Consider the following 72,089-nt stretch of genomic DNA (forward strand, 5'->3'; position numbering starts at 1 on the left):
CAGGTAAGTGCTAAAACACTGTTAGGGTTTACATAGATTAAAAACTCATTTACATAATTAGTTGAAGAATGAGTTGATGCATTTGGAAGATTATTCAGAACATACAGCTAGCTGAATTATATTAGATATTTATTTCTTTACTTTTATACAGGTACAAAAGGCCTGACTTATAGAATTTAATATAAATATATTCTTTATCTCATGGTTTCCATGAGGGATGTTTGATTTTGACTGTTTCCAAAGCATAAATATCTTGGAAAAAGGGAAAAGGAAAAGGTAACATTTTATGAGATCAAGAAGCCGGAGAACAGTTTCAGAACCTGAGAGGAAGGATCCAGAGACCAGATTTGGTTCATGGGTTCCAACACACATGGCTGCAGTTTATACATATAGAAGCAAGCATAGTAATCTCCTACACATTTCTGAAGCCAAAAGGTGTTAACAAATGGATCACCAGGCTTTAGGGAATATATGACTTCTAGGAATATTAAAATCCTGAAGAGTGTTATACTGAGATGCTAAAAATTAAAATAACTGATTAAAAGATAATTAACAAAAATACTTAAAAAGATAGTTATTAGTAATACTATCATTCTACTGAGCTCATTGCTCTAGTAAACAAGCACCAACCACATAGTTATAAATTAACTGACCACGTCATTCTGCTGTTCTGTAATGCATCATCCCCCCCACCTTAGTGACCTGTGTGCTATGTCAAATTTTGTTCCCCTTGTAAGAGACAAATGATGCTGTGCCAACCACTGTTCCCTTTATGAGAGACAAATGTTCCTGAAATTGGCAGACCAAGGGCTATGAATTGGCCAACCACCCACTGTGAAATGCCTCTGTCCTCAAGCAAAGGGGAACAAAGGCCCACCTTATGTCTGTTTCTCATCACTATGTACTTACTGATCAATGAGCTAATCATAAATGAACTATAAAAATCAGTCAAAACTCTAACTCAGTTGCACAGCTTTGCAAATTCCATTTGCACTGTGTCACTGGGCCAGCTAAAATAAAAGTGCTTCTTTTAAAAAAGATGTCTTTCCCCATTCATCATCTTGGGGTCTTGCCCCATTTTTTCATCATGGGGCCATGTTTTTTTTTAAAGTAGAGTACAACAAAGAGCTGAGTGCCAATTAGTGACAAGGGAACTATACGGCAAGGGGAACTTAGAGTGTGAAGTCCTTGGGTGTCCCTGCCTCACCAGAAGGAAATGTTTAATTGGATTAAGTATTTGGTTCCATTTCAGCAATAATTGTCACCCCCATGCTTGGCAATATGATCACTTTCAGAATTCAGCATTTTTATGAGCCTGAATGAGTAGCAAGCTTGTCTTGGAGAACTGATGCTTGCTTTTATTTCATTCTTACTCTGTTGCAATTACTATCATTTAAATGTAATGTCTTCACTGTAACTGTGCTCCTTTTGTGTTCACATACTAGGTTTCTTGGTGGAAAATTAATAGAAATGAGTGAAAATCATGAAAATGAAGTCTGCTGCCTCTAACACAGACTTCCAACTCTCTGTTCTGTTGTGTCCTGCCCTGGGCTGTTCTCAGAATATTTTCTGACATCAGTGGATTTTTATTCCTGGAGGATTGAACGTGAATCCTGAAAACATTTGCAGCCCATTATGGAAAGAGTCCACTGATCCTTGAAAGAAAGCAGGGGTAGCCATGAAATGGCAGGGATAAATAAGAAATTTAGAGAAGACCTAACACCATCACTTCTCAAAATTTAATGAAATCGAATGGGAAATTGTACTTCTCAGTTCATTCCTGGAAGCAAGCATTACCCTGATAGCAAAACCAGAGAACAATCCAAATAAGAAAGAGAATTACAGACCATTCTGCCTAGTGAACATTGAAGCAAAAATCCTCAATAAGATACTGGCAAACAGACTGCAGAATATCATCAAGAAGATTTTACATCATGATCAAGTGGAATTATTCCCTGGTACTCAGGGGTGGCTCAACATACATAAATCCATAAATATAATACACCATATTGTCAAATCCAAAAGCAAAACTCATTTGATCACTTCAATAGATGCAGAAAAAGATTTTGACAAAGTCCATCACCTATTCATAATAAAAAAAACCTACAAAAATTGGGAGAGATGATCTTTATCTCAATCTGATAAAAGCCTTTTATTACAAACCAACAGTCAACCTCATACTAAGTGGACAAACACTGAAAGCTTTCACTCTAAAATCAGGAACAAAACAAGGATGCCTACTGTCTCCACTCTTATTCAATATAGTCCTGGAAACTAGCTGGAGCAATTAGACAAGAGAAAGAAACAAAAGGAATAAAGATAGGAAAGGAAAACCTTAAAATATCATTATTTGCAGAAGACATGATACTCTACTTAGAAGACCCTAAAAATTCCACCAAAAGACTTGTAGTTTAAGAAGCAAATTCAGTGATATAGCTGGTTACAAAGGCAACACTCAACAATCAATAGACTTCATAAACAAGAATAAAAATCTCATGGAAAGAGAAATCAAGGAAACAATAACTATTACAATAGCATCCAACAAAATGAAATACTTAAGAATCAACCTAACGAAGGATATAAATGATCTCTACACTGTAAACTACAGTACTCTCAAAAAGGAGATTGAAGAAGAGATTCTAAAATGAAGAGCTATCCCATAGTCTTGGGTAGGGAAATACAATATAGTGAAAATGACCATACTTCCAAAGCTATTGTACAGATTCAGTGCAATCTGAATCAAAACTCCATAGCATCTGGCCTGTTGTGATGCCACACCTGGCCATCGGTGTGCAGAGGAGGAGCTGGGCAGATCTGGGGTGCCCTCATCGGCCTCTCTGCGTGTCTGGAGGACTCTGGATATCTAAGCCCAGACTGTTGGAGTCCCCCCAGGCTTCCAGGTGCAGTGAAGGGGAGAGATGGGTTTGAGGCTTCCACATCAGCCTCCCCATTCCAGTTGCACTTGGAGAACGGCTGAGCTCCCAACGGGTGGGCCAGTCCACACTATCAGCCGAGCCCAGCCAGTTTTGCGGCCACGCCTAGCCATCGGTGTGCAGAGGAGGAGCTGTGGTGATCTGGGGTGCCTGCATCGGCCTCTCCATGTGTCTGGAGGACTGTGGATATCTCTGTAAGCAGGGAGGGACCACAGGTTCCTGAGGCACCACGGCCTGCGGTGAGTACCCTAACGCGGCTGCGATTGAAGAACTGTGGAGCTTCCAAGGGGCAGGTGGGTGCACAGTGTCCCTGAGGCCCAGCTTGTCTGGAACTGTGGAGTTCTGAGCAGGCAGAGGAGGGCCAATGGTTCTGTAGGCCCAATGGCTTGGGGTAGTGTGGTGCCAGAGTCTCAGTAGCTGCAAACATAGAAGGGGATTTTCAACAGATCCTGAGGAAGCTTTCAAATAACACTTGAAACACAGAAATATAGGAAAATGACAAAACGAAAGACCAAATTACAACCTCAAACCTCCAGCCCATCTCAAGAAACCCTAGGAGCGATGTATATAGAAGAAAATATATCCCATCCACCTCATATATTGGACGCAATAGCTACTGAAATTGACAAGCAACTCCAGGAAGCTTTAAAGAAATTTAAACTCGAAATAATCTCCCAGATAAAAGAAGAAATGGTAAAAGAAATGAAAGAGATTCTAAATATATCTAAAGAAAACACAGATAAAAAATTGGAGGAACTAAACAAAAAGATAGAATCCCTAGATGAGCGATATAAAAAACAAACAGAATACATAATGCAGATGCACAGAGATACACAGGAAATAAAAAACTCCACTGAAAGTTGTAAAAACCGCCTTAATGAAAGTGAAGATAGAATTTCAGACCTTGAAGACAGGATTGCAGCTAGTGAACAGGAAAGGAAAGATCTTTTAAAAATAACAAGGAGTCAGGAAATAACAATTCAACAACTGCAAGACGATGCAAAGAAAAATAACATAAGAATGATAAGGATTAAGGAAAAAGAAGGAGACAACATAAAGAATGTCAAGAGGATATTTAGAGAAGTAATAGCTGAAAATTTCCCAAGCATGAGATCAGAAACTGACATCAGGATCAGTGAAGCATATAGGACTCAAATAGTCATAACCAAAATAAAACTACACCCAGACATATAAAAATCACCATCCCAGAAATTCAACACAAGAATAGATTATTAAAAACTGTCAGAGAGAAAAGACAGATCACTTATAAAGGAAAACCTATCAGAATCACAGCAGACTTCTCAGCACAAACGATAAAGTCAAGAAGAGCATGGAGTGAAATATTCCAGATCCTAAAGCAAGATGATTTCCAACCAAGACTGATATATCCTGCAAAACTATCATTCAAAATAGATGGTGAAATGCGATACATCCATGACAAAGAACAGCTGAAGAACTTCATGAACACCAAACCAACCCTGCAAAAAATATTGAAAGACAGTTTAGATACACAAAGGAAAAAACCACTAAGCAAAGCAAATAATTAAACAGAACAGAAAGATAAAGATGCAACAGCAGAGAGATAACATTCCTACAATTAACCAGCATTTAACAGTAATAATCATTAATATAAATGCGCTCAATGCACCATTCAAAAGAAACAGACTAGCAGAATGGATCAAGAAACAAAATCCAACCATATGCTGTTTACAGGAAACCCATCTAACCCAGAAGGATACTCACAGACTGAAAGTCAAAGGATGGAAAACAATTCTTCATGCAGCAGGAATCCAAAAAAAGGCAGGTGTAGACATTCTGTTTGCAGACAACGTGAACTTTAAACCAACCATGACCATAAAGGACAAAGAAGGTCACTACATACTCGTAAGAGGAAAACTCCAAGAGGAAGAGATAACTATCTTAAATATATACGCACCAAACTCAAGAGCACACAGTTATATAATACAATTATTAACAGAAATGAAAACTCAAATTATCAGTAACACAATTGTAACAGAAGACCTTAATACGCCATTGACACCAAGGGACAGATCAACCAGACAGAAAATGAGCAAAGAAATAACAGAACTGAATCACACCTGTGAACAAATGGGTTTGATAGACATATACAGAATGTTCCACCCAACAACATCAGAATACACATTCTTCTCAGCAGTACATGGATCATTTTCTAAAATAGACCATATATTAGCTCACAGAACACATTTAAGCAAATGCAAAAGAGTTGAAATCATCCCTTGCATGTTATCAGATCATAGCACTCTGAAATTAGAAATTAATGATAAAAGATACTGCAAAAATTCCGCAAACACATGGAAACTGAATAACACACTCTTGAGCAATCAGTGAGTCACAGAATAAATTAAAGAAGAAATTAAACAATACCTAAAAAAAATGAAAATGCAGATACAACTTACCGGAGTCTGTGGGATGCAATGAAAGCCGTCCTGAGAGGAAAATTTATTGCACTGAGTTCCCACATCAGGAAATCAGAACTAATACAAATGAATAATTTGATGCTACACCTCAAACAGCTAGAAAAAGAAGAGCAAGTCAAGCCCAAAGCCAAAAGAAGAGAGGAAATTATAAAAATCAGAGCAGAAATCAATGCAATAGAGACTAAGAAAACCATCCAAAGAATCAACGAACCAAACAGTTGGTTCTTTGAAAGAATAAATAAAATCGATAAGCCCCTAGCCAACATTATTTTAAAAAGGGAAGAAAAAGCTCAAATTCATGCAATAAGAAATGAAAAAGGAGAAATCACTACAGACCCAATAGAATTACAGAAGATCATCAACACCTATTTCAAAAACCTCTACTCTCAAAAGTTTGATAACACAGAAGAAATAGACAGATTCTTAGAAGCATATGAAGTGCCAAAGCTAGATCAAGAGGATGTAAAACTGTTGAATAACCCAATCTCTGTTAATGAAATTGAAAATGTAATTAAGTCCTTACCCACCAAGAAGAGCCCAGGCCCAGATGGATTCACTACAGAATTCTACAAGAAATACAAAGAAGACCTAATGCCGACACTCCTCAAACTAGTCAATGAAATTAAAAGGAAAGCAATCCTTCCTAAGTCATTCCTGGAAGCAAACATTACTCTAGTACCAAAAGCTGAGAAAGACCCAACTATAAAAGAGAACTATAGGCCGATCTCCCTAATGAACACAGATGCAAAAATCCTCAATAAAATATTGGCAAATATGATCCAGCAAATCATCAAGAAGATTATACACCATGACCACGTGGGATTCATCCCAGGCATGCAAGGATGGTTCAACATATGCAAATCAATAAATGTAATGCACCATATCAATAAAGCCAAAAATAAGAATCACATGATCATTTCTATAGATGCAGAAAAAGCCTTCGATAAGGTCCAACACTTATTCATGATAAGAACTTTACAGAAAATTGGAATAAATGGTCTTTACCTCAATATAATAAAGGCCATTTATGACAAACCAACAGCCAGCATCATACAAAATGGCCAAAAATTGAAAGCCTTTAATTTAAAATCGGGCACAAGACAAGGATGTCCTTTATCACCACTCCTATTTAATATAGTACTGGAAGTACTAGCCAGATCAATTAGGCAAGAAAGAAAAATAAAAGAGGTAAAGATAGGAAAAAAAGAAGTTAAATTATCATTGTTTGCAGATGACATGATACTCTACATAGAAGACCCACTAAACTCCATTGAAAGACTCTTAGATACAATAAATAAATTCAGTAATGTGGCCGGATACAAAATCAATACTCAGAAATCAATAGCATTCCTATACACAAACAACAAAATCACAGAGAGGGAAATAAGAAAAACTGGACTATTCACATTAGCAACCAAAAAAATGAAATATTTAGGAATTACTCTTATGAAAGAAGTGAAAGACTTATACAGTGAAAATTATAATACACTGAAAAAGAAAATTGGAGATGATCTCAGAAAATGGAAAGACATCCCTTGCTCATGGATAGGAAGAACAAACATTGTGAAAATGGCCATTGTCCCAAAACTGTTATACAGATTCAATGCAATCCCATTAGAAATACCATCAACATACCTTATAGATCTAGAGAAATGACTCCTAAATTTCATCTGGAACCAGAAGAGACCTAGAATCGCAAAGGCAATTCTAAGCAGCAAAGACAAAGCAGGAGGCATCACAATCCCAGTCTTGAAGTTATACTACAAAGCAACAGTAGTAAAATCAACATGGTATTGGAATCAAAACAGGACCAAAGATCAATGGAATAGATTAGAAGATACAACCACAACTACAAACACACTCAACCACCTTATCTTTGATAAAGGAACCAAGCAGGTTCATTGGAAGAACGACAGTCTCTTTAATAAATTGTGCTGGAAAAACTGGCTCTCCATTTGCCGAAAACTAAAGCTAGACCCATGTCTATCACCATGTACTAAATTAAAATCTAAATGGGTCAAAGATCTGAATATTACAACAGAATCACTAAATTTATTGGAAGACAAATTAGGTAGAAACCTTGGAGACATAGGAGTAGGTAAAGAATTCATGAACAGGACTCAAACCACACGGGAAATACTTCCCAGAATCAATAACTGGGACCATTTCTTATTAAAAAGTTTCTGCATGTCAAAAGAAATCTCCAGCATAGTGAAAAGAAAACCCACAAACTGGGAAAAGATTTTAGTGAACTCTCTCTCAGACAAGGGCCTCTTGTCTAAAACATATAAAGAATTAAAAAAATTCAGACCACCAAAATTCAAAGATCCAATCCAAAAATTGGCATATGAGATGAATATGCAATTCTCAGATGAAGAAATGCAAATGCCAAATAAATACATGAAAAAATGCTCATCATCATTGGTCATTAGAGAACTGCAAATTAAAACCACACTGATATACCATCTCACTCCTGAAAGAATGGCCAGGATCAAGAAAACCAACAACAAATGCTGGAGAGGCTGTGGGGAAAAAGTAACTCTCCTGCACTGCTGGTGGGAGTGTAGACTGGTACAGCCTTTGTGGCGATCTGTCTGGAGATTTCTCAAAAAGTTGGGATTGGAAATCCCATTTATTCCAGCTATTCCACTTCTAGGCATATTCCCAGAGGAACTGAAAGCATCATACCACAGTGATATATGTGCACCTATGTTTATAGCAGCACAATTTGTAATCGTCAGATCTTGGAAACAACCCAAGTGTCCATCAACTGAGGAATGGATAAAAAAGTTGTGGTATTTCTATACAATGGAGTATTATTCAGCTATAAAGAAGCATCACATTGAGATATTTATCAATAGAAGGGCACAGCTTGACATCATACTCATCAGTGAAATAAAGCAATCTAGCATGTGTGAATACCGAATAGTTTCCCTAATGTAAGTAATGATTCAAATATATAAAAATATGTGGTAATCATGATTCCCCATTAGGTGGCCTTGAAGCCTTATAAAGTTTTCACTCATTAATTAGAAAGGCTTTATTCTGGGCTTCTTGATATGAAAATATTTGAAGCTAGAGTATATGAAGTTTTATCCAAATATTTCAAGGAAAAAGACAGACACTATGGTAACTACTATTAAGTCTGGTTATATGGTGGTGAAGTACTAGGTTGCTGAAACAGTCATGCTTAGACCTCTATTGTTACATTGTTATGTCCTGTTTTATCTCAATCTCCCCCTTATTCTTTTAAAAAATTATTTAGTTATTTCTTATGTTTGTCTTAATTAAGGGAAAAATTTTAAAAAATTAGGATATATAAATAATAACTCTTTTTGATTTCCTATTAACTTGTTTTGAAGTCCTGTAATACTCCCACGATCGTGTTCTGACTGATTAGACTCTGTTCCATTCTGTATGATAGTATCAAGTTTGAGGATATAGGCAACTACTTTGAAGGCAATAAGATTCACTAAGATGCCCATTCTGGTTTGACTATTATCTTCTTTGGAAGTCCTGTAATGCTTACAATGCCTAAGTTTTATTGGTCTTGTTCTCTACTGTTTTGTCCAACTTTATAATATCTAATGAGATAGACAATTCTTTTTAAGGAAACAAGAGGCAACATTGATAACCATTGTTGATAACCTTGTACTCTGTTCTACACCATGTGCTATGTCTATCCTTGGTTTTGACTGACAGCTTTGTTTTGCCATATTTGAATGTATTCTCTCCCCCCCCCCAAAAAAAACGTAATAAGCACTAAGGAGTAATAAAATCCAAAATGTGTAAATTTTGTTGTAAAAAAGAGAGGGAAAAAAAAAGAAAAAGAGCTCTAACGGATATAACAGCAAGTGTGTTTAGGGGTGTTATATAGCTGACTATATCAATGCTTTTGGATCATTGAACACAGCTGTTTGCAGTCTCCCTGTTTGAATGTCCACCTTGTATTCTTTGATACTGTGATTTGAGCAACTATTTTCAAGATGATAATATGTAATCTATTAACAGATGATTTCTTACTGTTATGTTTTTTTTTGTAGTTCTGTATTACGTGTACCCATACACTACTTTGTTTTGTTTTGTGTTTTTCTCTTTTTCCTCTTAAATAAAATAAAAAAAGAAGCAAATTCAGTAATATAGCTGGTTTCAAAGGCAACACTCAACAATCAATAGACTTCATAAACAAGAATAAAAAACTCATGGAAAGAGAAATCAAGGAAACAATAACTTTTACAATAGCATCCAACCAAATGAAATACTTAGGAATCAATCTAACAAAGGATGTAAATGATCTCTGCACTGCAAGCTACAGTACTCTCAAAAAGGAGATTGAAGAAGAGATTCTAAAATGAAGAGCTATCCCATAGTCTTGCGTAGGGAAATTCAATATAGTGAAAATGATCATACTTCCAAAGCTATTGTACAGATTTAGTGCAATCCCAATCAAAACCCCGTAGCATATCTCAAAGAATTACACAAAATAAATCCTAAAACTCATCTGGAACCAGAAGAGACCTAGAGTAGCAAAGGTGATCCCGGGCAACAAAGGAAAGATAGGGTTCATCAAAATCCCTGACTTGAAATTATACTATAAAGGTATTGTGATTTAAAAAAAAAGATGTGGTACTGACAAAAAACAAAACAAACAAAACCAGATGCAAAGATCAAAGGAACAAATTAGAAGATGGAGAAACAACCCCAGACCACTAAACCATCTTATCTTTGACAAAGGTGCCAAACAGAGTCATTGCAAGAAAAGCAGCCTCTTTAATAAATGGTGCTGGAAAAACTGGCTCTACATGTTCTGAATATTATCTTTCAACGTGTATTAAGCTAAGATCAGAATAGATCAAAGATCTTATATTAAAACAGAAACATTAAATCTGCTGCAAGATAGAGTAAGTAAACTCTTGAAGACATTCATGTAAGCAAAGTCTTTATGAAGAAAACTTCAATTGAACAGCAAAAATCAAAGAGAATTAAGTGAGAGTCTCACCCTACTGAAAAACTTTTTAACAGCAAGAGAAATCACTAACTGAGTGAAAAGACAACCCACAACGTGGGAGAAAATGTTTGCCAACTGTTCCTCAGACAAAGTATTACTATTGAGAGCACGAAAAACTAAAAAAATTTCAGTCTTCCCAGATTTAAAGACCCAATCCAAAAATGCGCATCTGAGGTGAAATACACAGTTCTCAGATGAAGAGATAGAAACAGCAAATAAATATGTGATAAAATGTTCTGCATCACTCGTCATTTAAGAATTGCAAATTAAATAACACTGATATGTCACCTTGCCCCAGAAAAAAATGCCTACTGTCAAGAAATCAAGCAATAAAGAATGCTGGAGAGGTTGTGCGGAAAAAAGAACCCTTCTCCATTGTTGGTGGTAAAGCAACCTCTGTAGAAATCAGTGTGGAGATTCCACACAAACTAGCTCTACAGGTCCCACTCAACTCAGCTATTCTCCTTCTGGGTATCTACCCAAAAGAATAAAAATCATCATACTACAGTGGTATATGTGCACCCATCTTTATAGCAGCACAGATTGTGGTAGCCAGATCTTGGATGGAGTGCAGGACCTCTAGCTTGCCAGGCAGGCGCTTAAGCTAAATCCCTGGACCACTTTTTTTACTTTTTAACTTTCAAATAAAATGGGTTTGGGAGAAAAAACAAGGACTGAGGTAAAGACTTTCAGTGCAAATACCATCAGACGTGCTGAGGTCAACATTCCAGAAAACAGCCAGCTCCAGAAGCCTCCATAATCTTTCATTGGGGATCCACAGTTACAGGGTGGGTTTTTTTCTCTAATTATTCTTGGTGGGGAAGGCAGGCAGGAGAGCAGGAGCCAATCAGTGATGGAGAGGCTGGATGAAGAATTGTCCAATCAGGCGGGCCAAGGTAGGCGGTCTTTTCCGGTGTCATGGTGTCAATTGTAAGGCCAGGGCACAAAACGGAGCATTAAATGTTTGCTAGACCACTATTTTTTGCTTCTATTCGCTGTGGACTGCTTAGAAAGAACCTGGGAGACCTCCAAACTACACAATGGTGATGTTATGGGATGGGAGCAGTGAAATGGGATCCGATTGAGACCAGTTAGAAGTGGTGAGAAGGGGCTGGGGGTTTAGCTCAGCAGCATAAGCGCCTGCCTTGAAAGCAGGCAGTCATGAGTTCGATCCCTGGTACCGATAAAAAGGAAAAAGACCAAAATACATAAATAAATAAATAAATAAATAAAATAAAATAAACAAAGAAAAAGAAAAGGAAAAAAAAGTGGTCAGAAGCACCTGTGCTGTCTAGCGCTTGTGAGCTTAGCCTGAGGTCCACTAGTGCTAGCATGAGTCATCCTGTGTCCCTTTTACCTCTCGCTGGGGCCAGGACAGTTCTGGGTCCCTAGAATGCTGCCATCAGTGTAATACCACCAGGGCACAATGCCATTTTTGAAATAGCCTGCTGCCCTTGCTCCTCCAACAGACTGGGCCCAGGACAGGGCATGAGGAGACCCTGATTCCGATGTGTTTTCAAGCTGTGTGCAGCTGTAATAAGCCAGGTCTCTGCTCTCATTCCTGTCAGCAACAGATATGAAAGCCATAACTTTATAAATGTCTGTGCTGCAGGACCTGATAGCCACAACTTCTCTCCTTAAACTTATGCATTTATATATTTTGTGGTCGCCTAAATTTATACTATGTCCTCATATTTCCATGCTCATGAAAGGTGGAGGCAAAGGTTCTGAGAATTCAAAGATGTGTAGTGATGTGCCTCAGTGGAGGAAGGCTTCCCAAACACCGGATGAAATGCTGTGTATTATACAGAACAATGCAAAGAATTTCTGAACATACTTTATGTGACACATGTGCTCATAGATGATGTTTGGGAGAACAGCCATAGAGGTTTAAATTTTGAGAAAAATAAAGCAGATATAAAATTGTCATCAAGGGCAGGGTAAAGTGTGCTTGCTAAGACAAATTCCAGAAAGGGATGCCTGTTATATTCTCACTGAAAAATGCCTAAATTTAGTCATTTGCATGAACATATACAAGTGATATCCTTCTGAATGAAAAGGAATGTGGGTGCCATCTCTAAATTAAGAGGTGATTTAATAGCTTGGTTGATCATATACATTGTTGAAATATGGAAATGCTCTGCAGTGGACTTTACTAAGTGGTGTAAAGGAGATCCCATAAATTGAAATTGTGCAGGGATATCAATAGTTTAGTCATGAAAGGTTTTCTGCTTAGGGTGGATCAGAGGAGCAGGAGAAGGATGTGGAAGTGACTGGCAGGATGCATTGTGCCAATAGCAGGACATAAAACAGAGAGTATTGAAAGTCAGGTAGTTCTTAGGATAAGCATGAAGTTAAAGTTGGCTTATGATTTCTTCCTTGAGGTGAAAAACATCAGCTCTGGTAAGAATCAGTATTCCACATCCTTGTCAACCCATGAATTCTTTGTTCTTCACTTGAGATCTAATTTTGATTATCTCTAATTATGACCCAGTGTCATGAAGACAAAATTTGAAAGTTTTTTGTAACAGGGATCGAACTCATGATCTCAAGCTTGCTAGATAGGTGTTCATGCTGCTGAACTAAATACCCCACTCTGAAAGTGTTTTCTGTATACTATGTATGATATTAACATTGTTCCTCAGAAAATGTTGAATATTGTGGAATTTTTCTATATTGTATGGATATAATTTTTAAAGAAAACCAAAGGCGTGGTGTGCAGTCACATTTCAAGTTTCACATTGTCTGTGGGGTGTCTCAGTCAGGGTTTCTCTATTTCAGACAGCTCTGTAACTTAGGCTAGCCCCAAACTCAAGGAAGTTCTCCTGCATCAGCCTCCCAAGATATATTTCTTATATCTGAATGGAGAGTGATCACTTGGTGACACTGAGCTATAATTTGAAACTTGTGCCTGGTTTCATTGTTTATACATTTTTTACATACAGCAGTTTTCCATGAACATTTGAGTTATTATTTATGTATCATATTTGATGTTATTTATGTTTTGTTCTATGAAACCAAATTTAAATATCAAAATGCTCCTTAAGTATATTAAGAACAAAGGACTAAGTGGCCTAAATGAGATTTGAAGAAATATCACTGTTAGTACATCAAAGTGATTCATGAGATATTTGTCCGCCTCTGTGCTTTATGGATGCTGGTCCTGCAGGCTCTCACTATGAGCTCTGCTGTAGAGACAGTGCACAGGGACTCTTGCAGTGACTCAGCATAAGAATCAGTGCTCCTATTTGGCTTTTACATTAGCTGTGAGTTGCAATATAGCATCAAATTTGCTGTCTCAATATATGTGTATATACAAAAATTAGTCCCCAAGATGTGGAATTAAGATTTGAAGAAATCAGTGTCCATTCAGCTGTTTTGTTTGGTTTTATTTGTGTAGTTTAGTTTTGTTTTATTGAGACAAGTTTTCTCTATGTATATCAGCTACATTTGAACCCTTTATGGAGCACAAAATTGCCCTAACATCAAAGCAGCACTCCTGTCTAAGCCTCTTGTGTGCTGGGATTATAGATATGCGTGTTTATACCCTAGAAAATATTGAGGCTTGTAATGTAGCTGTGTTGCAGGTTGGCTTAATAGATGCCATCTTGAGCTTTGCATTTAACTAGTGCCCTGTATTTCATTCAGAAAAATGGAAAATCACTCAGGGTATACGTCCCAGGAGAAAAGCAAAATGAGCTGTACCCAAAGAAAAAAATTAACCTGCTCAACAAAAGAAGCAGAATACAGTTGTCATCCAAAAATTATTATAAGATTCTAGTTAAGTGATTTCCAACACGATCTTTTTGTGATTCTATCTTTTAAAACATCTCTAACTTTCCTGTTCTGAGCCTCTTGTTTAGATCCTGAAATGGGGGTGTGGGTTCTGTATGCAAGTGGTGCTGAGACCAGCTAATGAAATTCCACATTTCTCAATTGGGTTGCTTGGCTTCCTATATTATTGTTCACAAAATCACCTCAAGCTGCAGAAACCTTTACTGACACAAGCAAACCTCAGGATTAAATGACAGTGCCCCTGAAAGGAAAGAATAGTAATGAAAAGGAGAAGAGAAAAAAGACAAACACCGTGTGCTATAATGCACATCTCTTTTCCCAGCAATGAAGAAGCTGAAATAGGAGAATGGCCATGTATTCAAAGACAGCCTAACCTACATAATGAGTGCAAGGCTGCCCAGAACTCCAAAGTGAGACTACGTCTTTAAATCAAAAAACTAAAATGAGAAAATAAAACAACCAAGTATACAGAAAGACTATTAAAAACAAATAGTAGTAGAGCTGAGTGAAATTTGATTTATGTAAAATGGGAATTATTGAATGATGTTGCAGAGGAAAGAAGGCCATGTAGTGGCATCCAGGAGGCAGGGACTAACACAGACTTAGGAATGGCACCTATTGTGCTACAGGACAACAGTGACCTCCTTCCTCCAACACATTTGCAGTTCACTAGACTGAGGACTTCTAAAAGCTCATGGAAATGTTAAACTCAGGGCAAACAAGCAGCTTGAAATTCTGGCTTTGGAACAATGTCATTAGCACACATTTCTTATTTAAATTGAGAAAAGAGAAATATAATCCTGCCCCATATGATATCAAATACAGCAAGTTTAATGTCTCACAACATTGAAAATCATGTAGTGAGAAGGTTTAAAATGTGTTAGATTACTGATGTTATTGAGGAGATAAATTGGCATAATAGAGAAGCAGAATATAAGAAATGTAAAAGTGGTCCTTTACTTAAAGAATGTGGAGAGGAGCCCACAGCCACCAAGACTATGAGGCTATGCAGGGCCTCATGGCCACGATGATTCAACTTAAACTTCAGCTTTTTCTTTTTTTCTGACTGACTAGGGGGATATCGGGTATATGTGACTTTTGACTGCATGTGGTGCTTGGAAGGTACATTTATGTCATGCCAGGAGCTGATAGGAATTTTTTTAGGACCGTGGGAAAGAAATAGGAAGTTGTAATCAGGGAGAAAAGAGGAAGTGACCATATGAGTAAGCATCCCTGATTTCACCTTCTTCCACCTTGAACTACCACCATGAGGTCCTGTAATTGTTTCTAGGGCAAAACACTTTCAAGTACATCCTTTGATTTGAATGAAGAAATCAAAACAAAGAATTTTTGCTATCTGCCTTCCTCCACGGCTGTTGGTAAACCATTCATAAGAAATTTTGAGTCATCTCCTTAACGCATTTTAGATTCCATAACCAAAATTACAGATCAGTTCACTTTCAGAAAAAGAAGCAGCACTTAAATGCAGGGATAAAGGCCTTCAATGCAAGTATTACTGGCAAGGTGAGATCAACATTGTGTGATACAAACTTCAACTGATTTCTCTGACTTCAAGAAAGAGAAATGTTTATATCGATATTGCTGTAGCAGAATGAATCTCCTGGTCTACTATGTTTGATATGAGGTTTTTTTTTTCTGTAAAGTCAAAGAATGAATTTTAGGAACAACAGAGATTAAGAGAAGAATGTACTTATTAAGAGAAATAAAGCTGCCTGAGATAGAGAGAGATGGAGTCCTGAGCAGGTTGCCAAACATTGTCCTTTCTAGGGAACTTTATACAGTAAAATCATGTGGTGAAATGAGTTTAGGGTTGGTAAACTAGGAACTCACAATGCAAATGGGCATAAGATGAGAAAGAGCTATGGTACCCAATAGGATTATTAAGTTCAGGTAAAGCTGATTAAATTGGGAACAAAGGGGGAAGGGAGTCACATAGAAAGCAGGCATTCTTAGGCAGTTGTGACTCTTCCCTTAGGAGTTTGGGAGGGTGACTTCTGAGTTCCTCAGTATGATAGGAACTATTTAGAATGTCAGTCTTTAGGATAAGGATACATTTCTTTGAATGGTGACTCCTGACTTCCTCAGAGTGCTAGGGAACTATTTAGAATATCTATCCTTAGGCTATGGATGAATTTGCTTATCACTGTCTTGAGCCTTGGCCAATAGCATGAGGTGTCAGTCTTCTCCATAGTTGCAAGGTATCTGGTCTCTTGCATGGGCTCCTTGGAGGACCTAGCCCTGGTTCATGCCAAGAGTATTTAAGTAACTCAGGTGCCTGTAACAGTACTGTTTGGAAAATTGATTAGAGATGTCTTGTGCTCTGGGTGAATGATCTGGGGATGACAATGTGCAATGTATATACCAATGTTGCCCCCTGATTGACATGTTTTGAAATTCAATTTTAGTTGATGTGCTCTTTTTTCCTTGAAATAAAATGGATTTGAAAATTAAAAGCCTGAGGTAAAGCTCTTCAGTACAAACACTGTTCTGTCAAGCTGGGTTCACCACTGTAGAAGAATGACAGCTCCAGAAGTCTCTGCACTACAGTCTATCATTTGGGATCCTCACTTGCAGGAAGGGGTTCCTTTCCCTGGTTATTCTTGACTCAGAAGGAAGGCAGTATAGCAGGAGTCAAGCAGTGATGAAGGGGCAGGCTATATGAACTGTCCAATCAGGCGGGCCATTGCTGGCTGTGACTTCTGTCTCTTCTGGTGTCTCAGCATGATTTATCTGTTCTGAGTAAAATAGTGGTAGCAAAACACGTGCTGGATCTCATTCAGTACATTCAATATCCTGTGGCCTGATTAGCAAAGAACCTGAGAGATCCTGGAACCATGGAATAGTGAGGTTGTGGATGGGAGCCCAGAAATAGGGTGGATTGGGTGAAACCAGTTACAAGTATTTAGGAGTAGTTCCGGTATCTGGAGCCCCAGGTATTTAGTTAGCTTCAGCTCCTGAGGTCCTCCAGCATTGCCCATGGGTCATTCTCTGTCCCTTTTGCCTCTTGCTGTTGGCAAGGATGATTTGGGTGTCCTCAGAACCCTGGCTTCACTATGACAGCAGCAGACTCAAGTATCATCTTTGAAATTCATTCCTAGCCTGGTAACTCCAGCATCTTAGGCATTGGAAGGAACTTGGGAAGACCCTGAATATGATGATTTGTAGCTTGTAGAGCAGTAATGAGCTAGGTCTCTGCTCTTTTTCCTCAGAGTAGCAGATCTGGAATGTCTGGAGTTTATTAATGTATGTAATGCAGGGCCTCATAGCCACAATGGCTCAACTTAACCTTGGCTTTTTTGTATTTATAGTGATCTCCTTAAATTACAGTATGTTCTCATATTTCCATCCTCAGGACAGGTAGTGGCAAAGGTCCTGAGAATTCAGGGATTTGTAGTAGTGTGCCTCAGTGGAGAGAGGCTTCCCAAACACCTGGTGAACTCCTGTGTATTATACAGATCAGTGCAAAACAATTTCTGAACATACTTAATAATTTAGGTGGCACTCCCGCTCACAGTCTAGGTTTGTAGAGTTTTGAAGTCTGAGAAAAATGAAGCAAATATGAAAGTGTTATCTAGGACAGGGTAAATATTTGTGAAGGACAAATTCCAGAAAGTTCTACCTGTTAAATTCTCATCGAAAAATGCCAAAATTTAGGCATTTGCATGGACATATACATGTGATATCCTTCTGAATGGAAAGAGGTGTCATCTCTGAATTAAGAGCTGATTTAGTAGCTTGGTTGTTCATAGAGTGTTTAAATATGGAAATTCTCTACAATGGACCTATCTAAGTGGTGTAAAGGAGAAGCCCTAAATAGAAATTTTGTTAGCCATGAAGGATTTTCTGCTTAGGATGGATTAGAGGAGTATGGAAAGGATGTGGAAGTGACTGAGAGGATGCAGGAAGAAAATAGCAGGACATACAACAGAGAGGGTCTTCACTGAAAGTCAGGTAGTTCTTAGAGTAAGTGTGAAGTAAAGTTGGGTTCTGATTGCTTCATTGAGGTGATCAACACCAGCTCTGGCAACAATCAGTATTCCACATCCCTGTCAACCCATTATTTTTGTGTTCTGTACTTGAGATCTAATTTTGATTATCTCTAATTATGCCCCAGTGTCATGAAAGTGAAATTTGAATTTTTTTTGTGCCAAGGATCAAACTCATGACCTATGCTTTCCTGGCAGGCATTCATGCTACAGAATTAAATACCCAACTATGAAAGTGTTTTCTGTGTAGTATGGAAGATATCCATATTGTTTCTCAGAAAGTGTTGAGTATTGTTGAATTTTTCTGTATTGTACGCCTATAATGTTTTAAAACAAACCAAAGATGTTTTATGCAGTCTCTTTTTAAGTTTCACTTTGTTTGTTCGGTATCTCAGTCAGAGATTGTCTATTTTAGATGGCTCTGTAACTTAGGATAGCCCCAAATTCAAGGAAGAACTCCTTCACCAGCCTCCCAGGATATATTTCTTATATTTGAATTGAAAGTGATCACTTGGTGACAGTGAGGTATAATTTACAGCTTGGGCCTGGTTTATTTTTATATACGTATTTTTAAAAATACAGCTGTTTTCCACTATAACACTTGTTATTATTATTTATGTACCATATTTGATGTTATTTATGTTTTGTTCTATGAAACCAAATTAATTTTTCAAAATGCTGCTTAAGTATATTAAGAACAAAGTACTCATTGGCCTAAATGAGATTTGAAGAGACATCATCTGTAGTCTATCAAAGTGATTGATGAGATTTTTTATTTAATTTTGAAATTGGTAAAATACAACAGAGCAAGGCAGCATAAGGCCAACTAAGATCACACAGTGAAATTGGTACACAACTTCACAACAGGTTACTGGGATAACAGTAATAGGTATCACAGTATATTTTTTATCTTTGTAATAGTTTTTCTTTAATCACATATATTAAAATGAGATGAAATACAGAACATTATAGAACTTATCAAAACAGAATATTGAATAGAGCAGTACCATTAATCAGAATAGACTGAAACAATAATAAAAACATTTTCCTTAAAAGTAATAGTAGAAGGAAGTCCCCTTATTTGCTATGGTCAACTTCCCAGGAGATGCTCAGAATTCTGGTTCCCATTTGTTAATGGTGGGGGGTGACAGGAGAAGAGGGGTAGGGAAGTGGGATGTTTGATTCTAGGTGGTGCATCAGTATGTCACTATTGCTTACTAGGGAGACAGGCTCTTGTTTGGTTTCACAGCATCCTAAGTTTCAACATAGCATGGATCTCAGGATCTGCTGCTGGTTCTCCCCCTGGAAGGGCTGCAGTCTGACAGACTGCCACCACTTACCAGGGAGAAGTGGTGCTTGACTGGCTTCCCAGTGTCCTAAATTCCAGGTTGGCATGGATCTCAGGAGCTGCTGCTGGTTTTCCCCCTGGAAGGGCTGAAATTTGCCAAACCACCACTGCTGACCGGGGAGGGGAGGTGCTTGCTTGACTTTCCAGTCAATTGATGGGATATTTATCTGCCTCTGTGCTTTGTGGTTGCTGGTCCTGCAGGCTTCTCACTGTGAGCTCTGCTTTAGAGACAGTGCAAGGGAAATCTTGCCAAGATTCAGCACAAGAATCAGTGCTCCTATTTGGCTGTTACATTAGCAGTGAGTTGCAATCTAGCATCAAATTTGCTGTCTTCAAAAATGTGTATATACACAAAATTAATGACCAAGACATGGATTAAAATTGGAAGAAATCAGTCTTCATTCAGCTGTTTTGTTTGGTAGTATTTGTTTAGTTTAGTTTTGTTTTATTGAGACAAGCTTTCTGTATGTATATCAGGTGGATTTGAACACCCTATGGAGCCTAGAATTGCCCTGACCACACTGATGCCATCCTGTCTCAGCCTTTTGAGTGCTGGGATTATAGATATGCACCACCACACTTTGCTTTTGATTCAGATTTCTAGGAGAAAATTTAAGATATCCCAAACCTGGGGTCTCAACCTTCCATTGAGAAATATATGTATGATCCTTTAGGAGGTGGTGACCTTTGAGGATGTGGTCGTGAACTTCAGCAATGAGGAGTGGACTTTGCTGAGTCCATCCCAAAAGAAGCTCTACAGAGATGTGATGGGCGAAACCTTTAGGAACATGACTCTGATAGGTAAGGATAAAATCTTTTTGCCCCTCATGCTGTCAGAACATTGTTTCTTGCTTATTAGTGCTGTTTCATGAAAAAGAATATGAAAATATTTTTTAAAATATCTCAGACCTGGACACATTATATCATAACTCTAAACAAAACCTATTAATTTGTATGTATTACTCTAAAGAGTCCTGGTATTTCTATGTCTACAATTCAGGAGGACTCTGGGATATCCAGGAAGCTGAAAAAGAAGGCAAAATTTACTGGAGCTACTTAAGATAATTCGCACTCACAAGGAGAGGAATGTTCCTCAGTAATTAGTGAGTAGCAGAAAAATGACAACCAAAGAAAGAGACACCATTCAATTTAATGTCAGTAATATTTTCTGAAGATGTATAAGCTAGTGTATATATGAGCGAATTAAATCATGAAAATGTATGACATTGCATATAGATGAATACAAAAAGGATACACTTTGAGTTGCCTTCAGTTTTTCTACCAATGTCTACATGTGAATATAACACATTAATTATCTAACAATTGCTAAGATTGCAATAGAATTTGAAATAAAACTGAGTGCTCATGTTTCCAAGACATTCTCTAGAGAATCAGCCATTCTGATTAATATTCTTAGTAGGCTGGTGGAATGTTATTGCACTCATTTTGAATATCAGTATGCAGTTGTCTCTAGAAATTGATCCCATCACACTTGTCCTGGATATTTTTAAAATCTCAAATCTGCATAAAATACTGATACATGCTTACTCATATACAAAGCAGATTAAGTTATAACAGATCAGGCCTTGAAGCTTATCTATCTATCACTGGATTTGTGGAGAAGGAAAATATTAATAGACTCTCTGTGGTTGTGCATCCTTGTAAACCCAGCACACTAGGAATCAGATTTTGCAGAATGGCAATTTCAAGTTCAAACTTCACAGCTTAATGATCAGCGAAAATCTCTTAAAATAGATTTTTAAAAAGCTACAGATTTTATGCTAATACCTGTTGTTCATTCCCAGCCCAGAAAAGAAAATATGTGTTATATAATGTCAAAAAATAAATAATATAATGTCATTTGCCATAAGAAATAGATGGGTCTTTCACCCATCAATTCAGTGAAATAGCTCAGCTATTAAACATAAAAGGTCACAGGGTTTCTTTTAGATGAGACACCAAAATATAAATTGTGGAATGTAATGAAAGAAAGTTGATAGAGAAAAGTAAGACTGACAATATGGAAAAGGGAACTACAGGTTAAGGACAGAAGGGAGATTGGAATGGGGAAACATATCAGAATAATCTGTATGTGATACACATATGTGCCCATGCCCAAAGTGAAGCTAAAGATTCTGCATTTCAAAGTACCAAATTTTAAGATTTCTAAATGTATGCCAGTCTTTTGGGAATGGTTGTTTTCAACATATCTTACAAGGCCATTCTGTTGCTTCATGGTCAGAATTTCTTAGCAGGCATTAAAAACAGAACTTGACATTAATGCAGTCATTAAACAGAGACCCATTTCACTGTGAATTTTTCTTTTTTAAATTTATATAAGGAAAGATTAAACAAAACAAAATAAGTAGAGATAATGCTAATTTCAAAGTGAAAGTAAACAGTAAGAAATCGCAAGATGATGATTACATATGCTGCTCATGGAAATAGATATGAAATACAAAAGTGAAACATATGAAGTGGGGATTCAAACAGCGAGACTGCAAAAACTTAGTAATATGGTTATAAATCTTATATGTGATTTTTTTCTTTACAGAAATGACAAGCTAGGGAAATCCTATGGACATACATCTGGAGATGTATGGAATCAGTGTAAAAAAGTCTTCCTTGGTACTGAAGAAGGTAATGTGAATGCGAAAGAAACAGAAACACATGACAATGTTCAGATCCATGAAAAATATTGCAGTGGAGGGAAACCCTATGTATGCAAGCAATGCGGGAAAGGTTTAACCACACTTGGAATTTGTAAGAAACATGAAAGAATTCACAGAGGAGAAAGACCCTACATATGTAATCAATGTGGGAAAGCTTTTACAACACGTACATATTGTCAAGTACATGAAAGACTTCACTCTGGAGAAAAACGTTATGAATGTGAGCACTGTGAGAAAGCTTTCAGCACACACACTTATTGTGTAATCCATGAAAAACTTCACACTGGGCAGAAATCGCATATATGTAAGAAATGTAGGAAAGCTTTTAGCAGTAAAATTCATTTTCAAATACATGAAAATGTTCACAATGGAGAGAAACCCTATGTGTGTAAGCAATGTGGAAAAGGTTTCACCCAACTTGGACGTTGTAAGGAACATGAAAGAATTCACACGGGAGAGAAACCATATGTATGTAAGCAATGTGGGAAACCTTTTACCACACATGGATATTGTAAGAAACATGAAAGAATTCACACTGGAGAGAAACCATATGTTTGTAAGCAATGTGGGAAAGCTTTTAACACATGGGGAGACTGTAAGAGACATGAAAGAATTCACACTGGAGAGAAACCATATGTATGTAAGCAGTGTGGGAAAGCTTTTAACAGACGGGGAGTTTGTAAGAGACATGAAAGAATTCACACTGGAGAGAAACCATATGTATGTAAGCAATGTGGGAAAGCTTTTAACACATGGGGAGACTGTAAGAAACATGAAAGAATTCACACTGGAGAGAAACCATATGTATGTAAGCAATGTGGGAAAGCTTTTAACACACGTGCAAACTGTAAGGGTCATGAAAGAATTCACACTGGAGAGAAACCATATGTTTGTAAGGAATGTGGGAAAGCTTTTAACAGACGGGGAGTTTGTAAGAGACATGAAAGAATTCACACTGGAGAGAAACCATATGTATGTAAGCAATGTGGGAAAGCTTTTAACACACGTGCAAACTGTAAGGGTCATGAAAGAATTCACACTGGAGAGAAACCATATGTTTGTAAGGAATGTGGGAAAGCTTTTAACAGACGGGGAGTTTGTAAGAGACATGAAAGAATTCACACTGGAGAGAAACCATATGTTTGTAAGCAATGTGGCAAAGCTTTTAACACATGTGCAAACTGTAAGGGTCATGAAAGAATTCACACTGGAGAGAAACCATATGTATGTCAGCAATGTGGAAAAGGATTCACTAGTTCTGGACATTGTAAGCAACATGAACGCATTCACACTGGAGAGAAACCATATGTATGTAAGCAATGTGGGAAAGCTTTTACCAAACATGGATATTGTAAGAAACATGAAAGAATTCACACTGGAGAGAAACCATATGTATGTAAGCAATGTGGGAAAGCTTTTAGCACATGGGGAAATTGTAAGAAACATGAAAGAATTCACACTGGAGAGAAACCCTATGTATGTAAGCAATGTGGGAAAGCTTTTAGCACATGGGGATGTTGTAAGAAACATGAAAGAATTCACAATGGAGACAAACTCTTACGCATGTAAATAATGTGGGAAAGCTTTTAAAATGCAGTGTAACATAAGAGACTAGACTAATATCACTCTGAACAGTGAATAATAGTATCCTGAGAAGGAGAAAGGTGAGGAATTGCCTAAAAATAGAAGGCAGAGGACATTGTTAAAAGTGTATCAGGATTTAAAATCTACAGTAGTCTTGTTGCTCTATTTAGTTTGGTTATATTTTGTTCTTGTCTGTCTACTCATATTAGATTTGAGGGCACACAGAGATAACCCAAAAATAGCAGGTTATACCATGGTAACTATCCTTAATTTCCTATTAACTAAAACTGAAACCCTATATTACTTACATTGTCTTCTATGACTGATCTTCTTTGAAGCTGGTTTGTTTGAATGTTATTTGTCCTTGACTGATTTTATTCACTGTGGGTATGCTTGCTAGTATCAAGTTCAAGAGAAGAGGCAACTTCTCAGAAGATGACAAGATGTAAAATATATCCATTGGTGGGCTAGGGATTTAACTCAGTGGCTTAAGCACCTGCCTGGCATGTGTGAGGTCATGAGCTGGATATCCAGTGCCCAATAAATAAATAAATAAATAAATAAATAAATAAATAAAAGATATCCATTCCAGGTTTGATTATTTTTTAATTAAAGAGAACAAAGATAGGAAATAAAAAACAAAGCAGTAAAAGGGTACAAGTAATACAGAATTTCAAGAAAAAATTCAGTAAGAAATCACTGGTTCATAGGTTACATCTTGTCACCTTAGAAACAGTTGTCCAAATTATAAAATTAAAGCATATAAAGTGGACATTCATACAGTGAGATTGCAGAAAGTTCTGTTCAATGATCCAACAAAAGCTCAGTAATATGGTTTTCCATCCTACACACTCAAGCATGCAGTTATATCCCTTAGACCACCTTCCTTTTCTCTCTTTTTTACAATAACAATTACACTTTTTGAGTTTTTTTTACTCCCACAGTTCTTATTACATTTTTTTGAAGAGAATAAATCCTAACATGACTAAATAAAACAGAGTTGGTTAGAACAGAAGGGTGGGCATAGGACATGATGCAAAAATAGAGTATCAGATGATCACAAATGGTTACCATTGTGCCTCTTGCTATTTTTAAAAAGAGTTTCCTATATCACCAGGTATAATAGAATTGATCAAAACAGTACAGAACAAGACCAATAAAACCTAGACTGGAGACCTTACAAGATTTCAAAAGAAGATAATAGTCAAACTATAATGGGTATCATAGTAAATCTTATTTCCTTCAAAGCGGTTGCCTATACCCTCAAACTTGATACTATCAAACAAAAAGAATATAGTAAAATCACAGAGAACAAGATGGGGAGAGCAATACTGGGGTTCAAATCAGGTTAATAGGAAAACAAATAGTTACTATAATATATCCCAATATTTTTTAATTTAGTTTTCCCTTAATTGAAAAAAACGAAAAATAGTTTAATTTTTAAAAAAAGGATGGAGATTGAGATAAAAGAGGACATTGTAATACAACAACATTTGTCAAAATGGAACAATTTAAGCATCATTGTATTTCACTCCCAGATAATCTAACATAATAGTAGTCAAAATAGTGCCTCATTCCTTGAATTATTTGAGTATAAGTTTGTATACTATAGCATCAAGCTATCAAGACAGTGTGAAGCCATTCAAGAGAATGAAAGAATTACAGGGTATTTAGAACCAGTTAACAGAAAACAAAAAATGGTTTCTATATTATCTCCTTGCCTCTAAAAATTTTTCTTTATACTATCACATATAGTAAAATATAGTAAGATACAACATGTTAAAACCAGTGGAAACAGATAGTTTGTGAGAGAGGGATCATACTTGCACCACTGAGATTAGCCCAGTATTGATCATGTTAGTTAATTTTGAATATGCTGGTTAGTTAACGTGGCAAACATTAAGCTGAACACGTTTCTGTATGTTTGGTAGGAATATTAGCCAACAGAGTGTTTTCATTTATATTATTTTTAACACATTATTCTCTGGCTTCATTCTCAGAATTATTTTGTCACATAAAAGATGTTGGTGGTGGTTTTTCCTTCAACTTGATTGAAGAATTGAAAAACAATCAGTATTTATTCTTTATTAAATACTGGATAAATTTCACCGGTGCACTTATTGTATACCAGCTTTGTTGTTGTTATTAAGTAGCTGTGATTTTTACACATTGTCTGTGCTCCTTATTTCTCTCTTCATCAGGCTATTTCCTTCTGATGCATGTGGTTTGGGGACATCAATGGACACCACATATCCATTAAGGGTCACATCTCATTTTACTTACGGATGCTACCATTTACTTTTGTATCTTCAAGCTATCACTATAATATATAATTTTGTGAGTAACTCCTTTCAGTTACTCAGATTTAATACACATTCTTGCAGGATGTGGTTACTGCTGGAGGAAACTGGGCCTGGTGAGGGCCTGGTCTCTTATTTAAGTCTTCATACCCTGACCTGCCTGCAGTGTCCCCATCTCCTGACCTGCTCCCTGTAAACACCTGTCCTGCTCCATAGCTATGGTGAGTCCACATGTGGCAGTTCAGATCTGCATCTGGGTGGAAAACATTCAGTCAGGTTGGGCTCTGTAACAGACTGACCTTCTCATACAGAGCTCCCCTGAGTGAGAGAGGGGGCCTCAGGCATGTAGGGAGGAGCTCTGGAACCATTCCAGCTCTCTCCTGTCCAACGTGCAGTGTGTGATGCTTTCCTGAGAACTTACTCAAGGATGAGGTGGCCTGCACCTGGGCCTTTTTTAGCCATGGTTCCTGCTAGGTGCCATTGTGTCCTGCACCTCTGCCTGGACCATCTCTCTGACTTTAGATCTCCACATAGATCTGAGCAGACTCAGTCTTCCTCTACCAGGCTCTATCTTTATGCTGAGGCTTCAAGTGTAAAATCTGCGACCCTCAAGCTCATTTATATACATTTAACCTGGAAATTTCACTTCTAGGGGTCATTATAAAAATGACATTGACAGACACCTTATTCTCTTCTTAATCAGTTAAGGAGTGGACTGTTAGAAACAATGAATGTTCCACAGCACAGCTGCTGAGTTAATTATAAATTACAGCCACTGAAAATGCTGAAAGAAGGTCATGTCCCTGATCTTTCTTGAGATGGAAGAGAACTTGTGTCCTGGCTCTCTCTCCACCCAGCAGTGAAGAGACACAGGCCTGCACAGCAGGTGAGGACAGGAGAAAGGATCTGGTCAATGGCAGACCTGTCATCTTGGGAGGGATGCCTTTGGGGTTTTTCCATTTTATTTTTCACTGCATTATTTATAGTGCTCCATTCAGTATTACTTCTGTTCAATTCACTTAAGAATAAATAGTTGGTATTTTCTTGAATAGGTAAGTGGAAATGGGTGACAGTATTCTTTTATATGTAATGTAGGATATGCATATAGAAGAACATTCAAGCTTCACTTTATAGTTACATAAAATAAGTAGTCTTTTTATTCAGAAAGGCAACACATCATTCATGACTAACTTTTAAACCCCCAAGATATGAAGCCATGCGAATCCCGCTGTGGTGTGTGTCCTGCCCTCCATACCTGAGAAGTCACTGTGTTCATCTGTGTCTCATAGAGGACACCCAGAATCTTCTTCAGAGTTTCTTTTTCCAGCAAGGAGGACTTGAATCTTCCTGTGCTCAGGCCAAGCAGGGAGTGTGCAGCATGCAGAGGAGTCCTGCACCTCCTGCCTTAAACCCATTTCCACCACCGCATCCATGCTGCAGCCCTGCAGGACCAATCAGGCAGAGCCACCAGGGTGCAGCAAAGACTCTGCCACCTCAGCCCCAGGGGCCTCAACTCCTGGGTCCTGGCCTCAGCCTCCACCAGGCTCCAGGCTCTGCCATGGATTGGACATTCTTAGTGGGCAAGACACACCTTCAGTGCCTTGGTGCAAAGTCCATTTTCCACACCGAGCCTTCCATTCTGCAAATTTTGATCCATTCCTTGCTAAATGAGGCTGAGGCATTGGAGACAAAACCCCACAAATTGGCATTACTTTTTGTTTTGTTTTTTTTCTTTTCCTTCTTCTCTTTCTTCTTCTTCTTCTTCTTTTTCTTCTTCTTCTTCTTCTTCTTCTTCTTCTTCTTCTTCTTCTTCTTCTTCTTCTTCTTCTTCTTCTTCCTCGTCCTCGTCCTCTTCCTCTTCCTATTGCTCTTTGTCTTCATCTTTTTTCTTCTTCCAGGTTTCTTTGATGCTTTAAATAAGTATTTAGAGGTGCATTTTGCCAAAAAACTTTCCTTGTCTTTTCACACCCCAGTTAACTGAAATTTTTAAAGATTTCTGCTGCAGTTCACACCCTATGTGTTTGAACACTCAGAATCCATTCTGCAGCTTAGTAGAATGAGGGAAGCAAAGCAGAAAGTGAAATTGGGGATGTGACTGTGCCTTCTAAGACTCCAACTCATATCTTTTTACCTCAAAAATATATGCTTCTGTAGCAGCTGAGTCTGGCACAGACAAAATGAGTTTCCTGCATTCATATCAGACAGTCTCATTTCCTCTCAAGCACATTGTATCAGGTTTCTTATGGCCAAACTTGAAGAATTATTTCCAGTACATGAGAGGCTGCCACTGGTCATGAAATCATGATGGAACTTTTTGTAAACACGTAGTCTGATCTACACCCTGGGACAGAAGCTAAAAGAGGCAGAGATGGCTGGCACAGATAGAAACACCTCAAAATTGTCAACCAACAGCAGCAGCAAGCAGGAACCAAGTTGCTGAGCTTTCACAATTGTGTGATGGAATCATGTGGTGGATTGTGCCCTGGGTTTACTGAGGCAACTCAGTACATCTAGGTTGCTGCTTCCATCCCCCTTCCTTCAGTGCAATACAAACAGAAAGTCATGCACATGCATCATTTATTTGCAATTTTTCTATTCCAGGAACAAAACCTGTATTCATGAGAGTCCACATCTCTGCCATAGCAGACCCACCCACGGGCATTACCACAATGTCTTGTAAAGGATCACTTTATTTATACAAAACGCAGAGCAATGCTCCCAGCCTTGATTTTTCCAGACTGGTGCATTTTCAGTCATTTCTTGAAGGGAAGCTAAACGATTTAGTTTGAGTAAACCAAGTGTGTTGCTGTGCTTCTGTGTGACATCCTTGCTGCCAGACCTGATGAAGGCAATGAGTGGGATCCGCTGGAGGTTTAGCTCCAGAGGGACATACTTAGCACAGCTGTGTCAGGCAGTGCTGCCCCTCACCTGACTGGCCACCCAGGTTTTCAAATGCCCTTTCCCAGTGCTGTTATTGGCTTCGGGAGTCACTGGATTGCAGTGGAGATGCCCAGTGTGCTGGTTGGCCCAGGGAAAATCTTGTTTTGGCATGAGTTGGTCATCGTTAGCCCTGCAGATCTGTTGCCCTGGGGCCAGGGCAAGGTTCCCCCAGCTGCAGTGAACAGCATCATCCAGACAACTCTCCTGTGCACACTCTATGCAGAGGCTAGGGAGGGTCCCAGTTCCTTCCTGCTTCAAAGAGTACTGTGAATCAAACTCTTGAAAATTTGTGCAGCATGCTGTGTGGGAGAAAACTCTATTCTTAGTCCCAGGGAAGGCTGTTTAGAGCTCTGATGGGAGCTGCAAGATAGGGCTGTGCTCTGCCCCTCATGTCCTTCCCATTGTTGTTCAGCACCTGCCTTAAAATATGTCACTGGATGGGGAAACAGCACATTTCAAAGATGTGTGTTTGCATGAATCAGGCTTAGGAGTCTCAGTGTTTTGTGTGCTTGTTGGCCATGTCTGGTAATTTACTTTGAGTTAGAAAAATTTGTCATTTCCCTCACAAAATGGACTCATGAGACCTCTTTAATACTTGTAATAAAAACCATCTATCTGACTAAGGTTGTAAAGAAAGGTTTCCTGTTGTGATTTTTGCATTATTGTTGTTTTTCAAATCAATGAATCAGCCCTTTGTAGCTCCATTTGTATCACTGAAATCATGGATAACATTTTCCAACATGAAAAGATGAGTACATACACAATGGTCTCTACATTTTCCCTGCAGATTTTGTCTATCTGTAGTTTTCTCTTCTATCAAACAGCAATAGCATCCAGTCTCCTCCAGGATTGTTTGGCCAAACAGAATCTGATGCACTGATATGGAAAACCCAGGGTAGTAAATCACAGTGAGAGAAAGGTCAGCAGTGGGTGGGAACTAGCAGGAGAGACCAGGGGTATGGCTGGGTCTAACAGTGAGCAGAAACCTGGAACTAGACAGATGTGAAGATTGTACCAGTTGACAATGTGCTTACATGTGACTCAATTGAACATGTGGAAACTAATGAAATCTTAACTTAAAATTAAATTATCTTAGAATTTAATGTTTCAAAGAACTATAGATTTAAGAGTAGAAATGAAAACTGAGAGAAATAGAAGAGGTAAAGGGAAGGGAAAGTGAAGGGTGGGTGCTTTGCAGGACTTGAGCCCTAAGTGGAGCTCAGGACACCTGCCATGGAGCCAGTGACAGAACTGCCTTGGAATTCCACCAGACCGGGTTTCTGACCTTGATTTTCAGGTTGATCCCAGGGCTGGTGAGGTCTTTGCAGGTGAGGCTGGCACAAGATCTGTAAGTAGACCTTGAGCTCCGTCAGTACCAGCCCTGCCTTAGAAGAATCCCCAACTGTCCTTGCTCCTTGCAAGCCCCAAAGCCTCCCAGGGCCTGTCAGGGACAGCTTTGTGTACAAATGCACCCCAGGAAAGCTTCCTATTTTGCCTCACCCCACTCACTTCTGCATGCCTCTGTGTTGCCGGAGGTCCCAAGTCTGTCTTTCTCCCTGTAAAGTGCCCCATGTCCTCCTCAGAAACCAACAGACCCAGGCAAATTCCTTCTCACTGTAGTTCTCATTTTCAGTGAGCTAGGCTTGCGCCAACTCAGATTAGGTTGGCGGGCTGTCCCACCTTCCTCGGCAGCACCTGCCAGGTGCCAAGAAGGGAAACTCTGATCCCGAGGAGGACAGGTGTAAGCAGCACTACAGGTCTGGCCTCCCTCCCCAACGGCCTTCCCAGCGTATCCTGTGTGCTAAACATAATCAGCCCTCACTTGCTCACAAAGTTCCCTGGACAGTGCTGTGACCACCTGTCCTCCACTCTGCAGGAAGCCTGAAATGCAACTCCATTTTCCACCCTTGTGGCATATTGCCTCTGTGAGAAAGAGAGTGGAGTCTGCAGTGTTACTCTTATCATGGGTGCTCAACAGGGTACTGCTCTATAACTATCTGAAAACTGAGTGGATAGTGGGAGTGCTTCCTGCCTGCCTTCCCTCCACCTTCAGTTCATATACTGATGCATCACCCCATTCTGTGTGCCTTTGTGAGTCTCCCATTCCCCAATTTTATGTCCATGTGTACAGAGGCCAAGAATTAGGGACTCTCACCGTAATGTGGGTAGTACCTGGTCAGCTCTGCAGGGTGAATTTGTGGCCTTCATAATATGGAAGTAAAAGAGACCAGAGTTTGCTTCTGCTCTGGTCATTGCATCATGGTCAATGCCTGGTACATTGATGATTTAAGGCACCCAGCAGCTCCCGCCATGATGTCTGTGTGGAACTGGGTCATCTGGCATCCCCCAGAGATTCTTGCTTTGGATACCATGGAAGCACATGGAATGACTGCCCAGTGTCCTTCAGAGTGAAGACAACGCTCCAACCAAGTGATGGATCCTTGGCAAGAGGCAAAGCTTTCCCACAGGAAAGGAAAAACCACAATAAATCCAGGGTCCCTGGTCTGAGCAGACCTAGTTTTAGACCCAATTCCTCCTTCCCACTTCCCTTGTCAACTTAGACAAGACACAATGCCTTTCAGTTCCTTTCCAGTGTGTCCCCCTGAACTATGGCATCTGCTTCCTAGGGACATCATCTGAAGTGAGAGGTGACACTTTTAAACCTTATGGGCTGGTGTCATGTGTACACAGTATACAGAATTAGAGGTGAATTCCATGAAGGGGTTGAAGGGAGGTGAACACAGTGCACACAGGCCTGGATCCTGCTGTATGGTGGTGGAAATTACACTCTCCTCCTGGACATGTGTCCCTGGTGGCATAATGAGGGGGCAGAAGTTCATCAGATCAGCCATCATTATGTCCCCTAAGCATCTCAATTTCTTCTATGTATTGGTGTTGTGGCCTCATATCAGGACTTCACACAGGCTAAGCAAGCACTATGGATGTAGATGCACCCCCAAATCTACCAGCACTATGCCTACATTCAAACCTGTGTGAGTCACCACACCCATGGCAAGGGTGCTCTACTGTTGACAGCTCACCTTCTGATGGCCACCTCCTGAGTAGCTCATTCCTTGAGTGTGGGTCACACGTAGTGAATTTTGTACTGGTTTGCATTAGCCAGGCTGAAATTGAGCCCAGGTCCTCACACATGGTAGGCAAGTGCTGTATCTTGAGCTCTCTCCCCAGTTCCTTACTTGTTCTTAAAAACACAATATGGCAGATGTAATGGGATGTGACTATCAAGGTTCACACATAAAATGACTGTGACCAACCTCCTGCTATCTCTCTCCTCTGTTCTTCCTTCCTTCCTCTCTGTTTCATTCTGTCTTCCTCTCTAAATCTCTGACTATCTCTGCATTTTCCCTGAGGAGAAGCTGACTCTTTGCAGAGAAAAAGGTTAACAGACAGAGAAGACATCAGACCTCCATCCTAACTGAGTTCCTGCCTGTTTTCAAGAGAGAGAGCCTGAGAACAGATTCTGCCACAGCAGTGTTTGCACTGAGCCTGCAGCCTGGTCAAGAGAAACTATGGTGGATCCCCCAGCAGCACCTCCTGAATGCCTGACCCATAGAACCTGAGAGAACTGAAATTTACCTGTCATATCTAAGTTTGCAGCCATGCAATCATCAGTGGTCACTGATGCACTATAGCAGATGTGAGGTTCTGCCCCCAACCCTGTCCCTCACCAGGCCTTCTGTTCTCGCTTCTCATCTCTTTCTTGACTAAAAAAAATTTAACTTTGAATCTCTAAATGGTTGGTCCTCTATCTTTTGCCACACAGACTCAAATCTGTACAGCATTAGGGCCTGCATGTCTCAGGTTCAGGCATCAGTTCCATCTCAGTGAGGCTGTACAGATGCCCCCAAGTAGTGACCTTGACCTCTGTGTGCCCTTGCTTTATTGGGATATAGCCCTGGGTCTTCTCTTCCACTACAATCTGCAGTGATTTATCCCTCTCCTCCAGCCTTCCAGCTTCTGGGTGGCCAGTGACATATTGTCCTGTTCTGTGTTGGTGCCAGCCTAGTTCAGCCCAGAAATAAGGTGAGAATTTGAGGCATGTAGATTGAATGAATCAGATCCCTTTTCCTCTGAGCTACCCAGTGGGTGCCCATGGCATCACTATGTGTTCATATGTGTGTGTGTGTGTGTGTGTGTGTGTGTGCATGTATGTGTGCATGTGTGTGTATCCCTTGGGATGCCGCTTGAAATCAGTCCCATATGTTTAGGTTTAGGTCCCAGGAGCTTGAGGGCTGCTTTTCTGATGCATTTGGGAGTGGGATGGGTCCTGTGCTAGGAGGTTTTTCTCTTTTGGACTTCTCCCCCATCCTCTTCACTCTGCCCATGTCCTGTGCCTTGGGCCTGGAATTGTCCCTCTCTGGGCACTGGTTCTGAAATGTCCATTGGGAATGGAATAACACACATAGACCTTTACTGTGGAGATTCTAGCATGCTTGGGGGTGAGGCACTAGAGGGTCACATGGGGTTCTCTTCACCTGCCCACTGTCCCCATCCACACCTGTCTGTAATTTGATATCATCCCTACTAAGACCATCATTCTCGGATTACCTCACATTGCCATTGTCACATGCAGTCCATTGGGCAGGGCAAGGCCTGGACTTCGAACTCACCACTTACTGTCACTGATGCCTTGCCCCAAGCCTAAGACACATTATAGGCCTACTTGTTTCAATGACCATGGGAAAACTTTCTATCATCCATCGAATTCAGGACCTACACCTTAGCTCATACTGGGGCACCCACGTGCTCAGCTATTTCTTTGTGGGAATCCTAGTGGCTGCTGAATCAGTGACCTAACATCTCCTGCTGCCCAGGCCCCAGTGGCAGCACAGTGCAGCCAGGACTTGGGGGAATAACTTCAGCCTGGAGCATTTATAGCTTGGAGGATCCAATCAGCTGGCCTCTGTGAAGGCTGCAGGGGTTTAAACCATGACACAGCAGATCTGTGATTGAAGACCACACCCCAGCCCTGAGGAGTCATGGAGAACTCTTGGGTCCCCACCATCCACCCCAGCCTGGCCATGAGCCTGGTGGATTCGAGTTCTGCTCTGGTTTTTTCTACCTGGGACTTGATTCCTGTGCTGTTTCCCAGTGCTCATTTCTCCAGCTTGTTTGGCTCCTTGACCATTATGTTTCTTTTCTTATGAACACAGCCCATTCTTAATTGGTCTGTGTTCATGTGTCTTGTTCATTGACTGAACTACTGGTTAAGAACTAAAACTTATAGGTGGCGACATGCTGAGCCAGATTTTATGTAAATTTAATCTGTCCAGAGAAGGGGACATAGGCAGCCATATTCATGACACTGCATGGAGATAAACCACAGGGGAATTCAATGGACATGCTGCCTGTGACACTGCACTTTCTATACTGGGTTATAGACTTGCCTTGGAACACACAGTGGCTCACATTTTAATGGTTGTATTACAACTACAAAACTTTGCTTTTGTGATTTTTTCAAGTTAAGCACTCATAAATTAAAATGAATAATTTATCATTGGAAATATCTAAAGAATAAACATGGGTGTGACACTCCCATGGTGCTGCTCTGTAACAAAAGAAAGTGTGTTAGCCTCTTTCATTTGAAATGGATATGAAATGACCTACATGTAATTAAACATGGAGCAGTTTTGATGTGTATATATCTATAAAGCCAGGAACATAATTAACAAAACAAAGAATCCTAAGAATTACAAAAAAAAATTCCTGTATTCTTTTTCTATGCCCTTCCAAGTGTCCATGAATACATGCATGAAAAATTGATGCAATCTGTCTGGATTTTCCCTTCTCAGACAAGGCGAGATTAAACAGTTACTTACAGCACGGTAAGGCAGAGGAGAAACATAACTGCAGTGATGCAGAAAAGGTAGGAAATGTAAATTACAAGGACATAGGATGAGTGTAGGCCATGATCTAGTAGGAAGGAAAATAAAAGAAAATATATTTGTGTAGTGAGTTGATGAAAATGTTCAGGTAGAGGACACTGGTGAAGGTTTCACAATATGGAGAATGCACTAAATCGTACCAAACTCATCAACTGAAACAAGAATAAACCCTTAAATTTCATTTACAATAATTCTGTCACTCACATCCCAGAATAGAATAATAATAAATAGAATGATATGTAAATCTGGAAGAGAGGGGAATGGCAGGTGTTGGTCAAGAGCTGCCTGCAGGTAGAGGTCAAGAGATGACTCCTGCTGGGGAGCCACCAGGAGATTCAGCTCTGCAGCTGGTGGAGAAAGGAAACATGTGCCTGCTCTTACTGTGGGGTCAGAGCTGGTGATGGAGCTGCAGGTGGAGCTGGCACGAGCTCTGCGGGTACAAATTCAGCATGCACTGGAATTGCCTCTGCAGTTGCAGGAGAAGAAAACATCACTGACTTTCCAGGCACTTCTCAGGACCAAACCTCCCACTGCCTGACAGAGGCAGCTGTGTGCATGAACACAGCCCCATTAAAGCCTCCCAGACTGCATCCCCACACTGACTGCTGAGATGATCATGTTCCTGTGTCTCCCATCATCTGGACACATTGCTGAGTTCCCTAGCACATTCCTCCTCTCAAAGCCACAACACACATTCCAGGACTCCTTACCCTGTGACTTAGGCATCAGGGACTTAGGAGGCTCAAGTTGGTCCATGAGAAGCTTGTCCTGGGAAGCCACCTTGGAGCTCAGCTCCAGTGAGGAGTCAAGGACAGGAGATGCGGACCTGGAGCAAACAGGGTGGTAGCAAAGGGAGAATTCTGGCCTGTCTTCTAAACACTACCTACACAGGTTACCTTAGCGAGGGGCACATGGGTCTCTAGCCTAGCAAGTTCAGTGTCCACTCCCACCCTCTTCCAACTACAGTGTGGCAGTGTGGGCCTTGGGATCCCTGAGAGGCTGACAGAATGCTCCCTTTGAGGCAGTCCTTGCTTAGTGGTGTGACACCACTCCCTTCTTTAGGGAAGCATGACACAGATTCTCCCTACCCTTCACCACTTCAGGTCAGCTCAACAAAGGCAAAGACTGATATGTGCCATGTCCTTGCACTCAAGGGCTCAGGGCTGGTGCTCCATGAATATCTGAGAAGTGAGGAATTATCAATGTCTTTCCTGCCTTTTGCAGTGTCTAGGTCAGGCAAAGATCTGCTGCCCAGTTCTCTTCGTCTCTGTAGAACTCCTCCTACATGGTCTGTAACCACTTCTAAGTTTGGCCTTGGACAGAGAAAGACTTCCTTGAGGTGAACAATATCTGTTCTGCTGCCAATGCTGACTCTGTGGCCTTCAAAGAATGTCAAAACTCAAAAGGGCAGTGTTTGCACCTGTTCTGCTTACAAGATCATGGACAATACTCAGAAAAGTGTCTTCACACAGGGTGTCTTCATGTGTATTTTGGATTGATGACAACCACCCACTTCCAAGTGATGCCTGTGGCCCATGGACACTTTTTCATTTGTAAGAATTCCTGCCCTGAGCATACCTTGAAACCCCTAGAGTGACTCTCCAACCTCCTTTCCAAAGAACAGAACATTTTTCCCATGTGTGTGAGTCAGTGAGGTGGGTGGAAGGTCATCCCTGGGAATCAGGACAGCCTCCTTAGCAGGTCTTCATGGGGGCAAGGCCACAGCTAATCCCTTGCCATAGAGTCCCCATTTCATCCTCAGTGACCCTGCACTCTGGATCCACTCAGCACCCCACAGTTCAGTGTTGTAAACTGAGAAGGAGGTGCTTGCACAGGTGGCCAGGTCTCACAGGGCTGCTCAGGTGAGAACTTAACTTGCCTGTATCTGAACTACTCCTGGACTCAGTGTCTCTGAATGGCTGGTGGTTGAGCCTAGGGATATGTGTTCTGGGCTTCCTCTTGTCTCTGGGTGCCTCTGGGCACCTCTGTGTGCCAATGAGTCCTGGCCTGGGTTGCTGACAGCTGGGTGTTTCCAGTTGAGCTTCCTGAAGCATCTGGACCATGTGAACCATCCTCTCCATATGTTCCCACGTGGTTCCCTGACACGGGGTCCGTATGCTTGGGCCACTAGCCCTGGGAAAGCAGCATAGCATGTTCCTTGTTCACTCCCTTGAGCCAGCCATCTATGAAGGCCAACTATCACCAGACCACAGTGCCTGGTGACCAGAGTCTTCAGAGTTCTGTTTGGACATATCACCAAGGAAGTGAGGTCATATGCTGGGGTCCACAGTTGAGGCTCAACCTCTGATGCCTCCTTTCTTTTTATTGTGAGCTAATCTGTGTCCTCCTTAGAAACAGCAAGTTAAAAAACTAGCAAAATGTGTGTATTTTTAGACCTTTCCATTCAAAAGATCCTTTCCCTTGTGGATGAGGTTCACAGTTTCTTCATTTAGAGATTTCTCAAATTTAATTTTGACTGTCTTTTATGGACTTATGTTAGTTTCATTTCATTATCATTAAGGAGATTGGAGATGTTCCCATAATGCCCACAATAATTTTCCTTAAAGGACATGAAATGTTTCATGTTATAACACCCATGTGTCTAGGAAAGGAGGACTCATAGCAAGTTTTACTTATGTTTACCTCAGCCATACAATGTAGTGCTCCATACTCTGACCTCCTTTGATTAGGGACAGCAGGTGGTGAGGGCAAGGGGAGACTTTGCAAGGCCATGGACATCTTCACCCAGTGCTGATGAGGACACGTGGGATTCCCTCCTGGGGAATTTGTGTCCTAGTCACTGTTTTCACTTCCTGTTCTCCTATCCCAAAGAGACCATGGGCTTTGTGTCCCTGCTGGGTAGTTTGCCTGTCCTAGAGGTGATGGTGCTGAGCCTGTTCACTTTCAATGCTCTTGGTTGGTCTCCTTCAAGCAGCGTCTTTGTGCTAAGCTCTCCACATACTGCTGCTTATTGGTAGTGGAGCCACCACACAGTCTCATGGGGCTGAACCGGCCAACTACAACTTGTTCATGCATCTGTCACCCATCTACTGATCCCATTTGTTCTGTTTCTGGGTTGGCCCTGGAAAGCCAGCTGCCACAGCCATTCTTATACACGGTCTTGAGTGGACATAGACTTTTATTTCAAAGAAAAAGTACTTAGATGTGAAATTGTCAGATTATATGTCTTGTTTATGATTAGCTTACAAGCTGTTAAGGTACACTTGCAAGCATTTTTTAAAATCAGAGTTAGGTGGTTGTTTTCTTTTTGGTTCTGAGGATTGAACTTATGACCTCAAGTTTGCCAAGAGGGTACTTATACTACTGAACTAAATCTCCAACCCTGTTTTCTTATTTTGTTTTGCTTTGTTTTATTGTGTTTTTTATGCTATAAAATGTTATGTTATGTTATGTTATGTTACACTATGTTTACTGTTGGGGAGGATTTTGAGTCTCCTTCAGTGCATTTTCAGTGCTTTCTGATTTAATTTTGTATAACTCACCTGATAAACTATGACATATCACATAATCTTGGGTAATTTAATTTTGGAAAAAATTTAAAAAGTAAATGAGAACCAGGTTTGGTAGTAAACATCTCTAATGCCAGAAGTTACAAGGCTGAGGCAGTAAGATTGCTGTGAATTGACGTCAGCCTGTGCTACAATGTGATTTCAATGAAAGCCTAAACTTCATAGAAAAATCCTGTCTCAAAAATAAATAAATAAATTGAAATAAATAATACATTAAAAAAGGGTTTAAAAGACACAAAAATCACCTATAAATCGACAATTCAAATCTTGAATTTTTCTTACATATGTACTTTAGTCAGCACACTGAACATTAGGTTTCCCATCAGGTAGACATTGATCTACTGCCAAGAATTTGAACTGTTTCAACTTTTTTGATCTTTTAACTGAGATGAATGTAGATATGCTACTGAATATACACTCTTAGGTTTTGGAGAGCATTGTATAAAGAGAATTGATGGTACTTTTTTATTTTAGTAGTAACTTTATATATGGAAGTAGGATTTAAGCAAAGGATTACTGTTTTTGGAAAGACTTGTCTTATTTTAATGTAACTCAAGTACATATTAATAAGGTGCACATAAAAGATGGTATTGTTAAGTCTGTAAAAGAATAAAATGCAGAAGAATAATGAGAGAATAACATTGGCTACTGTATTGTGCGCAAAGATTTCTTAATGATCCATATTTTCATGCATTTGTAAAATTTGTTAATCTTTTTACAGATTTTAAGGCATGATCCCACTAAGATTGTGAGTTTCCCAGGTGAGGCTTAAACCTTTCCTTATTCAATCTCCCTCCCTCTCCCAGAGTGCTAGGATTGCAAATGTACATTATCTTGAGTTGGTAATCAGCAGTAATTTTGTGCATTCATAGAATGAAATATTTGGCTCTGATCTTTCGACATTTTGCAGAAAGAGTGGATCTAGTTAAGCTATATATCAACCTCCTAAATGGCAGTTTTTTCAAAGTAACTAAGACTGAAAATCCCATTAACACTGTTTGTAGATTCTCTGTTTTGTAACTGTGGTCATCATGTGCTTCAGAATATCACTGCAAATGCCTTTAGCACTGGGACTGAGACTTGATATCCTTGAAGCAATTTCTGTTTATTTTTTTATCCCTCATAGATTTTGATACTTTTTTGAAGTCAAACCACACAAAAAGTGTGAAAGCTAATGCCACTTGGGGTACACTGCCCTCCAGAAAGCCAGGACAGTGTAAAATACTGTTTTTTCTAATGTTGGACTTCCAAGTTTTTTTGTTTTGCATTCAGTTTCTATGGATTGAATACAGAGATTTGCACTTAGCTCCATGGCCTTCCACATTTAAAATTCTTTTTATTTTCTTCCAGGTTCTGGAGAAGTGGCTATACTGCTGAGGCTCTCCTTAAATTTGTGATATTGCTGCCTCAGCCTTCCAGAATGCTGGCATTACCAGACACTCCACCAGACCTGGTTTCATCATAGTGTTGTTAAAAACTCATTGGCTGAGCATGGAATGTTGAAAATGCCTGCAATGCCTGCACTCAGGAGACTGAAGCAGCAGGATTCCTGGGAGGTCCAGACAAGCCTGCAACACACTCTGCGTTCAGCTTAGGCCGGAGGAAAAACTTGACCAAAAACTAAAAAAGAAAAAGAAAGAAAACTAAAGGAAAGGGAAATGAATGAAAGTGGAAAGGGAGGGGGAGGGGAGGGAAGGAAAGGAAAAAGGAGAAACAAAACAAAATTCCTGGTGACTGTATGAGTTTTTCTCTACTGGGCTGGCCTTTTTAATCTGTGTCCAATTCTTGCAGTATAGGACCCTTTGGACTGTTGTCACTTTATTATATACCAGAAAACTATGTTTTTATTGCCTCTAACTTTAATGTTTTTTCCATGGCTATAGGATGACTCTTTGTCCTTCCCTGTGCATTTTCACTTTGTTTTTCTTTTTCTAAGAAAATGGCACTGATATTTTGACAGGAATGGCATTTAAACACCTGGTTGCTCTGGGTAGCATGTACATTATAACAACATGAATTCTTCCCATCCACCATCACAGTCTGTCTTTTCTTCTCTTAGTGCCACTTCACTCATTGCTTCAATTTCTACAATTTTCCAAGAAGAGGTGAGTTTGGTTCAAATTTTACATAAGTATTAATTCTTTTGGATGAATTATGAAATGAATTGTGTTCCTCGTATTTGGGGCTGCAGTTTGTTTGAAGCACATAGATATGAATTGATTATGACATATGGATATTGTACCTTGAAACTGAAGTTATTTTTCCATTTGTTCTAAAAGTTTTTCGGTGTAGGTTTAAGTTTCTTATATGAAATGTTGTGTCCTCAGAAAACAGAGACACCTCTTAATTCTTCCTTTCTGATTTGGTAAACTTTTGGGTTCTTATTGTTGACTCAATTCTAGGACTAGGACTTCAAGTAGTGTGTTGAAAAGAGTCCAAAACCTGGTCTTGTTCCTGACCTGAGAAGCCAATCTTGCAGCTTGTCAGCCTCTGAGCATGATGTCAGTGATGTGCTTGTCATGTCTGTTCTTTGTTGTGCTGAGATTCATTCCTCCTGCACATGGTGTGTGAATGGTTCTTATCATGAAATGATGGTGAACTTTTGAATTTCTCAATGTGATTTTTCCAAATCTCTTGAGGGGTTAGCTGTGCCTCATGTTGTGAATGTGGCAAGTGACACTGAATGATTTGTGCAAGTGGAACCATTCTAGCACCACTGAGGGTGAACCCAGTGTTTATTGTGGTATTTAAATTTTGCAAGTGCTGGTGAATTTAGCTGATGAGCATTTAGTTGAATATTTTTGTGTATGTTCATTAAGAATATTGGCCATTAGATCATTGACATTTTTTTGAGCATTATGGTCTGGCTTCATTTTCAGGGTGATTTCGTTATTTAAAAGGAATTGGTGGTGGTTCCCTTCCCTTGAAAGACATGAAAAATGATTAGTATTTATTCTTTTTCAAAATTTTATTTTGAAGATAGTAAAATACAACAGAACAAAGCACATCGAGACAATGCAGTGAAATTGGTACAGAATTTCACAGCATGGTCCGTGATAACAGTAATAGGTACCATAGTATATCTCATCTTCACAATTCATTTCCATTCAATTAGTTATTGTGAAATCCAAACAAACACAGAACATTTTAAAACCAGTCAAAAGATAATATTGAATAGAGCAAAACAATTGATCAGAACACAGCAAAAAATTAAAGACAACATTTGTTTTCAAACACAAGATAAATGGAAATCCCCCATATTTTCTATATTACACACAGTCATCTTCCCAAGAGATGCTCAGAATTCTGCCTCTCCTTGCTAACCAAGGGTGGTCAAGTGAGATGTATGGTTCTCAGTCCATGCACCAGTAGGCTCACCGGAGATGCTGACTGGTTCTCCTCCTGGCTTGCATCAGGGGTGCTTTCCAGGAAGGCAGGAGAATTGTTTTCTTGTTCAGCTGCCTAAGTCCCAACATGGCCAGATTCAGTATTTATTCTTTACTATACACTTCATACCAGTCAGCTGGGCATTTATCATATTCTGGCATTTGTTGTTGTTATTAAGCAGTTATGATTGTTGACTCATTGCCCGTGTTTGTTAATGCTATGTGAAATGGTGTGTTTTTTTCTGAGGGTGTGGGCCAGGGACACCATAGGAGATCATGTACTGATTAATGATCACGTTACATTTTACTTAGGGATGTAGCAATTTGCTATTGTATATTCAAACTTGCCCTACAGTATATATTTTTGTGAGTACTCTGTTAAGTTATTTAGTCTTTTAAAGCACATTGTTGCAGGTGCAGTTACTCCTGAAGGACACTGGGGAAGGGTAGGGCCAGGTCTCTTATTTCAGGCTATGTACCCTTACCTGCCTGCAGTGTTCCCACCTCCTGACCTGCTGCTGTAAACACCTGTCTTGCTCCACAGCTGTGGTGAATTCACATGTGGCGGTTGAGATCTCACCTGGGTGGAAGACATTCAGTCAAGGTAGGCTCTGAAACATGCTGATCTTCTTGAACAGAGTTCCTGTGAGTGAGACATGGGGACTCATGATTGCAGGGATGAACTTGGACAGCAGGGCCACAACAGTCCTCTCTTTTCCTGCATGCAGTGTAGGCTGTTTGCTGAGAAGCTGACTGATGGATGAGGAATCCTGACCTAAGACTTTCTTCCCCATGGTACACTACTAGATGCTGTGGTGTCCTCCACATCTGCATGGTCCATCTTCCTCCTACTTCGAATATCCACAGAGATCTGAGGAGCCCTGGGCTTCCCCTTCAAGGCTCCAACTCTATGGTGAGTTTTAGTGTGAATTTTATGATCAAGAAATTCAATTTATATACATGTAACCTGGAAATTCCACTTCTATGGCCTCATTATAAAAATGAGATTGAGAGATACCCGTGATCTCTTCTTATTCAGTTAGGAGTGTGGATAGTTAGAAACCATGAATGTACCACAGCAGAGCTTCTCAGTCAATTATACAATTATACTCACAGAAAATGCTGAAAGAAGGCCATGTCCTAGGCCATGTCCTGGATGCCACCTGAGATGATAGAAGAGCTCATAGCCTGGCCCTCTCTCCACCCAGCAATTAAAAGACCCAGGCCTGAATAGCAGGTGAGGACAGTAGAGAGGAGCTCCTGGAGAGCAGAGCACTGAACCTGGGGGGAAGCCTTTTTGGTGTTTTTTCCATTTTTCCATTCCAATGGATTATTTATGGTGTTCTATTCAATATTCCTTTTATTCAAATAAGTTAATATTTAATTGTGGCTAATTTCTTGAATAGGTATGTGAACATGGATGATTTAATTTCATTATATGTACTGAAAGTTATGCACAATACAGACACTTCAAATATCACTGTAAATATAAAATAAGGAGGCTTGGTATTCAGCAAGCCAACACATCGCTCACAACTAACTTCTAAAAATTACAATACATAAAGCCATGAGGATCCTGCTGTGGTGGGTGTCCCTGCCCTTCCTACAATAAAAGCCACCGTGCTGACCTGTGTCTGCTACTGCCATAGGACAACAAGTGATTTGCTTCAGTGTCTATTTTTCCAGCAAGGAAGACCTGAATCTTCCTGCTTTCAGGCAGCACAGGGAGTGTGCAGCTTGCACAGGAGCCTAGCACTGCCTGCCTTTCACCCTTTTCCCCCACCTCATCCATGCTGCAGCCCTGCAGGCAAGGGAAGGCAGAGCAGCCAGGACGCAGCAAAAACTCTGATTTCTCAGCCCTGGGAGCCTCAGTTCTTGGGTCCTGGTCTCAGCCTCCACCAGGATTCAGGTGCTATCCTGAATTCATCTGGCTTAGAGGGCAGGGCACCAAATATGCACCTCTGGGGATCAAGACCATGAAGACCACTGTCTTCAGTGACCCTTCTACTCTGCAAATTTTGCTCCTATCTTTGCGACTGAGGCAGTGGCATTGGAACAAATCACAATATTTTCATTACATTTCTCTTTGTTGTTATTTTTCTGGCTTCTTTGTTTATTTAAGCATATATTTAGAACTGCATTTTGCCAAAAAACATTTCTTTGTCTTTTCACTCCCCAGTTAACAGAAGTTTTTACAGATTTCTACGCTAGTTCTAACCCTATGTGCTTGAATGCTGAGAATCCACTCTCAAGCTTGGTAGAATGAGGGAAGCAAACCAGAAACTGAACTTGTGGACACTGCTGTGCCTTCCAGCACTTTGTACAGCAAACCCTGACTCATTCCTGTTTACCCATAACATATGGGCTTCAATACCAAATGAATCTTCCACTGACAAATGAGTTTCCTATATTTACTTCAAACAATCTCATTTCCCCTCAACTTGCTAAGCACATGGTCTAAGGATGCTTACACCCAAACTTCAAAAAGAATTTCCAGTAAACAAGAGACTGCTATCCATCCTGAAATCATGGTTGGGTTTTAAGTAAAGACATAGTCTGATCCACATCCAGGCAATCATTAGCTGAGAGGGGTGAAGATAGGTTGTGCAGATAGAAACACCTTGAAATTGTCAACCAGCAGCAGCATCAAGCATGAAGCAGAGCTCCTGAACCCTCATATTTGGGTGATTGTATCATCTGGTGTGTTTTCCCTTGGGTTTACTGAGGTGGCTCAGTAAATCTAGCTTGCTACGGTGCAGTCCCAAAGGGAAGTCATGTCCATGTAGCATTTATTTGGAGTTATTCTTTTGCAATTGTGAAACCTGCATGCATGAGTTTGCACACCTCTGCCATTGCAGACTCACCCACAGGCATTATTTCCATGACTTGTAAAGGGTCAGTTTATTTACACAACATGCAGAATGCTGTTCTCAGCCTTGTATTTCTCAGACTTGTGCATTTTCAATCATTTCTTCAAAAGGAAGCTAAATAATTTAGTTTGAGTAAACTTCAATTGTATTGCCGTGCTCCTGTGTGATGTCCTTGCTGACAGACTTGAAAAGGAAGTGAGGTGGACCTGCGGGGGGTTCAGCTCCAGAGGGATACTCTTCTCAGGTGTGTCAGTCAGGGCTGCCCCTCACCTGACTGGCCACTCTGGCATCCAAATGCCCTTGCTCATTGTTGTCCCTGGTGTTGGGAAGCACTGGTTTACAGTGTAGACTCCCAGCACACTGGTTAGCCCATGAAAAACCTTGCTGTGCTATGAGTTTTTCACCCCTAGACCTGCACCTCTATGGCCCTGGCCAGAGTTCCCTCCAACAATCATGCATGGCATTCTTCAAACAGCTCTCCTGTGCATGCTCTAAGTGAAGGCTAGGGAGGGTCCCAGTTCCTTCCTGCTTCAAACAGTACCGTGAATCAAACTCTTGAAAAGAAATCTTGAAAATTTGTGTAGTATTCTCTGTTGGAGAAACCTCTCTTCTTAGTCCTGTGAGGCCAAAGATAGCTCTGATGTAGCTGTGATGGGAGCTACGGTCGAGGACTCTGCTCTATCCCCCATGTTCTCTCCAGTGCTGTTCAGCTCCTGCCTTAAAAGGTGCCATTGGATGGGGACACAGCACATCTCAGTAATTTGTGCCTGTGCTTATCAACTTTGGGAGGCCCAATGTTTTCTGCACCTGTTGGCCACAGGTGGTGATTTCCTTTTGAATTACAAGACTTTCTCACTTCTCTCACAAAATGAACTGGTGAGACTTCTTTTACTCCGATAATTTAAACCCCAGGAAGGTGAAGCACTTTCATCACCAATCACAGCACTAAACAATGAACCAATCACAGATGCTAGGTTTAGCTGCCTCTGTGACTTCATGAGGCTTTGGTGGGGACACCCAGATACAAACAATATCACCTTTGAAAGTAAATCCTCTGAAGATGCCCATGCTTTGGACTAGAAGATAATTCCTTGCCTTAGTCCAGGGTTTATCTTATTTTATTTTATTAATTTAATTTTTAAGACTCTCACTGTGTAGTTCAGGCTGGCCTTGAATTTCACTATGTAAATTAGTCTTATCTAGAAGTTGCAATGATCCTCCTGCCTCAGCTTCCTAAGTGCCAGGAATACATGCATGTACCATCACACCCAGCTATTGTTTGTTAATCTGTATTTATTGATTTACTTGAGACTACTCAATTTAGTTACCTTTGTTATACTTCAGTACAAAAAAATGCTAATAAGTGTAATAAAATTCCAGCCCAATGTAAACAACTTAGCAATTTAGCAAGGCCCTGTCTGGGAATAAATTATGATAAAAGGACCAAGGCACTGGACTCAATCTTCAGCACAGCAAAATTAAATAAATCTATAAATAAACAAACTTTGTATAAAATAATATATAAATAAACAATACTGCTTAGAAATAAATTTATAAATAACAAAATTTCTTGTCAGTAAATCTATAAGTAAATAAAGCTTTTGTGGATAGCTCAGATGAGAAGTGTTTTAAAAGCAATTTTATTTCATTATAATTTACATACAATGAACTAACAGGTTTAAATACAAAATTGGATGAAACTTGACATGGGCCCGGGATATATCTCAGTGGCAAAGTGCTCCCTGGCAAGCACAGGGTCCTGAATTTGGTTCCTGGTACCAAAAATAAACAAAACTGAAACTAAAAACAAACAAAAAATCCTCTAGGAATCTTGTCATACATGAGCCCCTTGAAAATCATCACCGAAGTGGTGATGTATACGTCACCTTCATATTTTACTTATGGCTCCTTAAAATTGTTTCCCTCCATCCTAAGCAATGTGTCTGCTTTTTGTCTCTGGGAAACACTTTGTATTTTCTATAGGTGACAGGTCTGTAACCACACAGGATGCAGAAGGTTTTTGTTTTTGTTTTGGGGGGAGCTGGTAGGGTTTATTCAATCCTCATAACCATGTTAGGTTTTCCAAGTGCTGCTCCTTGTCAGTGGCTGAGCCATCACACCCCATTGTGTGGATGAACCACAGATCCTCATGTGTCCATCAGCTGAGGACCTTTTTGGTGTTTCAAGTTTTGAGCTCAAAAATAAAGTTGCTGTAGTCGTTCTTGTGTTTGTATAGCCGTAGCACTGATTTCCAAGGGGAAGATACTCAGTGTGCAGTTGAATATTTCAGGTCTTGCTTGTTTAACACAGAAATTGTTTAACTGTCTTTCAAGTAGTTGTTTCTTTTTAAACTCTTGTTCATTTATATTTCAGTCTTTTTCAGTTCATTTTGTAAAATTTACCTAAGGAAATGTTATTTCTAATATATAAAATTCAGCATTTTTTGACTTTGGATAGAATTTTAAAGGTGGAAAAAAACAAAAATACTATATATATATATATATATATGCACATATGTAAATCACCTATAATTTTAACCTCACAAAACTTCTGCTATGTGATGATTGATTTCATTGTCAATTGATGGGCTTGAGAGCTGTCCAAGGGATTAGTAAAGTATACTTCTGGGCTCATCTGTAGGGGTTATGGAGGAATGACGCTAGGTGCTCCATCTGGTCTCTGGCTCCTTCTTCCCTGGTGCTGTCCCTCTACTCTGCTTCCTGGCCACCATGGACTGCTTAGAGCACTATATAAGAATATAAATATGCGATAGAAAACTGTAAGAATTATACAACAAAAACAGTGGTTCTCTGCTCTGCTCCACACTGACTACCACTGTTGCTGATGTCTTGAACATGTACATTCTTTGACCTTGGGACTTCACCCCAGAAAATCTTTCTTGAGTTCCCAAAGCAGGCCAACAAATGTTCACACTGTGCTCACGAACAGTCCATTTTACCTTCAGCCAATTCTTCTGCATCTTCAAGGAGAAAAAGGTCCTTTTGTGTTCTCCCCATGAGTCTGCAGAAGGCATTCTAATCCTACTTTATAAATCTATTATGAGTCACACACACACACACACACACACACTCTCTCACAAATTAAATCTGATCCTCTAGTGAACCCTGACACAACCTGCCTCTTAATACCTGTGCAACCTCCCATGAACAATTTCATGCCTCACTCATGTGAAAAATCCAAAGAAGAACTGTAACATTGCTGTGCAAAGTATGGGTTAGTTAACCGAGGTGTTGGTATGAGGCCCACTGGGTTAAAATTCTGTCCACACGTTTGTCATTGGAAAAGGTATTAAATGTTGGTGTCTCGGCTCAGTCAGCTATGAAAATAAAAATAATTCCTAACCCCTACTCTTGTAAGAATTAACGTATGTAAAGCACCTCAGGGAGGCCCTCACCTTTCACCTGTAAGTGTTACATATGGTTGTTAGTGTGCTATATTAACATGTAAACATATTTTTAAGTTATGAAGACATCAGATGACGGATACCGAAAGCACTCATTTATCTTTAATAAAAGAAGGGCAACAACGCAAATAACAATGGCATCTGAGCACTTGTTATACGGTAGGAACCATGGGAAGAGCTCTGCAGGGTTTTTGTTGGATCTTCACAACACTGCCAAGAGATGAGTATTGCCATTCATCACAGTTTTTTTTTTAATAGAAAAAAAACCACACAATATTTCAAAGCAAAATAATACGAGAATAAGAATAGTTTAAATTGAGGCTCTCAGAAGAGCAATGTACCTAAGGTGTCAGGCCCAGGAAGATTTGAGTCCAGACATCTATAAATTCCAAGCCTCAGACTCAGTCCACTCCTCTGCTTCCTCTCACAGCAGGCCTGGGGCTCAGTCTCCCAGAAGCTCAACCTGCAGCCACACCCAGCATCAGAGAAACCCTTACCCCCACTGCCACACCCATTGCCTCATTCTTGCCTCATTCTTGCCCCCTGGAGGGCTCTGCACCTCCTGGGTCCCAGCTTCTGGCCCCGCCACTCACTTCTCTTGGCCCCATCCCCTGGCCGCGAGCTAAGATTACACTCCACCCAGCCCAACCTGGGCGGCCCGCGCCCAGGGTCGGTCCCTAGCCACTGGCCTCCGCATCCCACTCAGTCCCGCCCCGCCCAGGCCTCCCTTCACACTGGATGCAACAGAGTGGCCATTTTGCCGCTAGCGACCCCTTCTGGAGACCTGAGCACTCTTCCTTCCTCGGCCTAGGCTGTGGCTGGCCTGGGACTGGGGTCTGGGCCAGGTAGGAGGGCAGCAGCCCGTGTTGAGTGGCGGCTCAAGCCGGTGGCCCCGATGTTAGCAGCGCAGGTGCCCTTGGTCGGAGGTCGGGGAGGCGGCCGGTGCGGCACTGGGGCGACCTAGCCTCAGGTCTTCAGGGCCCTCCTTTCCTCCCTCCTTTCTGTCGGGGTCCGCCTGGCACGGGGCCCGGGATCCTTGCCCCCTCCCAGGTGCTGTTGGGAGCACAGCCCTGGTGTGGGACCTGTGGCAGGGCGGCTGGGGGTCTCACATGGCCTCTACTCTCAGTGAGCCTGGCCCTGCTGAGCTGCGGACATTTACCCCAATAGGATGATTTTATTCCACTTGGAGCTTCTCCCTGCAGACTGAGACAGGACCTAGATGTTATACTAAGACAGCAGTTATTTTTCTACCTGCACATGCTTTGTCTCCAGTCCATTCCATTGATAAGGGCTTTCTGCTTGTTTTAATATTGGTGTCTCTTGGGTGTTTAAGCTTTGTGAGGAGTCTGAATGTGGCATGGGGCTTTGAGGGATGAGAAAGTGTGATCAGCAGTTTAAAAATTTAAATCCACAAAAAAACCAGTTCACCCACATTGTTGAACCTGCTGCAGAATACCCATCTTGTCCTTATTCGGCTGTCTCTAACCATACTCCCCAGTTCTGCTCACATCATTTATGTATTTGCATAGTGTTGAATATTTATATTATATGCATAAGTAGAGTTTTACTTAGTTATCCTGTTATTGACCATGTACACAAGTCTAGTTCCTCTTAGAAAAACTGCATTGAGCATATATCTTTTTTTCTTGGGATAAATTCCAGACATTGGAAATAGTAAATCAAAGTTCTGTGTTCTTTCCCTGGTACTTGATATGAATTTCTTCTTAGACAAGACATGTTAACAATAGACACCTTGCAAAATTTAGGTATTTGCCCAGTTATCTGGAGAAATTTGGAGTTCAGCAAGGTGTTGACTCATTTTCTGTGCCAGCTGAGAGGAAACACAGATTTTATTTTTAACTGATGTACCATGATCATCCTTTTGTTTTGATTCACTCTATTCTGTTTTATTTCATTTGGTTTTATCCTCTTGACAATTAAAAAAAAAAACACTTTCTTGCAAGGCATGGTGGTGCATGCCTGTAATCCCAGCACATGTGAGGGTTAGACTCGAGGATCACAGAGAGTTCAAGGCCAGCCTGAAATACTTGTTGAGTCAAGGTCAGCCTGCAGTACATAGGAATACCTTGTCTCAAAGGAAAATAAAACAAAGAAACAAACAAACAAACAAACATTTTTTTCTTCTTTTTTGTTTTAATGTAGCACAGGTAGATATTAATAAAGTATGAAAACACTTTTATAAATAGATTAATTTTTTTCATAACGGAATAGTGGTTAATACACTGTGTTCAATGATCACAGGGATTTCTGTATGAGCTATAGGCCCATGCACTTTAAAACTTTTTTTTTAATTTTTGAGATAATCTCTAAATAATTTACTCAGCTCTCCAAGTTGGGTTTAAACTTGTGGTCCTCCTTCCTTACTCTCCCTGAGTGCTGGGAGTACAGGTATAGGATATCTTCCTTTGGTAATTCACAATAATTATGAATGTTTGTGGGGTAACATGTGCTTTTGATCTATGTCTCCTTTGTAGAAAGAATCAATCCAGGTAATGTGTCTACCACGTGTCTACCACCTTACTAACATACAAATACTTTGACAGTGACTACAACTGCAAATCCCATTGTTTAGCAGTTTTGAAAGCTATCCTTATTAACTGTGGTCACCATGCAGTTTAGTTATCATTGAAAATTTCTTCTCCATTGTTAGTGAGACTTTGTATTCATGAATGAAAATCCTGCTTTCCCCATCCCTCATGGAACTGATCATTCTTGAAAATCAAAGTGCCCAAGAAAGATGTGGAGGCTCAAGCTGCTTGGGGCACACTACTCTCCAGAAAGACCAGGTGATGGTGTTCTGCAGCCCTTCATCTTGCTCCCAATTTTTTTCCTTAACTCAATTCTGGGAATTGAATGCAAGCCCATGAACTGAACTACAGTAAATTCTGTTTTCAAATTTCTTTTTTATTTTGAGTCAGGGTTTGCATAAGTAAGTACACTGCTGAGACACCAATCTTGGCCATAGATTCTTACATGTCTGTGTGTGAACACACATTGATGTCAGAGACATTTCATTTTCAAAACCAAGATCTTCCATGCATGTTGGGAGCCGCAGCCCCGAGCCCGGTCGCCTCACTTGGCGGACGTGAGGCCTGTAGTAAAGAGTGAGGCCTGAGGTAGATTACCCCTCCCATCGAATATGCTAGTTTCCTGCTTACCGCGTAAACAACCCGCTCAACAATATAGTCTGCCTAGCAACTGATGATGTTAGCCAATCAGCTTGCCTTGCTTACTTTAACATGATTGGACACTGTACCCGTATATATACTGGTGCCACCCCTGGGAGGAAGTAGAAGCCAGGTAGAAGCCCGGAAGTAGAAGCCCAGAAGGAGCTGCGGAGAGCGGACCGATAGAGGCTTCGGGGCAGACTGAAGCACAAGAGGAGCCGCGGAGAGCGGACCAAAGGAGGCTTCAGCTGGGAGAACCCAGGGCAGGCTGTACGGAGAAAGGAAAATAAAAAGAAAAGGTTGTCCACTACCAGACTATGTCGTGTGTCCTTCCTGCCGGCCGGGAGCGGACATCGACATTTGGAGGCCCGCCCGGGGACTGATCACCCCCGAGACGTGACAGCGGACAACGCTCCAGTACAGAGCTGCGAGACAGGTGAGTTGGGGATAAGCCTGGGCTCTGGGTGGCGCGCACCTACAGGGCTTTTAGACTCCCCTCAGGCTCACGCGTAAGTGGCGGATTCCTTGGGCCTCACGCGGTGAGTAACATATTAAAAAATGGGAAACATGCTAGGTAGCGGCACTAAGAGCGAGGGTGGTTGTGGAGAAAGCTCTCAAGAGCTTACAAAAGTACGCAGGGTATCTGAGCAGGCCCAGTCAGGGAGCTCCCGAGAGGGGTCTGTCAAGGGGAACAAGGATGCTAAGGAGGAGGACGGGGCTCTAGCCTCGGAGTCGTCTGACTCCGAGGACGAGGGAAAGTTGAATGGCAAGGAGGCCAAAGAGACCAGCTGTCAGGAGCCTAAGTCGCTCAATAAGGAGTCGCAGGGTTCTTTTCCAGCGTTGCCCCGCGAATTGCGCTCTGCTCAACCTGGTCTGCGGAGGAGTAGAGAGCTCCTGAGTGCGCCCCGGCGCGAGAGGGAGGCGAAGCCTTCCGCCCCACCTTGGGGGCCGTTTCCGGAGGCGATCCCTCGCCGCGGGGCGGCCGCCCGGGAGCTCCCTTCCTCTTCGCCAGAACAGGAAGTGATGCACGGGCCCCCATTTTCCGCCCAATCACGGCCGTTGTTTTATGCTCCGCCGCCGGCGGATCGGTATTTTCACAGGTGGCTTTGGCAGGGGAGACGCTTGTTTCATGAGGTACATCCACCACCTGGGATGGATAGTGACCCCTACGAGATATTTCCTGTACAAGTGGCTATAGGCCAGGGACGCAATGTACGGGAGCCTTTTGAGATAAAGCAGATTAGAGAACTTAAAAATGCAGTTACAACCTTTGGGCCGACTGCGCCTTACACCATTGCCATGCTGGAGAATCTGTCTTCTGGGCCCCTCACCCCCGCGGACTGGATTCAGCTGGCAAAGGCCTGTCTGCCCTCGGGCAGTTACCTGGATTGGCGAGCCTGGTATGCAGAGTTCTCTGCCGAGCAGGCTGAGAAAAACGCCAATCGAGGAAACCGGGGGTGGAACAAGGAAATGCTTATGGGAGAAGGTCGGCACGCTGATGACCAGACCCAGTTCCCCGGCGCTGTCTATGAGCAAATCAATGCCATAGGACTCCGCGCCTGGAAGCAAGTAAGTGGTGCTGGAACAGCCTCCTTGTGTCTTTCAAAAATAATTCAGGGTACCACAGAGCCATTTGTTGACTTTGTGGCCCGAATGCAAGATGCTGCCGATAAGATATTTTCTGATCCGGGAGTGGCTCGACCGCTGGTAAGGCAGCTGATTTTCGAACAGTGTACAAAGGAGTGCAAGGCGGCGATAGCTCCTCATAAGAACAAGGACCTCAATGCCTGGATTAGGATATGCAGAGAGATAGGGGGGCCGCTCTCCAACTCGGGAGTGGCTGCTCTCCTGGCCGCGGCTATACAGCAGAGGGGACCTCGCGGGTTAGAAGGGGAATGTAAGGCTAAAGGGTGTTTTGCCTGCGGGGAGCCAGGACACATTAAACGTCACTGCCCAAACAATGCAGATGCTAGGCCTCGCCCTAGGAATGAAGAACCATATGTTTGTGGGCGATGCAAGAAGGGATCACACAAAGCTGAGGAGTGTAGGTCGGTCTTTGATGCTCAGGGCAACCGTATTTGTGGACAAGATGCTAGAGAGCCAAAAAACGGCCAGAGGGGGCCCCCTTCACAGGCAGGCCCCCGCCCCAGAGACAGGACAGCTCAGGATGGCAGCCTTCAACAAGGGCCACCCCTGGGTCAGCAGGTGTGGACCTCAGTGTCGCCTCCAGACTTATATGGGTGTTCATCTTGTCATTTGTCACTCAGCACCCTATAATTTTTCCAAAGGTTACTGCCTCTGAGCCATTAGTCCCAGCAACTACAATATACACAGATGGCTCTAAGACGGGGATAGGCGCCTATGTGATCCTAGGCAAGCCCCCGGTTACCATACAATTTAAACCAGATCAGCCTCAGGTGGTAGAACTGCAGATCGTTAAAATGATTCTTGAACGGTTCTCAGAGGCCATTAACATTGTCTCCGATTCTAGGTATGTGGTCAATGCTATGCAAGTGCTTGAGACTGCCGGTTTAATTAGATCCACTTCCACAGTGGCTGGACTGTTCCTGTCTATCCAGACATTGCTTCAGAACAGACACCATAAGGTCTTCACCACCCACATAAGAGCACATACATCCCTGCCAGGGCCTATGGCACAGGGGAATGCGGCTGCTGACACTGCCACTCGCCCGTTATGGATTTTTACCTTACTAACACCAATCGAGCGAGCCCGTGCCTTCCATGATAAATTTCATGTTAATGCCAGGACACTAGCAAACCATTTCCATGTTTCTAGAGCAGATGCACGAGATATCGTGCGACTATGTGACTCCTGTGCCACATACAAACCTGCCATACCGATGGGAGTAAACCCTCGAGGTTTGATCCCTGGTGATGTTTGGCAGATGGACATCACACATATACAGGAGTTTGGGACTCTTAAATATGTTCATGTTTCCACAGACACCTGTTCTCGCGTCATATTTGCAACAGCAGAAACAGGTGAAAAAGTGTCTAATGTGATCAATCATTGCCTGGCGGCTTGGGCCGCATGGGGCAAACCAAAAATATTAAAAACTGATAATGGACCAGCCTATATAGGCAAAGCTTTCAATGAGTTCTGCAAAATGATGGAGGTTCAATTAAAACATGGTATCCCATACAATCCCCAAGGTCAAGGAATCATTGAGAGGGCTCATAGAAGCCTCAAAGAAATTTTACAAAAACAAAAAGGGGGAGTAGGCCAAGGCCTGGCCCCAAAGGCACGATTATCCATGGCACTATTCACACACAATTTTTTAAATTTAAATAATGATAATCGCTCCCCAGCTGTGGAGCACTGCAACCCTTCCCCCAACCATAAAGGGTGGGTGAAGTGGAAAGATGTCCTGACAGGACAATGGATGGGCCCGGATCCAGTGGTCAGCTGGAACCGAGGCGCGGTTTGTGTTTTCCCACAGGAACCGGGACGAGAACCACTGTGGATACCGGAGAGACTGACACGGACAACAAAGCCCTCGACTAAAGATCAGACCTGCCCTACTGGAGATCCATCACAGACCAACCAACAAGATGAATAGAAATAGCGGTAGCCCGAAATGGACAAAAAGATCCTCAGGCATATGCATGGCTTGCTCGATTGGCCCACGACCGAGTCTAGATATGGCGGGCATCCTTCATTCTCCTCCATAAGGTGACAATACACAGCAGGGTAGATGAGTCAATGACGGGTAAGAGCGTGCCTCCCCAGCACGACTCGACCTAAGCCAGGCCCTACCCCATCCTGCACGTAAGCCGCTGGACTGTTAGATGCTGCCCAGGTCTAAATTTCTCTCCGAGGGGATTTCTTTACGGAGAGGAAATGAGTGCAAGCTTGTGTGCATCCAGGTTCCGTCCAGTTTGTGCCTGGCCCTAGAAAAAGGACGAGGGCCTCAGGGCCTTGGCAGACCATGGGACGGCCGACCAGGGTCTAAGCCAAGGACCTACGGTGGGCCTACGCATAGGGCATAAGCCTCTGCACCCAGTCCAGGAAGGGCTACGATGCGCACATTCATAAAAAATAAAAAAGGGGGAGATGTTGGGAGCCGCAGCCCCGAGCCCGGTCGCCTCACTTGGCGGACGTGAGGCCTGTAGTAAAGAGTGAGGCCTGAGGTAGATTACCCCTCCCATCGAATATGCTAGTTTCCTGCTTACCGCGTAAACAACCCGCTCAACAATATAGTCTGCCTAGCAACTGATGATGTTAGCCAATCAGCTTGCCTTGCTTACTTTAACATGATTGGACACTGTACCCGTATATATACTGGTGCCACCCCTGGGAGGAAGTAGAAGCCAGGTAGAAGCCCGGAAGTAGAAGCCCAGAAGGAGCTGCGGAGAGCGGACCGATAGAGGCTTCGGGGCAGACTGAAGCACAAGAGGAGCCGCGGAGAGCGGACCAAAGGAGGCTTCAGCTGGGAGAACCCAGGGCAGGCTGTACGGAGAAAGAAGAATAAAAAGAAAAGGTTGTCCACTACCAGACTATGTCGTGTGTCCTTCCTGCCGGCCGGGAGCGGACATCGACACATGCACACAACCTTCTCTCATCAGTGTATTACTTCGTGATCAGATTCCTTTTCCTCTGCCCTTGTGGGCAGAGAGAGACTGAGCTCAGCATCCCTGCAGCTTTCCCTGGTTCTTGTGATGCACTTTGATGCCTTGAACTCTCCATGTGGAGTGTATCAAGGCTCCCAGTTTCCTCCTGCTTCAATCAGTGCTGTGAACCACAATCTTAAACAGAAAGCTTGAAAAGTTATGTGGATCTCTGTGTGGGATAAATCTCTATTGTGAGCATTACAAGGTCTGGGGACACCTGTGTAGAGCTGTGATGGGAGCTACTGGACAGGGCTCTTCTCTGCATACCATGTTCTCCCTAGTGATGTTCAGCGTTTGCCTTAAAACCTGCCAATCAAATGGGGACACAGCACATGTCAGGGATGTGTGCTTGCATGAATCAGCTTTGGGAAGCTCAGCATTTTCTACCTTTTTTTACATGTGGTGATTCTCTTTTGAATTACAAGAATTTTTCATCTCTCACAGAATGGACTCATTACACCTCTTTGTCACTTCTAATACAAACTATTTATCTGCCTGCTGCTTGTAAGCAAAGCTTTCTTTTTGTGGATTCTACATTATTCTTGGTTCTGTTTTTCAAATGTAAAGAATCAGATCTTTCTCTCTCCCTTGTACCACTGAGATCATGGGAAAACTTTTCCAACATGAAAAAATGAGTAGATAAACAATAGTCTTCACATTTTATCTGTACACTTTGGTCTATCTGGGATTTTCTCTTCTATTGAAGAGCAATAGCAGCCAGTCTCCTCTAGGAATATTTGACCAAACATAATCTGATGTATGAATATTAAAGACCCACAGTACTAAATTAGAGGGCAAAAATGTCAGAGTGGGTGGGGAGTAGCAAGAGAGAACAAGGATATGGAAGTTCCCAAACTGAGCAGAGTGCTGGAACTCAATGGATGTGGAAATTGTACAAATTAGTGATGTGATGATGTGCTACTGAATTGAATATGTTGAAATGCATGATATCTTAACTTTTAATTAAAATTACCTTGGAATTTGATGTTGAGAATAATTATAGACATAGGATTAAACATCAAAACTGAAAGAAATACAAGGGAAGGGGTTTCAAGGGGATGGGAAGGGAAAAGCAGGTGCTTTGCAGGACTTGCCCCTAAGTAGAGTTCAAGATACCTGTCATGGTGCGGTAAAAGTGCCAGTTATGGAATTCCTTAACAGGGTGCCTGACCTTAGTTTTCACTTTGATCCCAGAGCTAGTGAAGTCACTGGAGGTGCAGATGACCAAAGCTCTGCAATTTGGACTTGAGGTTAGTCAGGTACCAGCCCTGCATCAGCAGAAGGACAACAATCACCAACTGTCTTTGTTCCTTGCAGGCCCCAGAACTTCCCAATGCCTGTCACAGACAGCTCTGTGCACAAATCCACCCCAGCAAAGTTTCTCATTCAGCTTTGACCAACTCATTTCTGCATGCCTCTGGGTTGCAGGATGTCCCAATACTGGCAGTCTTTTTCCTTCTCCAGTGTTCCATGCACTCCCCAAAGGCTCATAGGCCAAAGCCAAAATCTTCTGAAGATTGTGCTTATTTTCAGTGAGCTCAGACTTGTCCAATTCAGCTGGGACATCTTGTAGAATTTGAAACCAGCCTCGTGCTCCAATTGCAGAGAGCCCAGCTCAGCCTTCTCTCTGCCTTGATTGGGACAGTGCTGTTCCAAGAAGCTTCCACTGCTGATCGAAGTCCCTAAAAGTGCTGTGACCACCTGTCCTCCGTTCTTTAGCAAAGCATGAAATCCATCTTCCTTTCCCACCCTCGTGGTGTTGTCTCTGTGAGAAAGAGAATGGTGTCTGCAGTGTTACTCTACTTGTGCTTACTCTACAGGGTTGGTGCACTGTAAATATCTGTGAAGTGAGTGATCAGAGGGAGTGTGTTCTCCCTGCTATTCCTTCCTCTTCACTTCGTATCGGGATGCATCCTTCCATTCTGTGTGCCTTCTGGGAACACCCCCCCCCTATTATGTGTTCACATATACAGAGTTCAGGAAGTTAGGCAAATTGACAGTAATGTGGGTAGAACCTGATTTGTTCTTTAGAGGGACTTGTGTCCTGGATAACATGGAATCACAAGAGAACAGTGGCTACATTTGCTCTAGTTATTGCATCATAGTCACAGTCTAGTAAATTGCTGATTAAAGGCACTCACCACCTCCTTTTATGATGTCTGTGTGAACCTGTGTCCTATGGTATCACCCAGAGATTCCTGCTCTGGATACCTTGGAAGCCCATGGAACGACTCTACGGTGTCCTTCACAATGAAGAGAACAGCTTCACCCAAGTGACAGATCCATGGTAGGAGGCAAGTCTTCTCCAAGGCTAAGAAAAACCAGCAGTGCGGACAGGGTCACAGCTCTGAGGAGAAAGATCTGAGTTTAGACCCAAATCCTCTTCCTGTCTTCCTATGTAAACCTAGACAAGACACACTCCCTCAAGTCTTTCACAGAATGTCCCCATGCACTATAGAGGTCATCCTGGCATCTACTTCCTAGGGACATTATCACCAGTCTGAGATGACAATTGTAATGCCTGTTAGCTGGTGTCTTGTGTACATAGTATACAGAATTAGAGGTTAAATCCAGGAATGGGTGCAATGAACGTGGAATACAGTGCTGCCTGGTGGTAGAAATGACACTGACCTCCTGGACATATTCCCTGTTGGCATTGTGAATGGGCAGACGTTCTTCAATTCAATCATCTTTATGTCCCCTAAGCATCACAATCTCTGCTATGTACTGGTGCTATGGCCTCGAGTCTGGAACTCACACAGGCTATGCAAGCACTATGGATGAAGTTGCACCCCAAATCTTCTGTCATTGCTTCTACACTCACACCTTTGCAAATTAGCACTCCCTTGACCTGACTCCTACTCAATAGGTGACAGCTGATCTTCTGGTGCAAAAAGTCGAGTAGCCCATTCCTACATTATGGAACTCACTTAGTGTATTATTTTTATTATTACTACTATTAGTGTTGTTATTTTGCATTAGCAGTGCTGAAATTGAGCCCAGGGCCTCATGCATGGTAAGCAAGTACACTATGCTGAGCTCTCTGCCCAGCTCCTGACTCACTGTTAAATAACTGACAATGGCAGACATCATGTGATGCGAATACTAAGGTTCACGCATTAAAATAACTGTTATACATCTTCTGTTCTTTCCCGCTTATGTTCTCTCTTATATTTTAGTATTTATTTTTCTCCCTCTCTGGATCTCTGGCTGTGGGGAAGTCACTGCTGTCTCTGAAGCTTGCGAGAGGAGAGGCTGATGAGCTTTGAGTGAGAAAAGGGAAAACAGTCCAAAAGGAATCAGGCTTTTGCCTTGGGTCCTGCCTGTAACAAGGGACAGAGCCTGAGAGCAAATTTTGCCCTAGTGCCATCTCTCCTAAGTCTGTCTTCACAGAGATATGATGGTAGCAGACCCAGCGAAACCTCCTGGATTCCTGATACACAGCAACTCTGAGAGAACAGAGTATATCTCTTATATGATCTGACCTGTCTTCTATCACACGTGTCTTGTCATGTTTTGAAAATGTATGTAATGATTGGACAGAATTTGACCTCTCAGCCTTCTTTCACCAATCATAATCATTAATGATTATGTACAGTGAGACTACTTACTGTACAGTGTTTTCCTATGGATTTTCTTTAGTAGTTTCTCACTTCATGGTTTGCTGTGGTTTGTTTATTCATTCAAATGTTTTTGGATATTCACATTGCAATTTTCAGTTGTTGGAAACAAAGTTGAAGTGAACATCTTATAAAATTCTCTTCCTGACATAGATGATTGTACGCACAGAATCCTAAGATAGTACGATGAGTTAATCTGAAATTAAGTGCCAAAATGGTATCTGAAGTGAATGTACCACAAGCAAGACAGAAGAAATTTCCTTCGTGCACTTCCTCACCAATACCAGTATGTTTTGAACAAAAATGAAAGTCTCCTTTGTGATCTTCAAAACATCAACAGGGTTTCTCTTGTGGGATGAATATTCGCTTACCTGATAATTGACAATGACAGGAGGCATGTAGAAACTGGAAAGTGTTCATGTGACGGCCAAGGGCATGTTGAAGGTCTTAGAAGTGATAGAATTGTGAGTCCGCTGGGGGACTTGGAATGACAGCTGGCTCCTGTGGAAGTCACACTGCATGACCCAGGGAGTATTGACTTCTCCTGAAGTTAAGGCCCCGTGACTAGGACAGTTCTTGTGAGAGTTCCCTGTGTGACAGGCCTATGACTTGACAGAAGATGGAGGTGGAGGAGCCCCTAGCCCCAGCAGAAGGACTCAGGGGACTGTTCCTCTCTACCCATAATACATGTGTACAATCTAGACAGCTTTGGAATATGGGAGCGGCCAAAAGAGCTAAAGCAAAATGTCAGTGAAACAGTCCCACCATGGATGTTATACCTATACAAAAATGACAAAAAGAAAAGGCAAAATGCAATCTCAAAATCTAGTCCATCATGAGCAAGACCAACAGACATTGAAATACAGGACTTTAAAAGTCATAAATCAGAAACTTCAAAAGATAGCAAATGAAGTAAAGAAACAGATCCATGAAGCTATTGAGGACATCAAACTAGAAATAATGTCTCATGTAAAGAAATAACAGATGTAACAACTGTAGGAAACATGTATCTCAACATAGCTAGAGAAGAAACAGAAAAACAAAAAATACAGGAGCATGATAAATTGAAACTATGAGTGAACAACTTAGAAAAGAAGCAGAATCTATGAAACATATGCAAAGAGATATTCAAGCAATAAAAAAAATTGAAAGCTGGCAAAACCATTTAAATTATGCAGAGGATAGAATTTCATAATTTGAGGACATTATTGCAGGGAGTGATCATGAAAGTGTAGAACATATAAAAATAGCAAAGCATCATGAAATGACAATCCAACAGCTTCAACATGATGCCAAGAGAAGCAATGTAAGACTCATAGACATCAGTGAAAATTCAGGAGTCAATGCAAATGACATAACTAGGCTATTCACATAAAAAATAACAGAAAAATTTCCAAACATGAAGAAAATTCTGATATACAAAAAAGTGAGACACATAAAGTACAAAACAGTCACAACAAATATAAGTCTATGATCAAACATATAATAATTAAGATCCCAGACATACAGCTTAAAAAGAGAATACTAAAACTGTTAGAGAAAACACACAACTCACCTGTCCAGGAAAGACTATGATTACTATTAAGGAAATCTTTCAGCACAAACCTTCAGGTTAAGATGAGCTTGGAGTGAACAATTTCAAGCCCTAACAGAAAACAACTTTTAACCTAGACTGATGTACCAAGAAAAAGTGTCTTTCAAATTTAATGGATAATCAAGATACTTCAATGACAAAGAACAACTGAAGAAATTCATGTCCACCAAACCAACCCTAGAAGGATTACTGAAAGACATGCTAGATAGAGATAAAAAGGACCACAATCTCCAGAACAACAGAAAGAAATGACCAGGCTGGGTAAGAAATTGAACAAGGGAGAAAAGCAGGAAATCAACAACAGGAATACAACCTGGCAATGTCAAGCCAGTACATATCAGTGATATCCATAAAGGTAGATGGGCATAACTCACCTATAAAAAGAAACAGGTTGACAGAATGGATCAAGAAACAGGACCCCACAATATGCTGTATACAACAAACACATCCTACTCAAAATTCATAGATTAAAAGACAAAGATGGAAAACAATTTTCCATGAAACAGGAACCCAGAAAAAGCAGGGTAGCTATTGTGTTTGTGGAACATGTAAACTTTAAACCTAAAATGTTTAAAGAAGATAAAGAAGGCAACTACATATGTGTAAGTGAGATACTGCAAAAGGAAGAATTACAAATATATATGCACCAAATACAGGAGCACCCAACTATATAAGGCAAAAACTAATGCACATGAAAAACCAAACACAAGTACATAATTGCAATAGGAGACTTTAACACCCCACTGTTACAGATAGACCAACAAGACAAAAAGTCAGCAAAGGAATAACAGCACTGAATAATACCTGTGAGCAATTGGACTTGAAGGATGTTTACAGAGTGTTCCACTAAACGACATCATAAGTTATATTGGAATACACATTCTTCTTAGCTCTACATGGGACCTTCTCCAAAATAGATCATATATTAACCAATACAGCATGCTTAACTAAATGCAAAAGCAACAAAATTATCCCATGCATAATATCAGACCATATCTCAATAAAATTGGAAATCAATGGCAAAAAGTTCAAAGCCTTCAAATACATGAAAATTAAATAACAACTTTCTGAATAACCAGTGTGTTACAGATGAAATTAAAGGGCAAACAAAACAATATTTACAATACAATGAAAACACAAATACAACATACTGTAGCCTATGGAATGCAATGAAACAGTCCTCAGCCTTTGAACCTCCATTGGGCAGGCAGGGCAGGAAAGTAGAGGAAGACAAGGGGCTTTCTCCGCCAAGACAGAAAATATAGAAGGAAAACGGTCCCATCCAGCTGTAAGTGTTACACCCCTTCTGAGCCTGTATCCTGAGGCCAGAGAGGAGACAGCTATTTTGATCACTTTGTTAGAAATCAGGAGTCTGAGCAGAGCTACAAAGGCTGGACTTGGGAGCCCAACTGAGGGATCCTCCAGAAGATTTGCCTGCATTTTGTTTTCACTTTCTGTTCCATGACTTAGTCGTCACCAGCTGTGGCAGTGTGAGTTCACGTGTCTTCCCAAGTGAGCTGCTTTTGGGGATCTTGGGTAGGCAGCACACAGTGAGATCTCTATGTGTCTCTGTTAGGTTTTGCACAGAGCAAAGTATAAAAGTGCAGTTCCCACGATAGTAAGGTTGGCCCCAAAATTCCATTAGTGAGGTCTCAGTTTGAGGACAGCTGATGCTTTGATTTTCAGGTTTGCATGTGCATGAAGGACTCAGTGCTGGCCAGGTAGAGTGTGTCCTTCCTGTACGAGGTTTTTCATCAGTTGTGCTTTTATACCCACATATCAGAAGTGGATTTCTTGCTTTGTGTTTTGCTTATAAATTATCATATTTTTATTACTACTTATTTACAGTGTGTATTGATTATGTTTTTGATTAGGTCCATGGCACATGTGATGCATAGAATGGAAAATAGGCCTACCCTGCGCACAGTGGTGCAGTCCATCAATTCGTGACTGTTCTCAATGTGGCAGGCATTGAGAACCTAGTTCAGGGTCAAGCCATTGCCAGCACAAAGCACTGCTTTGAATGGATTGTTCTTTCTTTATGATCATTGCAGTGGGTATGATGCAATATTTGGAAGCTTAGTCCAGCCCTAACCCTAACTCTAACCTGAACCCCAAATCTAACTAACCCTAAAAAGTCACTAACAGCATTCTCTGGGGAAAGAAAACTTGATGGCATTGATGTGGGAAATGTAACATAAGTTAATTATAAGGACATAAGATCACTGGTGGCTGGGGTGGAGCAGCAAAGGAAAGTAAAAAAAAAGCATTGTGTAAAAATTTGAAGAGCATTCTGGAATTGGATAGTGGGGAAATCCTCACAACATTGAGAATACACTGAATGCCAGCAAGCTGATTACTTTAAACTTCATTAAAATGTTAAATTTTATTTATTTTGTTCTGTCACTAACAAATCTGAGAAATAAGAGTAGTGATGAATACAATGATAAATACAACTGGAAGAGAGTGGAATGGCAGGTGTGGGTCAAGAGCTGCCCACAGGTAGAACTCAAGAGATGACTCCTGCTGTGGAGCACCCAGGAAGTCCAGCTCTGCAGCTGATGGACAAGGGGATCCAGTTGCTGGCTCTCTCTGTGGTGCCAGAGCTGGTGAGGGAGCTGCAGGTGGAGCTGGCACAAAGTCAGGAGGTGCAACTTATGCATGGACTGAAACTGGCCCTGTAATTTCAGGAAGAGAAAATATCACCAACTGTCCATGGATTTCTTGTGGCAAACCCTTCCCACTGCCTGTCAGAGGCAGCTGTGTGCACCAGCTCAGCCCTAGCAAAGCCTCCCAGACTACATCCCCACATTGACTGCTGAGGATCTCATGCTGGGTCACACAGCATTTAGGCACTTTGCTGAGTTCCAATGCATATCCCCTGCCCACAATCCCATAAACTCTGGAGCTCAGGCCTGGGAGTTTCAGGGTGCTCTACCTGTTCCTGAAGAACCTTAGCCTTGGGATCTACATGGAAGTACAGTTCAAATGAAGACTCAAGCACAGAAGATATGGGTCTGGGGCAGAAGGGAGCTAGCTGAGTGAGAGGCCTGATATACCTGGGCAACTCATCTGTGGGAGGGGTGTAGGCTTTTTGCCCAGTCTGTACAGCATCCAGCCACAGCCTCTCCCACCCACAGTGGGGCACTTTGGGCCCAAGGAGCCATTAGAGGCTGAAGAAGTCTCTGTGAGAGGGAGACCTTGCATAGTTGTATCACACTTGTACTTTCTGACACCTCTCCTTGCGCCTCCCCATTGCAGTAAGCTTGGTGAAGGCAGTGACTGCTATATGCCATGTCATTGCACTCAATGGATCAGGGCTGCTGCTCCACGAATATTTGAGAAGTGAGAGGTCAGTTGGTATCTGTCTTGCCTCTCTGCAATCTCTAGCTTAGGCAGTGATCCATTGCTTACCCACTTATGCATTGTCTGTACCCACACTGAGTGAGGCCTGGGGTCTAGAAAAATGGCTTTTAGGTGAGCAATATCTGTTCTGCTGCAAATGGTGACTCTGTGGCCTCCAAAGAACATTGTAACTCAAAAGGGCAGGAGTTGCATGTGCTCTGCTTACAAGTTCACAGCCAATACCCAGAAATGTGTCTGCACATAGTGTGTCTTTATGTGTATTTGTAGCATAATTAAACCTATTTGCTCTTCCATGATATCTGACAGTCATGGATTCTTTGTTGTACTCAGGGTTTCCTGTGTTGAACAAACCCTGAGACCCATATAGTGACACTCCAATCTCCTTTCCAAAGAATAGAAAGCTTCCCCCAAGTGTTGGTCAGTAAAGGGGATGGAAGATCATTCATGGGAATCAGCATAGCCTCTACTGTAGGTCTTCATGGGGCCAAGGCCACAGCTAACCTCTTTGCATGGAGCCCCCATTTCATCCCCAGTGACCCTGAGTTCTCAATGCACTCAGCACCTCATCATTCAGCATTGTAAACTGGGGTTGAATGATCAACTTGCACATGGCCAGGACCTGAATCTGCAGGTTGCCAAGTCTCGCTGGGCTACTAAGGTAAGAATTCACATGCTCAGCTTTGCTGCCTGCAGGTCTGAGATGTCGGCCACGGAGGAAGCCAGGGAGGAATGGCCTGACCTGGGGCAGCTGTCCAGGCAGGCTAAGTCTAGAGTCTCCTTTAGGCTGTGAGGTCCATCTGCCTGCACCTGGCTTGCTGTACAGATATCTGCCAGGCTCTCTGCTGGTTGACTTCCAATCTGTCATGAGACAGTGGGGAGACATGGAATTGGTGTTGTGCACATGACTTCTCAGAAGGGTTGGAGATGAGGCAAAGCCCACACTCTAAATTGTCCACAGAGGCTTGTGCTACAGGACTCACTAAGGAATACTACCATGCTCACATCACCTTAATAACAGGAGAGGCAGAAAAGAAGTCTATGCATTAACAAAACCTATGAGTTTTAAGAAGGCCTCCAATTTTAGAGATGAGTAAATGGAGGATCATTCTAGATGTCCAGATCCATTAATGAGGCCCCACAGAATGTTCCCCAGTTTCCTAATAGAATGTCCTCAGGAAGCAATTAAGCTACTCTTCCATAGCCATGGAAGGTGCACAGCTGTGTTAACTGTTCTTTTCTTGTGCTCATTTAGCCCTGAGGCTCCTATGAAAGGAAATATGGTGCCTGAAAATTCTTGTAAGACAAGCGCCAGAGAAATGGACAGAGTGGACTGACATTTGACGTGAGCACATCTCTGGTGAGTTGATTATGTGTAAGAGCTGTGGATACAGTGGGGAGGCAGCCAGCTAATGGTCCATGGACACCAGGCCTAGGGCTGAAAATGAGATACAAGGGCAGAATGCAATCATTCCAAGAAATGAAGTGACTTTGTGTTTGTGTCGCATTTCCCCTTCTCCACCAATGTGTGTACAATGTCCTTACCTGTGACAAGGTAAACGCTGAGTAGAGAGCATATGGTATTTGAACACTTGGAGTCTAGATTGCTTGAGAGCAGGACCACAGGTGCAGTGTTTGACAAGTCCTGGATGGATGTGCTTAAACGATTAATCTGACCCTAAATTCCCCTCAGTACTCAATGGGCTGCTATACATTCCCTTCTGCTGACACAGCCTGCACCAGAGTATATATCTGTTGTTATTCTGGGTACCATGTCTGGAGCAGGGACATGTCACACAGGGCCCAGGGGCCAGCTCCATGGCCATGTCCTGTGTACAGTTCTGTTGGGCCAGAACCCCGAAGCCTGGGGAAAGCCTGAGGCTCTGAGAAACCACAGGATTTACTTTGTTAAACAACATAAACTTATGTTCCTCAAAGACAAAAAGCACTATGCCAGACATCTACCCAGAAGGACAGGAGATGACTCTGGAGGCTGTGGATAAACATGGCCACTGCCCTTCTCCTCCTGCCAGCCCTGTCCTAGATGGGAATGCGAACATGACAGTGGCCCAGGCTCAGTTTCCCTGTCCCTGCCCAGGAGCATCTGCCCTCAGTGCCTGTCCTCAGACCCCCTCAGACTGATGACCTAGGGAGGGAATTGTTTATGCAGAATTACAGTGGTGGCCAGGCCTAAATATCCTTGTTCTGGAGTCTGTGTCTCTGAGTGGATGGTGGCAGAGCCTAGGGACATCTGGCCTAGGCTCCCTCTTCTGTCTGGGTGCCTGGGGACTGGGCCTGGTGAATCCTGTTCTGTGCTGCCTTTGATGGTAGGGCAGTTCCCGGTGAGCATCCTGAAGTATCTTGGCTGAATGAACCATCCACTCATTTGTTCCCAGGTAGTTTTCCCATGGTGAGTCCTGAGGCTGGGGTTTTGAGGCATGGGAAAGCAGCATAACATATTGATTGATCACTCTCTCTAGCCAAGTGCCTGTGAAGGCCATCTGTCACCAGACCAAGGTGCTTGGTGACCAGGTCCTTCAGAGTTCAGCTTAGATCTGTTGCCAAGCAAATGAGGTCATACGCTAGGGTCCATAGCTGGGCTGCCACCTCTAGTGCCCAATTTATTTTTATAAATCTGTTCTCCTTAGAAAAAGCAGGTGAAAAACTGGAAAACTGAGTGTGGTTTTACACTTTGCTACACTTAGAAAATTTAAATGCAGCAAACATGTAGATGCTTCAGATGTGGCAGGCATTGTGCCAAGTACACAATTCCATCCAAAGGGTCCCTTGTCTCTGAAGATGAGGTGTTTAGTGTCTTCACTTAGAGATATGTCACATTTTCAGGTGACCTCCTTTCCTGGGCATATGGTTTCATTTCAATTCCATTAGGGAGCATGGAGATGTTCCCAGATTGCCCATAATATTTTTCCTTGAAGGACGTGAATATTTCATGTTAAAACTTCTGCATGTCCGGGGGAGGAGGATTCCTAGCAAGTCTTCCTGTTACATGCCTATGAATGATTACTTATGAGTCCTTGGATGTTTACCTCAGCCACACACTGTAGTGATCCATACTCTGACAGCCTGTGAGGGGGGACAGCAGGCGGTGAGAGCAAGGGAAGGCTTTGCAAGGCCATGAACATCATTGCCCCATGTGGATGAAGGACACATGTGTGTCACTCCTGGGGAACTTGTCTGCTAGCAGCTGCTATCACTTCCTGTCCTCCCATCCAAAACAGAACATGAGCTTTGTGTCCCTCCTGGGTAGTTTGCCTTTCCTGTAGGTGATGGTGCTGAGCCTGTTTAGTGGCAATGCTCTTTGCTTGGTATACTTCAAGCACTGTCTCCGTGCTGGGCTCCTCCTGTGCTGTCACTACCTGCTATTATGGGGAAGAACCAAACAACTGCAACTTGTTCATGCATGTGTCATCTATGTGCTGATGGGCATTTGTTCTGTTTATGGCTTGATTCTTGAAAGCAGGGTACCACAGCCATTTTTATTCATGTTCTTGTGTGTATATACACTTTTATTTCAAAGAAAAGTGCTTGAATGTGAAATTACTGGATCATATTTCTGTTGTATGCCTACCTTAGAAATTCTTAAAGTATCTTTGGAAGCAGTTGATTGGGACAGGGTTAAGTGGTTGGTTTTTGTTTTGTTTTGTTTTATTATGCTATACTATGCCATGCTATGTTATGTTCCACTATGTTATGTGTTGGTTACGATTTTGAAACTCCTTCAGCATGTTTTCAGTGCTTTCTGATTTGACTTTGAATAATCAACCTGAGAAAATATAAGAATATAACATAATATGACTAATTTTGCTTTGGAGAGTATTTAAAAAGGAAAACCCAGTCAGGGATGTTGGTGCACACCTGTCATTCCAGTACTCAGAAGGTTGAGACAGGGGGATTGTAGTGAGTTTGAGGTCAGTCTGGGCTACAAAGTAAGATGAAGACCAGCCTGAACTGCATAGTGAAACCCTTTCTAAAAATAGAATGAAAAAAGAATGAATGAATGAATGAATGTATAAAAGACAAAAATAATATTAAAATGAAAAGTCAAGTCACCTGTCAATTGAGAAATCAAATCTTTGTGAGATTTTCTTGAATATGTACCTTAGTCAACACAACTAGCATAAGATTTACCATCATGCAGGCATTGATGTTCTGCCTGGTATTTGCATTTATTTAATTTTTTAAAGTTTTTTTTGAAATCACTGCAGATATGCTACTGAATATACCCTGTTAAGATATGAGTAGCTCAGTATAAAGAGAATTTGATCATTCCTATTTCTCTGTCCTAAATTTATATTTTGAATGAGAATTGGATCAAGGGATTACATCTTTTTTGAAATAATAATAAGAATCATGTAAAGATACTATTTCTGTGTCTATAAAATGGTAAAAATAATTATAGATTAATAGTGGTTAATGTACCTTGCACTGGGATTTCTAAATGATTGATATTTTCATACATTTGTAAAATTATTTACAAATTTTCACATATGGTCTCACTAATTTTCCAAGTTTCCCAGGCTAGGCTTAAATCTTTCCTCATTCTTCCTCACCCTCCCAGAGTGCTGGGATTACAGGTGTACATTATCCTGCATTGGCAATTGATAGCAATGTTGTGTATTCATGGAATAAAATGTTCAGCTTCAGGTTTTAGACACTTTGCAGAAAGAGTCAATCTATTTAAGCTATCTGCTACCTTCCTAGCCTGCAGTTTCTTTCACAGAGAGTAAGACTAAAAATCCCATTAACACTGTTTTAGATTCTCTGATTTTTAACTGGGGTCAGCATGCACTTCAGAGCATCACTCCAATTGCCTTCTGCACTGGGACTGAGGTTTTGTGTCCTTGAAGCACATTCTCTTTTTATTTAACCCCTCCCAGAATTTGATGATTGTTTGAATTCAGACCCCCAGAAAGGTGTGAAAGTTAAAGCTACTTGGGGCATACTGCCCTCCAGAAGGCCAGGCCAGGGTAAAACATTATTTTCCCTGAAGTTTTACTTTCCAAGGGTTTGTTTTGGTTTTTGGATATTGATTTTTGTTTCTGTTTTTTGCTCTGTTCATCAGTGTGTCTGTCTCTGATGTCTGTGGGTCAGTTATACCAAAGGAAACCACACACCCATTAAGGGTCATATTTCATTTTACTCAGGGATGCAGCCATTCTCTTTGGTATCCTCAAACTAAACCTACAGCGTATATTCTTGTGAGTAACTACTTTGTTATTTAGTTTTTTAAGCAAAATATACTCATCATGCTGCTTCTACTGAAGGAAACTGTAGCAGTCCTGAGCCCATCTCTTATTTCAGGCTCCATACCTTGACCAGCCTGCAGTGTCCCCACTTTCTGAACTGCTCCCTGTGAGTAACTGTCCTGCTCCACAGCTGTGGTGAGTCCACATGCAGCAGTTGAGATCTGCACCGGAGTGGAAGACATTCAGTCAAAGTGGGCTCTGTAACAGGATGACATTCTTGAACAGAGGTCCCCTGAGTGAGATAGGGGCTACAGGCCTGCAGGGAGGAGCTCTGGCAGCAGGACCATTCCAGCCATCTCCTGTCCAGCCTGCAAGCTGTGCTGCTTTGCTGAGAAGCTGACTCATGGATCAGCAGGCCTGAATCTGGGACTTTCTTGCCATGGTTCTTGCTAGGTGTCATGGTGTCCAGCAGCTTTGCCTGGTCCATCTTCCCCACCTTCAGATCTCAACAGAGATCTGCACAGCTTTGGGCTTCCCCTTCCAGGCTGCAACTCTATGCATAAACTTCAGGTGTGAAATTTGTGAGTATGAAACTCAACATTTATACACTTAACCTGTAAATTCAACATCTAAGGCTTCATTATGAAGAATGAGGTTGATGACACCCATATTCTCATCTTATTCAGCTTGGCTGTGAATAGTTAGAAACCACTGAATGTACCACAGCAGAGCTACTACATCAATTATAAAATTACAGTCACTGAAATTGTGGCAAGAAGGCCATGTCTCATGCCATGTCCCCAGTGTTACCTGAGATGACAGAGAGTTTATTTTCTGGCCCTCTCTCTACCCAGCAGTGAAGACACAGAGGCCCACGCAGCAGGTGAGGACAGGAGAGAGGGGCTCATCGATGGCAGACCATGATCCTGGGGGGATGCCTATTTCTTTTTTGTCCATTTTTTATTCCATTGAATTAATCATAGTGCTCTATTCAATATTAATTCTATTCAGTTTAGTTAACAATAAATAGTGGCTAATTTCTTGAATACGTAAGTGAAAATGGATGATTTAATTACATTATATATAATGAAATGCACAGTACATACTTTGAATATCTATCTATCTGTGTGTGTGTGTGTGTGTGTGTGTGTGTGTGTGTGTGTGTGTGTGTGTTGGTGTGTGTGTAAAGGAGTCTTGATATTCAGAAAGGCAACATTCTGTTTATCACTATCTCTAACACATCAGGTTATGCAGAGCCCTTCCATGGTGCAGTGGTGCTAGAAGCCACCATAGAAGCCACCGTGCGCATCTGTGCCTGCTAATGCCAGAAGACAGCAAGAGATTTGGTTCAGTGTTTATTTTTCCAGCAAAGAAGCCCTGAATCTTCCTGCTGCCAGGCAGCCCAGGGAGTGAGCAGCATGCAGAGGAGTCCAGCACTGCCTGCCTTACACCCCTTTCCCCCACCGTATCCATGCTGCAGCCCTGCCAGGGTGCAGCCAAGGCTCTGCCTCCTCAGCCCCAGGGTCCTCAGTTCCTGAGTCCTGGCCTCAGCCTCCACCAGGCTTCAGGTGCTTCCATGCATTCAGCTGGCAGAGTGGTTGGGGTACACTCTCAGCCCCACATGCACCAAGATCACTGACCACATTCACCTTTCCAGTCTGCAAATTTTGCTCCTCTCCTTTCTGACTGAGGCTATGGCATTGGAACAAAAGACAAAATGTCATTACTTTTTCTTTTTGTTCTTTTTTTCTGGTTTCTTTATTTATTAAAACATATATTTAGAATTGTATTTTGCAAAAAATCTTTCTTTGTCTTTTCATGCCCCACTTAAGTGAAGTTCTTACAAATTTCTACTGTAGTTCAAACCCATGTGCTTGAATGCTCAGAATCCACTCTGCAGCTTCGTAGCATGGGGGAACCAAAGCAGAAACTATATTTGGGGATATTTTTTTGCCTTGTAGCATCTTGACAAGAAAACCCTGACTCCTATGTTTTTACCTCCAAAATATGGGCTTCTGTACCAACTGAATCTGCCACTGACAAAATGAGTTACTTGCATTTATTTCAAGCAATCTCATTTCCCCTCAATTGGATAAGCACATTGTCTAAGATTTCTTATGCCCAAACTTGAAAATAATTTCCACTAGACAAGATGCTGCCACCCATCCTGAAATAATGATAGGATTTTATGTAAACACATAGTCCAACCCACACCATGGCAGCCATAAGCTGAGAGAGGGGCAGATGGCTTGTGCAGATAGAAACACCGGAAATAGTCCACTAGCAGCAGCAACAAGCATGGAACAGAGCAGCTAAGCCTTCA

The 72,089-nt window shown here is 41.5% G+C and overlaps 1 protein-coding gene across 1 annotated transcript; it reads left to right on the top strand.

Moving 5' to 3' along the window:
• Nucleotides 1-22,108: 22,108 nt before the first annotated feature.
• On the top strand, nt 22,109-24,108 carry LOC134474290 (zinc finger protein 709-like; the record flags this gene model as incomplete). The annotated part of the gene is made up of 1 exon (XM_063241729.1): nt 22,109-24,108. A coding segment is annotated over one exon (1,683 nt), but the record flags the coding sequence as incomplete, so codon positions are not given.
• Nucleotides 24,109-72,089: the final 47,981 nt, after the last annotated feature.

This window comes from Cavia porcellus, unplaced genomic scaffold (assembly GCF_034190915.1).
Source record: "Cavia porcellus strain 051 isolate PalLab524CR breed Dunkin Hartley unplaced genomic scaffold, mCavPor4.1 scaffold_32, whole genome shotgun sequence".
Taxonomy (NCBI): Eukaryota; Metazoa; Chordata; class Mammalia; order Rodentia; family Caviidae; genus Cavia; species Cavia porcellus.